This window comes from Lactuca sativa, chromosome 2 (assembly GCF_002870075.4).
Source record: "Lactuca sativa cultivar Salinas chromosome 2, Lsat_Salinas_v11, whole genome shotgun sequence".
Taxonomy (NCBI): Eukaryota; Viridiplantae; Streptophyta; class Magnoliopsida; order Asterales; family Asteraceae; genus Lactuca; species Lactuca sativa.
Window position 1 is genome coordinate 60,172,030 of NC_056624.2, and position 72,089 is coordinate 60,244,118.

Consider the following 72,089-nt stretch of genomic DNA (forward strand, 5'->3'; position numbering starts at 1 on the left):
CAACTAAGGATTTCTTGCTAGGAACTTCAGCAGTGCGAGGTGAGTTACCTTCCATATATGAGTGGGTCGAAGGCACCAATGTCAGCCCATTAGTAGTTGTTTTTAGTATAGATAATTGTCTTTGTGATAATTGTTTGGTATGCCACTATTTATAGAGACTGATTTGCTTATATGTTATGATATTATGTGGTAGTGGTAGGGTGAAATAGACCTCGTAATCGGTTGAAAGAGACCGAATGGGTAGACGAGCACCAAGATATGCTCGACAATGCCGGTTGAAACAGACCAAAAGGGTTGAAATACACGCAGTACCGGTTGAAAGAGACCGAAGGGGTTGAAATACACCCAATACCGGCTAAAAGAGACCGAAGGGGTAGGCCAACACCTAGATATGCTAAGCAGTATGTGATTTATGTGCTTATATGCTAGGATATTATATGGTAGTGGTAGGTGTGAAATATACCCTGTAACCAGTTGAAAGAGACCGAAAGGGAAGGTCGGGCACTAAGATATGCCTAACAGGGTAGGTCGAGCACCCAGATATGCTTGGCAGGGTAGGTTGGTCACCTAGATATCCCTGACAGGGTAGGCCGGGCACCTAGATATGCCTGGCAGTATGTGATTATGTGGTATGATGGGGGGATGTCACTAAGTTTTGTGCTTACGGTTTACAGTTTTGGTTTCAGGTACCTCTTCTTCGAAAGGAAAGGATCCGACTTGATCGCAACGCATCACACAATGATTTTCCGCATTATGAGATATTTGGGAGTTGTACTCTGATATTGTTTTCTTATGACATGTTTCGGTTATTGACGTATTGGTTTTGATTATGATATGGGATGACACTGTTGATGTTTTCATACTACTGCTTTTATAACTACTTAATTGAAAATGAAATTTTTTGTTATGAATTTTGGGACGTTACAAACACCATAATTTATAAAACCATGCATTATGGGTCCACAATCACCATAGTGGATTACCCTCGGGTACACAACCATCAGTCTGGATTACCCACATCCCACAGTCATCTAACTGGATTGCCTCAGCCTAATCAGTTATCAGACTAGAATATCCTGGTCTGTTGGCTCACACACACATCAATAAAGCCTCAATACCATACTATGTCGACATATGCAACCGATAAATAATATAATAGAACAGATAATCATATAGATCTACATATTACTATAGCATAATAACATTCTACATTCTAGGATATATGAGCTAGTGGTCCGATATTGGTGCCTTTAACTCATGAGTACAGTAAGGAAAAACTCACCTTAATGTCAGGAAGACAGTTGAACTGAATACTACTCCAACTAACGGCTTTACGGGTCACCTGTACAACACACAGGGACCAAGACTCAATCTAAAATTCAAAATATCCCAAATGACCTAAAGTCAAACTTGGACAAAGTCAACAATCAAAAGTCAAAGTCAAAGTCAACCTCAATCGACCTTTACGTCATGGCCATCCTTCGGCCACGTTGTGGTTGATGGGTTCAAACCGATCAGAACCCAGTCTCGGATAAACCCATATACATACCAAAATGCATAGCAACACTGTGGGTCCAAAGCACCACGTCGTGGCAGGGACAATCTCAACACAGTCACGGAAAGCCCCATCGTCATGTCGTGACACCCTACTTCCATGTCGTGGGAAAATATATGAAGGTAAATGTCTTTCCAAGGTCCTTAATCCGTAAATCCTTTTGCCTAATCTTTCCCGAAAGCATCTAGGGGTCCTATTGATCCCTAAAAATGTAAACATTATGGACATGCATGTTCTCCATCAAATCTAGGTCAAAAGAGTAGGAAAAAAGGGACCTAAACTCATGCAAGGATCCCAAACCACCACCATTTCTTAGATCTACAAATTATAGTGGCATAGGACTCCTACGAGTCATAAAGTTGCAAACTTTATCACTTTTCTTCACTCAAAATCCATAAAGAGTTCAATCATGCAAGATAACTCTAGATCCATGGAGAAAAAGATGAAAAGCTAGGTTAAAGATCCTTATAAATGATTTAGCAAAATGATTCCAGAGATCAGAGGGTGTTGTTTGCTTGCTTCTTGCACTCAATCTTATTCTACTTCCTTCAAAATCACCAAAGAGTCTTAAAAATGAGCTCAAGAGTTTCAAGATGGGTTAGGGTTAGGTTTCTAGGGCATAAGAGTGATTAAGGATGAAGATGGGCAACCCTAGCCTCCCTACTTTCCTTGAAATACCCAAAAAATTAGGGTTTTCACAATAGAGGGTCGTCACGACGTGGCTAAAAGAAGTCGCATTGTGGGGATCAATAAATGACACGCGAAACTTCCAGCATCGCCACAGCGTGGGATGCATTCACCACAACGTGGTCACTCCCAAAATCCAAATTACATTAAAATTAAATATCTCTAAGAATCCAGATGTTACAATGATAAAGAAAATGTTTCCATCTCGAAGGAAAACAGTCCAGGAAGGGCATGAAGTGGTCCGAGTGACCAAAAGGATCGAGGCATGTTGCATTCTCAATGTCGTAAGTTGCTCGTAACCTTTATGATCAACTATCTCAAAGAAATCATAACTCAACAAGTGTCGTGTGTATCAAGGAAATGAAGAACATATTAGGGTGATGCTCAGACTGCATGGATTCAACACACCTTACGAGATTCTAGTTTATTGTCGGATGATGTCAGATCAGAAAGAGAATCTTTAGTTAGCATAAGGATTCTAACATAGTATGAAATATAAAAACACATAGATATACAAGTGTTTAAGTTAAACCAGTGAGATACGAGGCTTCGTGGTAATGCCATAAGCAAATATGTATAGATGTAAACATTATTAGTGGGCTAGTATTATCATTAGAAAAGGTTGTATATTTTGGACTAGAGGAACCACGAGGAAATCGAAGGACCTTGTGGACGGTACTTGTGAATGGAATAATGATAAGTATGCTAGATCTTTGATGTCATTGCCAGTTCGTGCTCATTTTGATGCACCTCCGAGTGCGTTGATTACAACATTAGATATTGAGGTGGTTATGGGTGATCTAGTCACGGTGCGGGAAAGGTTAGATGTATGCCATGTCTTTATTGTTGAACATATTTTTCCTTTGACATTGATTCCTCTAGGGGTTGGGTGTTTCGATTTTGTCATTGGCATGGAATGGCTTTCCGTTAATCTGTGTTGAAAAGCACATTCGTATTTTGTTTCTCATGGGAGGGTATGTCTATGTTCATCGAGAGAGAAATGTGGAGTATATTCCTATCATTGCAGTAATGAAGGCATGCAAGTGCCTAACAAATGGGTACGAGGTCTTATTGGCTCATGCAATGGAGAACTCGGATAATAAAATGGGTCTCCCTTATGTGGAGGTGGGTGGGGAATATGTACCTAATGATGTGTTGGGTTTACCACCACTACATCAGCTGGAGTTTCAATTTGATCTTATTCCGGGTGTGGGTCTAATAGCTAAAGCACCCTATCGGTTAGCTCCTACGGAAATTAAAGAGATGTTGCAATGTTCAAGAGTTTCTTGAGCGAGGTTTTATTTGGTCGAGTTCCCCATGTTCAGGAGCGTCAGTCCTCTTTTTCAAAAAGAAAGATGGCTCGATGAGGATGTGTATCGACTACCAGAAGTTGAATAAGCTGACTATGAAGAACAAGTACTCACTTTCGACGATTGATGTTCTCTTTGATTAGCTTCAGATGTAACACCCTGATCCTCAGGTATTATTAATGATATTTTGGTTTGGATTTTTAAGAACTTACTCGATGAGTTGGCCTCCCTACTCGTCGAGTAGTAGCGGGTTTGTCCGCGAAGTTTAATGACCTACTCGCCGAGTCCAATATGGGACTCGACGAGTAGATGCTGGCAGATGAAACCCTAGATTTCGGGGCCTTGCACCCTACTTAAAGGGTCATTAGCCTCCCCTAGCCTCCCCTTTACAGCTCTTTACCTCCCAAAAACCCTGATTCGAGTATGAGTGTGTTTCTTGGTGATTTTAAGCTTAAAGGAAGGATTTGGTGAAGGAAACACTTGAGGAAGAAAGCTAGAGGAAGCAAAGGACTCGTGGGGATTCAAGATCTACTTCTGTGGAGCACTTTCTAAAGGTATTAAGTTGTTCCTTGGCTCATTTCCACCCAAAACCCTCTTGTGCATGGATTCTAAGAAAGGGCTTTTGTGTTTAAGCCAAGATCTGAAGTTGTAACTTCAGATCTGGACTCCTTTTGGCCTTTAGATGCATAAAGTTATCAGTTGTGCCTAGTTTGTGCCTCCCCTCTAGTGTATGACTCCATTCCAAGCTTAGATTTGCTATTTTAGGGCCTTAGAGCCTTGCATGCAAGTAAAGTTTGCAACTTCATGTGGAAAGCATGCCTCAGAAGCTTAGATATGTAATTTGGAAGCATTGCATGGCTCAAAAGAGTCTGTATGGTTTGAGATCTGATAGGAGTCGGTGAGTCACAGGAGGTGACTCGGCGAGTCATTTGAAGGCAAGCATGTACTCGACGAATTGGATGAACAACTCGACGAGCTCGATGAATATTGTTATGAACTCAACGAGTTGGATGAACAACTCGGCGAGCCCGATGAATATTGTTATGAACTCGACGAGTTGGATGAACAACTCCGTGATTCGGATGAAGATTACCTAGAACTCGACGAGTTGAAGGAACAACTGGGCGAGTCAAGTAAGATTCCCACAATTGTTGGATGGTCGTAGACGTGTTGAGTGGTAAGCAAGGAAGCTCGACGAATGACCTTAGATTATCAATCAAGACCGTATGAACTCAACGAGTCACCTCGATGACTCGGCGAGTAGATGTTATCCTGGGAAACTCGGCGAGTCACTAGTTGTACTCGGCGAGTTAGGGTCAACATGGAATGTTGACTTGATCTTGGCTATAGTTGACCAGGATGGACTTTAGGGAAATGACTGGATATTGTATGACACTTTGTAGGCAGTTGCGTGGAGTAGAACGTGAGGTATATTTGGTCGCAAAGTGTCAGTTCAGCATTCATGAAAAGTGAGTCTTCTCACCATACCTATGGGTCTAAGGCACCAAGGCCGGCCCATTATGTGATTATGATATATGTGTTAGACATTTTGTGTTCTGTTATGCGGTTTCATGTTTTGTATGAACACCCCCGGAGAAGTCCGTGGCATTGGATGTAAGACCATGTGGGATTGCCCATGGCAGTCCTAGGTGAAGACCATGTGGGGTAGCCCATGGCATTGGATGTAAGGCCATGTGTGGGAGCCCATGGAAGTCCTAGGTAAAGACTATGTGGGGTAGCCCATGGCAGTCTCACAGGTTTCATGTATGCATGACTTACGTGATATGTGTGTAGCTTTTATAGCTAACATGATATATGATATGTGGTTTATGTGTGTGTGGTATGCTCTGGGAAACTCACTAAGCATTTCACTTACAGGTTGTTGATTGTTTCTGGGACTTTAGAGCCTAAGGGCAAAGGCAAGACGTGATGACGTGGCGTGTACTCTACCTCTCTTTTTGTGTGTTGGGACTCTCTGATGTTTTCAAAAGTACAACGAAATTGTAATAATTGTGAATTGGAAAATAAACGGTTTGGAAATCTATGGGTTATGAGATTTGTTTGGTTAATTAAAAATGAAAAAAATTTCCTGGTAAAAAAAAATTGGGTCGTTACAAGTTGCTATCAGAGCCTTGGTTGGAGGGATTCGGACACATTCTCGGGTGTGTTGGGACTCAAACTAAGGGAGTGGTAAAATGTTTTCAAAAGAAACTTAAAAAGGATTTTTAAGCCAAAAAGAGGAGAGTGCAATGCGCATGATCAGCCGAGCCAAGTAAGTAGTTTCCCAAGTTGAATAGCCATGTTAGATGATAGTGAGCTTTGTCGATTATATCGAATTGCTAAGTGTATGTTTTAAAATTATATATAGTTAGGAGCTGATAGCCTCAGAATGATTGATTTAGCCTATTTGATCCTTTTTGTGTATAATTTGCATGCCTAAAAGCAACCTGTAGTGATTGGTTTGACTGTTATGAGTAGGACAACCATAAGGTGTCCGGGTTTGACTCATGCGAGAATTATGAGTCATGGTTTATGTGGATAGATTTGGAGGTACCAGGTAAAGCAGCGGGGTAAGGTGCAATAGGTGCGGAAAGTAGTATTGGGCCCGTACTACTGGAAGCATAGGACTCGTACCCAAACCCATGTCCTACCTGGGAATTGATGGGTTTTGAGCATTCTAACACTTCCTAAGTGTACATGCAACCCTAATAACCTTGGATCTATGTTTGTCTAATTATCATGCAAAGTTGAATTCCAATGTTATATTCCTATCTAGCATACATGGGGAACAATTTTTAACTTGAATGAAAGATAGAATAACTTACCTTGTTGTTGCTTATGTTCCTTGAAACCTTGTGAGCCTAGCACCCTAAGTGTGATGCCTCAAATGCTTCACACAACACCAAATGCTCTTGGAAAGACTTTTGAGAGAATACACACTTCTTGAAATCGGCCTAGCCCTCTTGTTTCATATGTGTAGCCGATTTTGGTGGAGAATGGGATCCTTATATAGTGTTGACACATCTAGGGTTACACCATGTAAACCCTAATGTGTCATGACTCTTCATTTCCATGACCCATGGTTTTGTAACTCCCATGGAGCATCCTATGGGTAGAACCCAACTTGATAATCCATGGAGCCTTTTATCCCACTATACAAGATATGAATGATTTACATAATCAACCCATATATTTAATTAGTTATCTTTTGATCACTTAATTAATTCCAAATTAATTCTTTGATCAAACTAATCAAATAATATTATTAATATATTAGAACTTATAATATGTTAATAATCTCCAAGTGTTATTCCTCTCATTTAGTCTATCCAATTGCATGGTGCCATGCAACCCAAATGGACCATGCCGGGTCGGGTCAAGTACTAACCAGAAATAGTTATGGACTTAGACACCTTATCCAACAGTCTCCCACTTGGATAAGTCTAATAATTATAACTCCAGTACTTTAGGAACCGACCGGCAATCGTAGCTCTTTCAAGGTCTCTAGGAACTGAGAAGATGTTGATACGCCATTTAAGATAAGTGATCATATAATCCTCTGTTCTAGATATCAGCCGGAAAAATGCATGGAACAATGTCTTACTTATTGTCCAGCAGTTTGTTTCCCGATTTCCGATTTGTTTGACAAAGAACTTAATTGAACACATCAACTTAGTTCTGACCGGGCCCGGTACATAGGTCAAAACAAAATCATCGAGGGGCCCAGATATCAGCTTCTAATCCAAGAAGGAACAGATAAACTTCGACTCATATGTTTGTTCTACCACTCATTGAATTATACACAAAGGCACGTTTTATAACATCGAGTTACCAATGCGTTTTCGTACAATCAATGCATAACCAACTTGTAAGTAACAAATCATATCTCTAGGTTTGAAGACTTATATGATATTACCGTCTCACGATCACTCGAGATAGAATTCCATGAAGTGATTCCAGTGAGCGTGGGTTGAGTCCATTGCTCAGAACTTATGAGCAGTCATGATTGTTGTAGCCTTGTCCAACATCTTAGACCTCTGCAACCAATCATGACAGTCTTGATTCATACCTACTTCCGACATATGACCGACTGTGGAGGTTTGAATAATATGTTATACCAAACAAAATTATTCTGGAAGTCAAAACATGCAAAAGAAATATAGTAAATGATCGACAAGAGATAGCAACACTTTACTCATAAATAAAACACCTTTTATTCATCATCTAGTGTCAATTACACTTTACAAATTTCGAGGTTATCTAACTACTAAATCTAATATCATCCTTCAGCCCTATGCTCCGAGCATGCTGAAGATGCTTAACCCGAGTTAGTCCCTTCGTGAGGGGATCTGCTGGGTTCTCATCCGATGATACCCTCTTTGCCACGAGGAGTCCTTCTTTTATCCGATGTCTGATAAAATGCTATTTTCTGTCAATGTGTTTGGATTTCCCGTGATCCCTTGGTTCCTTGGCTAAGGCAACAGCACTTTCACTATCACAGAAAATTTCCATTGGCTCTTTAATAGCTGGTACAACTCCAAGGTCTCCAATGAAGTTCTTCAGCCATATCGCCTCCTTTGCCGCCTCGCTAGCTGCAATATACTCTGATTCACAAGTTGAATCAACCACTGTCTCTTACTTGGAACTCTTCCAAGAAATTGCTCCTCCATTTAGGGTAAAGACCCAGCCCGACTGAGAGTGGAAATTATCCCTATCAGTCTGGAAGCTAGCATCACTATACCCTACAACTCTCAAGTCATCACTCCCACCGAGGGTAAGGACCCAGTCCTTAGTCCTCCGTAGGTACTTGAGGATATTCTTTACCGCAGTCCAGTGTGCCTTGCCAGGGTTCGCCTGATACCTGCTAACCATGCTCAGGGCAAAGGCTACATCAGGTCGAGTACACGTCATAGCATACATGATCGATCCTACAGCCGAAGCATAAGGTATTCGACTCATTTATGCTATCTCAGCCTCAGTGCTAGGGCTTTGTGTCTTACTCAATCTGGCGTTACTCTGGATGGGTAACTCTCCTTTCTTGGAGTCCTGCATGCTGAATCTCTTCAGCACCTTATCCAAGTAGGTACTCTGACTAAGTCCAATTAATCTTTTACTCCAATCTCTCAAGATCCTTATCCCTAGAATATAGGCAGCTTCTCCTAGGTCCTTCATAGAGAAACACTTCCCAAGCCAGGACTTCACTTCCTGCAGAGTTGGGATGTCATTTCCTATGAGTAGTATGTCATCCACATACAACACCAAAAAGCTAACTATACACCCACTAGCCTTGACAAACACGCAAGACTCATCTTGACTCCTAGAAAAGCCAAATTCCTTGACCTTTTCATCAAAGCAAAGATTCCATCTGCGAGGTGCTTGCTTCAATCCATAAATGGATTTCTCAAGCCTACACACTCTATTAGGGTACTCGTTGCTGAAAAAACCCTCTGGCTGACTCATGTAAACATCTTCAGCCAATTTCCCATTAAGGAAAGCGGTTTTGACATCCATTTGCCATATTTCATAGTCATGAAATGCAGCTATGGCCAACAGAACCCGAATAGACTTAATCTTGGCTACTGGAGAAAAGGTCTCATCATAGTCCACTCCAGGAATTTGAGAGAAGCACTTTGCAACCAGTCTAGCCTTATAAGTGTGTACTTTACCATCCATGTCGGTCTTCTTCTTGAAGACCCATTTGCACCCTACTGTGTTACGACCTGGAACATTCTCAACCAAGTTCCAAACTTGATTGTCATACATGGACTGTATTTCGCTGTCCATTGCCTCTTTCCACTTGGCTGACTCGGGGCCTGCCATGGCTTTCGCGTAACTGTTAGGTTCATCAAGACCTATCAGTGTCTCATCACTAATAAGTGTAACTCCTTCTGCAGTAATATGGAATCCATAGTAATGCTCAGGAGCATTCCTAACCCTTTTGGAACGCCTCAGAGGTACAGACTTGTCAATTGGCTCAACAGGAGTTTCCTCCTCAAGTTGAGTGCTAGGGTTTGAAGTTCCTTCACCGCTTGACTCTTGAATTTCTTCAAGATCAACTTGCCTCCCACTGTTTCCTTGGCTTATGAACTCTCTCTCTCTAAAGAAAGCCCTCCTAGCTACAAAGACCACATTTTCACTAGGTCTGTAGAAGAGGTAACTAAAGGATTGCTGTGGGTAGCCGATGAAAATACACCTCTCGCTTCGGGGTTCGAGCTTATCATGAGTCTTGCATCTCACGAAAGCCTCGCAACCCCAACTCTTGATGTGGTCAAGTTTGGGTACTTTACCAGTCCACATCTCGTGAGGAGTTTTGGCAACTTTCTTTGTAGGGACTAGATTAAGGATATGGGCGGCAGTCTCTAAGGCATACCCCCAAAATGAGATTGGTAGCGAAGCTCGACTCATCATAGAACGAACCATATCCAACAAGGTTCGATTACGCCTCTCAGCTACACCATTCAACTGCGGTGTCCTGGGAGGTGTCAATTATCATCAGACTTTAGGTCAAATGACTCTAAGGCATACCCCCAAGTAAGCATGATTCGCAACTATCATCAGACTTTAGGTCAAATGACTCCAAGACTCCATCCTTTTGGAGTTGGCCTATGCGTTTCTTGCTTATATGTCCAAGACGACAATGCCATAATGACGCTTTATCCAAGTTATTATTATTAACAGAATCAATACACAATACATTATTTCCTAAGTTATCAACCACAGATACTGTTTCATACACGCCATCACAAGGTAATGCTTTAAAATAAAGAACATTATTAAAGAAAGCATTAATCGAACCAACTTCATTAGGGGTGTAAGTGAGCCGAGCTACTTGCGAGCTACTCGGGATCGACTTGTTAAAAGCTCGACTCGAGATCAAATTAAACGGGCCCGAGCTGAGCTCGAGCCCAAATATGAGGCTCATTTATTAAACGAGCTCAAGCTGAGCTTCAGCTGGTGGGCTCACGAGCCTAAATGAGCCTAAACGACCTATATATATATATATATATATATATATATATATATATATATATATATATATATATATATATACTTGTGTGTGTGAGAGAGAGAGAGAGTGTGTATATAAATATATATATATATATATATATATATATATATATATATATATAGGCTCGTTTAAGCTCGTTTAGGCTCGCGAGCTCACCAAATTGTTCACGAGCCGAGCTCGAGCTTCATTTTAAGGCTCGAATCGAGCTCGAGCTCGAGCTCGAGCTTCTTCAAATTAAATGAGCCGAGCTCGAGCTTGGTTAGGCTCGGGCTCGGCTCGGCTCGTTTACACCCCTAAACTTCATTATCAAATGAAAAGGTGAAACCTTGTTTATACAATGTATGAAATGAAATAATATTTCTTGCCATTTCTAGCGAATAACAACACTTATTCAAATCTAAACTAAACCCACTACTTAGCGATAAAGTATAAACTCTAATCTTGGTGACAGGTAAAGCTTTCCTCTTCCCCATGATTAAGTTTATTCTTCCTTGCTCCACATTCTCACTCATTCTTAGTCCCTGCAGATCAGTACAGATATGAATACCACAACCGGTATCAAGGACCCAAGAGTTAGAATGGGGTGAGTTATTAGATAAGATAGTGTAAATACCTACATGGTTGGGTTTAACTTTCCCATCCTTCACATCTTGATGGTATTTTGGGCATTTTCGCTTCCAATGTGATTTTTCATGGCAATAGAAGCATTCGGCCTCTTTTGGGTCAGAAGAAGGAGTGACGAAACCTTTCTTGGTTCCACTTGAAGAAGAGCCATCAAGGGTCCGAGCCTTGGTACCCTTAGAAGAGCTCTTTCTCTTCTTCCCTCGACTTTTCCCGATTGCCAAAACCGGAGTAGAGTTTGGAGTAGGAGTGTTAACAACCGACTTCCCCTTAAGACCTGTTTCTACGGTCTTGAGAAGTCCCTGAAGTTTGCAGAGTGTGACCTCTTCCTTACTCATGTGATATGTCATGCGGAATTGATCATAGCACGATGGTAAGGAGTGTAAAATGATATCTATTGCAAGCTCCTTAGGGAAGTTCACATTAAGCTTCAGCAATCGATCCACATACCTTTGCATTTTCTGCATGTGGCTCGTGACGGATTCCCCGTCCTTCATCATGGTTGTTATCATGGAGCAGATGATTTCATACCTCTCTTGTCGTGCACTTTGATGGTATTCTTCCATCAGATCTTGGTGCATTTTATAAGGGTAGAAATCCTCATAAGACTTTTGGAGTTCCGCTGTCATCGTGGCCATCATGATGCATGCCACTTTCGTAGCATCCCTTTCATGTGCCTGAAAGTCAGCGATCTCCTGGGGAGTTGCAGTGGTCTCATCAATCTCCTTAAGCTCCTTGTCAAGGACATACTCTTTGTCCTCGTAGCGGGTAATCATCCTGATGTTTCTGATCCACTCATTGAAGTTGGATCCATCAAAAGTGACTTTCCCACACAAGTTCATAAGGGTAAAGGAGCCATTGGGATTAGAGCCAGAAGCAGCATTGTTTGAAGACATCTGAAAGAGAAGGACAAGATTAGTTTAGATATTAAGAGAATCCTTAATAAAACACCCAAATGTAATATTAAGGCTAGGACCCAATCACAATATATTATAACTTAGAAGAGGTATGTCGTAATCCAAGCTATAACATATTTGAAAGGTAGGTGAATGACGATTCACCAATTTCCACCACGAAAACCGAAATATTAAATATTAGGTTTTTTATTGGTTCTTAGAAATTCCTAGATTCTTTGAGATTCAATGAACTTTTCAAAGGCATGTTTCAATCTCCAGTGTGCCCTCCAAGTTTTGTGACTGGGATACCGAGGATCACAAAACGAGGTGTGAAGTAACCATGCAAATCACTTGGTACCCTTAAAGTTTATCACTGAATCGATGTGCCGGTAAACCACACACGCTCCACCGATACTATAACAAACCTTAAGTCACCCTTTACCTACCTTGTTAAGTCCAAGTTAGTGTGTCGGTTAACCACACACGCTCCACCAATGACTTAAACAAAGTGTAAAGTGTAATTTCATGGATTAGCACCTTATTCACATTTTTCCTAAAGTAACTAAGATTGGGAATTTAATAAAACATTTAGTTACTTTATAATATTCATCATACTTTTAATGAGAATTTATAAGTCCTTGTCTTACCCGTTCGGCTAACGACCCTCTACCGGTCAAGCAAGCGGTGGGTGAGAGTGGACACCCATTAAGTTGTCATTTTATAGGCAGCAACCTTATACCAACCTTATAGACCGGATTCGTGAATGAGGCGTACTAGCGGTAAGACGACTTTGTGCTTATACATATATATATAATTATTAAATCATAATAATATAAGTATAAGGGTTGAATTTTAACTTTTAAAATTCTAAGGGTTGGAACTAAAGGCTTTTAGCATGACTTTACTTGTTCCAAAACTTGAGGGCAAGTTTTGTAAACTTTCAAAACTTTTCATTTCTTGTAACTTATGAGTTTATTAAAGTAAAAAATGAAGACTCTTCATTTTTCTAACTCTTGTGTTCTTTTAATGGTTTTAACTCAAGTGACTTTTGGTTTTCCATAACTTGAGGACAAGTTATGGACTCCATTAAAACACATTATGATCAAGAATTAAACTACCACATAGGTTACAAATAATTCCTATGATCATCTAAACATCATAAGATCAAGAACGTGAATATGAACACTTTCATGAATCAAAATTACACTTAAAACTTTGTAATTTTGATAACTAGTTGTTGTAAATGGATTAGCAAAGACATTACACCATCTAAAACAAGTTTTCAAGTACCAAAACAGTTTAGGGTAATGTTTCTAGTCCATTTCCAGCAACTAAAGTCGAAAATCTGCACTCTGTGGCTCCTACTCACCGAGTGCATGAACCTACTCGGCGAGTAGGTTGAAGATACAAGTGAACTCGGCGAGTCTCCCCATGGACTCGGCAAGTTCATCAGGCAGACATCAAGTTTTTCGACTTTTCTCAACTTTTAAGCACAAATAACAAACAAACAAGCCTAGGCTCTAATACCACTGATGGGTTTTGAGCATTCTAACACTTCCTAAGTGTACATGCAACCCTAATAACCTTGGATCTATGTTTGTCTAATTATCATGCAAAGTTGAATTCCAGGGTTATATTCCTATCTAGCATACATGGGGAACAATTTTTAACTTGAATGAAAGATAGAATAACTTACCTTGTTTTTGCTTATGTTCCTTGAAACCTTGTGAGCCTAGCACCCCAAGTGTGATGCCTCAAATGCTTCACACAACACCAAATGCTCTTGGAAAGACTTTTGAGAGAATACACACTTCTTGAAATCGGCCTAGCCCTCTTGTTTCATATGTGTAGCCAATTTTGGTGGAGAATGGGATCCTTATATAGTGTTGACACATCTAGGGTTACACCATGTAAACCCTAATGTGTCATGACTCTTCATTTCCATGACCAATGGGTTTGTAACTCCTATGGAGCATCCATGGAGCATCCTATGGGTAGAACCCAACTTGATAATCCATGGAGCCTCTTAGCCCACTATACAAGATATGAATGATTTACATAATCAACCCATATATTTAATTAGTTATCTTTTGATCACTTAATTAATTCCAAATTAAGTCTTTGATCAAACTAATCAAATAATATTATTAATATATTAGAACTTATAATATATTAATAATCTCCAAGTGTTATTCCTCTCATTTAGTCTATCCAATTGCATGGTGCCATGCAACCCAAATGGACCATGCCGGGTCGGGTCAAGTACTAACCAGAAATAGTTATGGACTTAGACACCTTATCCAACAGGAATTCCAAATTAAAACGGTATGGAAGTAACCTCGTTATGGGTCTCCTGATCATTATGTTTTGTGAAATGACAGTCTAGCATGGTGGTTACGCGATTGGGATCAGGACCGGGATCAGGATCGGGATCCGGGGCTGGGTCAGGCGGCCCTACTGATGGTATTGATGAGAGGTTGCGTTAGTTGATTGCGGCCGAGGTTATGAGGGGCATCCTTGACGCTAACCCAGTCATCTTTGGGATGGTCAAGGAGGGTATGATGGAGATCATGGAGGAGAGACTTAGAGCATTCAGGGCCGATATTTCTATGGGCCGGGGTGGAGCTCGAACCCCCTCGTTTAGGGAGTTCAAGGCATGCGGAGCTCTTGAGTTTTCTGGGGACAGGGATCCCATTGTGAGCAGACGCTGGGTGGTGGACATTGAGAATTCTCAGCGTACGAGTTCTTTCCCAGAGGAGGCAAAGGTTGGATTTGCTTCCTGTATGTTGAGGGACAGGGTCCAAGATTGGTGGGGCAAGATTACTAGTCAGGTGGGAGCAGCCGGTGTGGCTGACATGTTGTGGGCCGAGTTTGTACGACGATTCGATCAGGAGTTTGCACCACCTATTGAGGTGCAACGGATGGTGAAGGAGTTTCACGATTTACAGCAGACTACTAAGACTGTGGCGGAGATCACCGCCAATTTTTGAGAGCAAGCTTTGTTGATCCCTCAGTATGCGACAGATGAGGACATGAGGAGGACCCGATATCACTCTATGCTAAGAGAGTACATTCGGGAATTTGTGACCTTTACAGGGTGCAAAACCTTGAATGAGATGGTTGATAAGGCATGTGAGAGGGAGATGGAGTTGGAGTCCCGCACGAAGCGGAAGACTGAGCAGGTTCAGGCAGTGGGGGCTCAGGCTAAGAAGCCTAAGACCTCCGATTCTTCGAGTAAGGGCCAACAGGTTCGGGGCCGGTGTGCCAAGTGTGGGAGATTTCATGGTGGGGCTTGTCGGACAGCCGGAATGTTAGGATGCTACTCATGTGGCCAGCAGAGCCACTTGAGTAACGATTGCCCCAAGAAGGTCTTGATATGCTTTCACTACAACCAGATAGGCCACAAAAAGGCCGATTGTCTGAGGTTACAAGGAGGAGGAGGAGGAGAATATGTGGCAGCGCCCGCGCCCACCACTATGAGGATTACTAATAGCCGCCCTAAGGCGGAAGCTCCAGCGGTGAAGAGCCGTGCATTCCAGCTGATTACCGAGGAGGCTCGGGCCGCGCCAGATGTCGTGGTTGGTATGTGTTCGTTATCCTCTGTCTCTTATATGTTAAATATTTGTATGTATGCTTATTAGATTTGTATAGGGACCTTTCTGGTCAATGGTATGACGGCCCATGTCTTATTCGATTCGGGGGCTACCCAATCTTTTGTGTCTCTTGCGCTTAGCAAGAAATTTCGAGACGCACCAGGGAGTTTGGATACCCCGCTTGAGGCGGAGATTGCGGATGATCGCACTGTTAGTGCTGTGAGGGTGTGTCAGGACTGCGTCCTGAATGTGCACGGCGAAAGGTTTCGCGTTGATTTGGTTCCCATACCATTGCGAGGATTGAAGGTGATTATTGGGATGGACTGGCTGGGGGCCAATGGGGCCATGATCGATTGTGAGCGGTAGTTAGTCCGGGTTCAAACCCCAAGGGGGGGAGAACTGGTTATCCACGGCGAGAGGACCATGCAGGGCCCGACCCTCTATTCAGCTGCTAGGGCGAGGAGGTTTCTGCAACAGGGTTGCATGGGATTTTTGGCCTATGTTTTAGATACGCGAGTAGAGGCAGTGACGGATATCGATAGTGTACCAGTGGTGCGGGATTTTCGAGACGTTTTTCCCGAAGAATTACCCGGAGTGCCTTCGGAGAGGCAGGTGGAGTTTCGTATAGACCTTGTACCAGGTGTCGCCCCGATAGCGAAGGCACCATATCGGTTGGCGCCACACGAGATGAAGGAATTATCTGCACAACTTCAAGAGCTACTAGACCAAGGGTTCATCCGTTCGAGTAGTTCTCCGTGGGGATCTCCGATCCTTTTCGTGAAAAAGAAGGACGAGACGCACAGGATGTGCATCGATTACAGAGAGTTGAATAAGCTGACAGTGAAGAACCGTTATCCTTTGCCTAGGATTGACGACCTGTTTGATCAGCTTCAGGGAGCATCGTGGTTCTCTAAGATTGATCTCCGGTCAGGGTATCATCAGATGAGGATTCGGGATGAGGATATACCGAAGACAGCTTTCAAGACTCGTTATGGGAATTACAAGTTCGTGGTGATGCCATTCAGGTTTACCAATGCTCTGGCCGCATTCATGGATCTCATGAACCGGGTGTGCAGGCCGATGTTGGATCAGTTGGTGATCGTTTTATTGATGATGTCCTGGTCTACTCCAAGACCAGGGAACAACATGAGCAGCATTTGAGAGAGGTGTTGGAGACCTTGAGGACGGAGGAGCTGTATGCGAAGTTCTCCAAGTGTGACTTTTGGTTGCGGGAAGTGCAGTTTTTGGGTCATGTCATCAATCAAGAGGGTATTTCGGTTGACCCGGCAAAGGTGGAGGCTGTGATGCGATGGGAAGTACCGAGGAATGCCTCGGAGATTCGTAGCTTCTTGGGCTTAGCGGGTTATTATCGGAGATACATCCAAGACTTCTCCAAGACTGTTGTGCCATTGACCCGTTTGACCAAGAAGAATGTGGCTTTTCGATGGGGTGAGGATCAGCAGAGGGCTTTTGAGACCCCTGAGACAGAGGTTATGTGAGGCTCCAATCCTAGTACTGCCTGAGGAATTGGACGATTTCATGGTATATAGTGATGCATCGATCTCAGGGTTGGGTGCCGTACTGATGCAGAGGGGGCACGTGATCGCATATGCCTCGAGGCAGTTGAAGCCTCACGAGGCAAATTACCTCACACATGACGTAGAGTTGGGGGCAGTGGTGTTCAACCTCAAGATTTGGAGGCACTATTTGTATGGGGTGAAATTCGTTGTGTATACCGATCACAAGAGTCTGAAGTATTTGATGGACCAGCAGAACCTGAATATGCGATAGAGGAGATGGTTGGACGTGCTAAAGGACTATGACTGCGAGATCCTATACCATCCAGGGAAGGCCAATGTGGTGGTCGACACATTGAGTCGCAAGGCGACGGGGTCGCCAATCAAGGGTATTTGTATGAGGGTGACGGTAAGTCCACCCTTGATAGACATGATTCGAGAGGCTCAGGTCGAGGGAGTGAAGAAAGAGAACTGGAAATTGGAAAGAATTCGGGGCAGTATCCTTTGTTTGTTAAGGATGGTCATGGCTTGTTGACGCAGTGTGGTCGAGTATGGGTGCCGATGTTAGGAGGAGTGAGGCAGAGTTTGTTAGAGGAGGCGCATAAGTCCAAATTCTCTATACACCCAGGTGCAAAAAAAATGTATAGGGATTTGAGGCTGAGCTATTGGTGGCCCTGCATGAAGCGGGAGATCGCCGGGTATGTGGAGCGATCCTTGACCTGCAGGAAGGTCAAGGCCGAGCACCAGCGACCTCATGGTAAGGTTCAACCGTTACCCATTCCCATGTGGAAGTGGGAAGAGATCACTATGGACTTTATCAGGAAGCTACCACGGGCAGCGAGGGGAGTAGATGCCATATGGGTGATCGTGGATAGACTAACGAAGAGTGCTCACTTCATTCCAATCTCCGAGAGTATATCTGCAGAGAAGTTGGCGGACATTTATGTTCGAGAGGTGGTGGCTAGGCACGAAGTGCCGGTATCAGTGGTTTCAGATAGGGATGTTCGGTTTACATCCAGGTTTTGGAAGAAGTTCCACGAGGAACTGGGTACCCAACTGAAATTTTGGTACGGCATATCACCGCCAGACCGACGGCCAAAGTGAGAGGACGATCCAGACACTGGAGGATATGTTGCGGGCATGTGTGCTGGATTTCGGAGGGAGTTGGGATACGTACCTCCCACTGGCAGAGTTTTCATACAACAGTTATCATGCCAGTATTGACCGAGCACCATTTGAGATGTTATATGGATGGAGGTGCAGGACCCCAGTGTGCTGGGATGAGGTTGGGTACCCAACTGCATTTTAGTACGGCATATCACCGCCAGACCGACGGCCAAAGTGAGAGGACGATCCAGACACTGGAGGATATGTTGCGGGCATGTGTGTTGGATTTCAAAGGGAGTTGGGATACATACCTCCCACTGGCAGAGTTTTCGTATAACAGCTATCATGCCAGTATTGACTGAGCACCATTTGAGATGTTATATGGACGGAGGTGCAGGACCCCAGTGTGCTGGGATGAGGTTGGGCATCGGGTTTTGGGGAGCACGGAGGTGGTACTCGAGACCACCGGACTGATTCAGCAGGTACGCGACCGATTGCGAGTCGCACAGAGTCGTCAGAAGAGTTATGCGGACCGACGGCGATCAGACCTCGAATTTCAGGAAGGAGACTTTGTCTTACTGAAGGTGTGAACTTGGAAAGGAATTATCCGGTTCCGCATGAGGGGCAAATTGGGGCCTCAGTTCATAGGTCCGTTCAGGATCATAGCCCGGGTGGGCAAGGTGGCATATCGTTTAGAGCTCCCAAAGGAGCTTAGTCGGATTCACAACACCTTCCATATGTCTCAGCTCCGGAAGTGTGTTGTCAACGAGTCCTTAGTTATATCCTTGGACGACATTCAGTTAGATGGGAGCCTGAATTATGTCGAGAGACCAGTTGCGATCCTAGACAGGAAGACGAAGAAGCTCCGTAATAAAGAAGTGAAGTTGGTAAAGGTGTAATGGCAGCATCGCAAGGGTTCCGAATGGACCTGGGAATTGGAAGATGAAATGCGAGGTTTCTATCCGGAGTTGTTTGGGCTAGCAGGCTTCGAGGACGAAGCCTAATTCAAGTGGGGGAGAGTTGTAACACCCTGATCCTCAGGTATTATTAATGATATTTTGGTTTGGATTTTTAAGAACCTACTCGACGAGTTGGCCTCCCTACTCGTCGAGTAGTAGCGGGTTTGTCCGCGAAGTTTAATGACCTACTCGCCGAGTCCAATATGGGACTCGACGAGTAGATGCTGGCAGATGAAACCCTAGATTTCGGGGCCTTGCACTCTATTTAAAGGGTCATTAGCCTCCCCTTTACAACTCTTTACCTCCCAAAAACCCTGATTCGAGTGTGAGTGTGTTTCTTGGTGATTTTAAGCTTAAAGGAAGGATTTGGTGAAGAAAACACTTGAGGAAGCAAGCTAGAGGAAGCAAAGGACTCGTGGGGATTCAAGATCTACTTCTGTGGAGCACTTTCTAAAGGTATTAAGCTGTTCCTTGGCTCATTTCCACCCAAAACCCTCTTGTGCATGGATTCTAAGAAAGGGCTTTTGTGTTTAAGCCAAGATCTGAAGTTGTAACTTCAGATCTGGACTCCTTTTGGCCTTTAGATGCATAAAGTTATCAGTTGTGTCTAGCTTGTGCCTCCCTTCTAGTGTATGAATCCATTCCAAGCTTAGATTTTCTATTTTAGGGCCTTAGAGCCTTGCATGCATGTAAAGCTTGCAACTTTACATGGAAAGCATGCCTCAGAAGCTTAGATCTGTAATTTGGAAGCATTGCATGGCTCAAAAGAGTCTGTATGGCTTAAGATCTGATAGGACTCGGCGAGTCACAGTAGGTGACTCGGCGAGTCATTTGAAGGCGGGCATGGACTCGACGAGTTAGATGAACAACTCGGCGAGCCCGATGAATATTGTTATGAACTCGACGAGTTGTATGAACAACTCCGTGAGCCGGATGAAGATTACCTAGAACTCGACGAGTTGAAGGAACAACTCAGCGAGTCAAGTAAGATTCCCCTAATTGTTGGATGTTCGTAGACGTGTCGAGTGGCAAGAAAGGAAGCTCGAAGAATGACCTTATATTATCAATCAAGATCGTATGAACTTGACGAGTCACCTCGATGACTCGGCGAGTAGATGTTATCCCGGGAAACTCGGCGAGTCACTAGTTATACTCGGTGATTTAGGGTCAACATGGACTGTTGACTTGATCTTGGTTGTAGTTGACCAAGATGGACTTTAGGGAAATGACTGGATATTATATGACACTTTGTAGGCAGGTGCGTGGAGTAGCCCGTGGGGTATATTTGGTCGCAAAGTGTCAGTTCAACATTCGTGACAGGTGAGTCTTCTCACCATACCGATGGGTCTAAGGCACTAAGGCCGACCCATTATGTGATTATGATATATGTGTTAGACATTCTGTGTTCTGTTATGTGATTGCATGTTTTGTATGAAGACCCTGGGGAAGCCCGTGGCATTGGATGTAAGACCATGTGGGGTAGCCCATGGCAATTCTAGGTGAAGACCATGTGGGGTAGCCCATGGCATTGGATGTAAGGCCATGTGGGGGAGCCCATGGTAGTCCTAGGTAAAGACCATGTGGGGTAGCCCATGGCAGTCTCACAGGTTTCATGTATGCATGGCTTACGTGATATGTGTGTAGCTTTTTATAGCTAACATGATATATGATATGTGGTTTGTGTGTGTGTGTGGTATGCTTTGGGAAAGTCACTAAGCATTTCGCTTACAGGTTGTTGATTGTTTCAGGTACTTCGTACTTCAGAGCCTAAGGGCAAAGGCGAGGCGTGATGACGTGGCGTACACTCTACCTCTCTTTTTGTGTGTTGGGACTCTCTGATATTTTTAAAACTACTATGAAATTGTAATAATTGTGAATTGGAAAACAAATGGTTTGAAATCTATGGATTATGTGATTTGTTTGGTTAATTAAAAATGAAAAAAAAAATTCCTGGTAAAAAAAAATTGGGTCGTTACATCAGAAAGCTTTCCATTTTTCAAAAATTAATTTGTGTTCTCAGTATCATCAGGTATGTGAGCGGAATGTTCCCAAGACTGCATTTCGAACCGCATCAAGCATATGCTTTTAACGCTCTGTTAGAATCGTATATGTAAGAGAGAAGGGTCACTTCAAAGGAAACTGGAAATGACACAAATCCTTAGAGCTTTTGCAGATCCAGAAAAATGTTCATGACCATAATCAACATAACAATGAGGATTTAACTGGGTCATGAAGAATCATATATTGATTATTCACACAAACCGAAGAACAATTCAAAGAAGACAAGTCTATTGGTCTATTACTAACATAAATATGTTTTTATAAGTGAAGGTTCATAGGGTAGCTTGAAAATGTTTGATGAACTTTCATTCATATAAGGGATTATTGGAAAATTTGATTTAATAAATTTAAAAAAAAAAAGTGTGTTTCCTATTTTTAAACACAAAATTCATACCGTAAAATTATTAAATAGGTCGACAGATGGTTATATGTTTATATTCTCCCCCTTAATACGTGCATTTTGGTATATAACACATCCAAAATAGATTTAAGATAAATGAGAAATTAATCATTAAAATAAAAAGTTTGATGAAGTAAATAAAAAGGTTTAATGAGTTTTAGTATCTCATATCCATGAGAATATGAAAAGAAAATGAGTATATAAATACATATCCATGAGAATATGAAAAGAAAATCTCTATACTAATAAAAGACTAGCTTTTTTGTCATGTGTCATCATATTAGACATTATAATTTATGTGTTGCCACTTGTCAATTTATTAGTTTTCCATTTTAAATTTATTAGACATCCTCATTAATGTGATTCTATTTTAAATTTTAAACTTTAAATTATTGTTTTCATTAATTCACAAATAAAAATATCTAATATATATTAAAAATTAATTTTATATATTTATTTGAATCAATGATTATAATTTCACATAACTAATAAAAATATGAGAAAATGACAAAAATAGCCGTTTACACTAATTGCATTACAAAAATAGCCAAAAAAAATCGAAATTACAAAAATAGCCAGCAATTTCGCAGATGAGAAGGTCCATCTGCGAAATGGCTCCCATCTGCGAAATACCCTCGATTTTGAGTATATAAACGTTTTTTTTTCTCTATTTTTCACCCTTCTCTACACAAAAACTCTCTCTAACTTTGGGCTTCTCTTGGAATTTTGGCTAGTTTTTGAAGAAAATGGAGGATTATGTCAACAATCCCGCAAATATGGTTAGATTTTAACTCTTTTAATGTTTAAACTTATTTTTTATTTTATCATTTGTTGTATTATTTAGTGTTAAAAAAGTGTAATTTTGTTGTGTTTGATAGTTTTAATATTTTTTTAGTATACTTGAAGTTTAAATGCAAGTAGAGACAAGTAGAGACTGCGTAGATAATGTTTACAATTTGTTATTTTTGTTGTTTTTTTAGTTGTTGTATAACCTGAAAACTTGTATATTCTTATCGTATAATTGTTTATATAAAGTACAAAATACTCGTTTGTATATATATTTGTCGTATAAGTATAACATTTGTATAAGTTGAAAATTTGTCATATATATATTGTTAGAAATTGTTTGTGTTTGTCGTGTAAGTTGAAAATTTGTACAAAGTTGTCGTATAACTTGCAAAATTGTTAATTTGGTTGTCGTTTTATTTTTAAATTTTTTTGTTTATATGGTTATAAAATGTTAGTTTTAATTAGAAAGATAAAAATTGTTTATATATTTGTCGTTTAAGTTGAAAATTTGTTTAAGTTGAAAATTTGTCGTTGATATATTTGTCGTTTAAGTTGAAAATTTGTTTAATAAAATGTTTATATAATTATGTATGATATTGTTTTCTATCGTAAATATATTTGTTGTATATCTTGGAAAATTGTTTATATATGTGTATGTTATTGTTTTTTATCGGAAATATATATATTAGTAATTAAGAAATTGTATTTGCATTACTAATTTTTTATGTAGTTAGTGCAGTTCGTAATCATATATTTTTAAAAAAAAATATTTTTTAGTTATCTAATTTGTTTTTGTGTTTTTTTTGCAGCATGATTTTAGTTTAATGAATACGAAAGCCTTTGCGAACTTAAAAGGCTCTGGCGGTAACATATGAGAAGTATTTGAAGTTTTATATGATGCCAGACGTGCTATTTTCAGAGATACCGTCTTTGATTATTTTATTGATGTCCCTCGTTTACAAGGGGACGCATTATTATTTCATAAAATGTTCCTTCATCAGATCCGGCCGGACCCTGTTTTATCTCCAGATGGAATAAAACGTTTATATTTTCGAGTAGGCAATACGAAAATGGTTTATGGGCCGAAAGAGTTTTGTTTGATTACCGGCTTCAATTTTGGGAAGTATCCAAAAAACATTGGGAGAAAAGGGTCGGAAAAATTAATAAGCAGTAAAAAAAGATGTTTATTGCGTGAACGGCTATTTCCGGACCATACTAATAGTTCGGTGAAAATCAGCGACCTGAAACGTTTAATTTTAAATCGAACATTCCTAGCACTTGGCGACGTTGATGCAGTTAGAGTATATTTGATATACATTTTGTGTGAAAGTTTTTTAGGTAAAGAAGTTAATGATCAGGTGCCACAAGATTGGTTTTTTTTTGCTGAGAATTTGGATCTCTGGAACAGGTATATTTTGTTTACGTTAAAAGTTCTATTTTATTAAAGTTATAATTTATATAATAATCAATTTTGTTTTTTTGTTTTGTTAGCTTCGTTTGGGGTAGCTATCTCTGGGATTTTACTTATGTTGACCTTAAGGATACATGGAACAAAATACATAATTATTTATCACTTTCTGAGCGTGGTCAAACTTTAAAGTACTCCGTCTCAGGATTTACGGCTCCAATAAGGGTATAAAAATTTTCTTATATTTAAATTGTTTTATTGTTATGTTTTTTATTTTAATTTTAACTTTTATTACTGTAATTGTAAAAAATTGTAGATATGGATATATGAGATGATTCCGGCTGTTCATGCATGTGGATTTGCATCGAGAAAAAATAAAGACTTGCCTCGGATGAAACGATGGAGTGGAACAAAAAAATTGAAATGGGTTGACGTGAACAAGATTTGGTCAAAGATGCAGGTTTAAAAATATTTCGTTTATTATTAATAAACTTGATTATTATACTTTTATATGCGATTTTAATATGTTTAATTTTTTAGGAGGGGCTACCACCAAGACAAAACATGTTACCGGGTGATGGTGAGATGACATCTTCTTATTATATGTCATTTCAAGAGTATGTATATGGTGAAGGGAAAGCAGTTCCATCCCCAGTACGAGACCATTTTAGGAGACAACCTAGACGAGGTGTTGAAACGGCCACATGCACTGGACTAACATGTGTTTATGAACCGACAACCTACAGAGGTTTTTTGTTGAAGAAGTGAATAATGAACAATTTTGGAACGACATTATTTTTGATGATCCGATAGTGTCACAAAGAAATTATGATGAACATGTTAGTTACACGCTACATTATTTATTAAATTTTATTAACATATATGAATACCTATGTTCATATTTTATATTTGAAAATATAGGTTGTGCAAGATGAAGTGATGAATAAAAACAATACAACTAAAAATGTTTTTGGTGATATTCAAGACGACAAGGTTGTTATAGATGTTACCTTTATGATTTTAATAATTACTTTTTAATAAAGTGTCTTTCGTTATTAAGTAAAAAGTTATATTTTTAATGTAGGTGTTGGAGGAGAGGAATGAGTATGCGGGGAACAAATTTGATGATGTGTTTGATGTAAATGATTATAGTGAAGTTAAAGAGGTTCTTATAGTTACATTAATATAAATATGTTGTTTATTTAGATATTATTGCTTATTAAATTATGTGTATTTCGTTATTAAGTATAAAGTATTATTTTTAATGTAGGAGTGGGAGGAGAGGAATGACAATGCGGGGAACAAATTTGATGATGATGTGTCGGACGAAGACGAACTAATAATAACGGGAATTGTAGATTATTTTGATGATGATGATGGCAAAGAAGTTACACCCGATAAACCGAGGAGTCTAAAACCATCACAATATTTGTGCCCTCCTTACACCGAGGTATTCGTTTTATTTATAAACTGATGATTTTATGTTTATGTGAATTATCTGAAAGATATAGATTTAAACATTTGAATATTGTTTTTAGTTGCACACGACACCGAAGCAAAAAAGAAGAACAAAAAAGAAGGTTGATATCAAATCAACAAGTCCCGTTCCTCCTCCAGTTTTTGGTGTTGCTCATGACTTCTCCATGTTGCGCCTGCAACCTTACGTAGCAGGCGGTGAGGTTGTCATCCAAAATTATGTATTGCATTCATATGATGTCCAACATCGTTTGTTTAATTTCGTGTTAGATAGAGATTTTTGGAGCTCATTGTTTGGGCATACACACGACGGATGGTTGGAGTCAGCGGTAAATTAATTGTTAATTAATTATTTTAAAAGTTAATTGTTTTTTAGTCAATAACAAAACTATCATGTGTGCAGCATATAACCATTTGGTACCGACTATTGATGGAGAGACGGTTTGAGAGCGACCGACATACAATAATGCCTCCAAATTTTTTTCTTTCTCATGCTTTGGAAGAAGGACAGGACTGGAGGGTGTTTATGGCTGGTATTGCTACGTACCCCAACTTCATGGTTGCTTGGTGGAATGTTGATACGGTAAACTTAATAGTTTATATTGAAAATAATATCGTTTTTTTTGTTATGTTTTTGTATTGTGATGTAAATAAACATAATTTTATTTTCTGATCCTTATACAGGTCTTATTGCCGATTCATTCATCCCCTAATCATTGGCTATTTGGGGAACTACGATTAGCGTCAATGGAAGTGCATATTTATGACAGTCTTGGTAGAGGGGCTTATGAAAAATTCAAATCTGAAGGAATCTTTTCCAAATTTGAACGTCGGGTGGCAAATTATTTGGACAAGATTAAGTATTGGCCCCGGAGGAACATCCCAAGGATTCTATTGAATATGCAATTCATTTATGAAGAAAATGTTCCCCAACAAAGTAGTCATTTGGGAGATTGCGGTGTTTTTGTTTGTATGTTTATGGAGCAATTGGTTTCAGGTCAACCAATACGTGTTCTTATTGACCCAAAGAACGCAGCTTTAGAGTTCCGTCTACGGATGACAAAAATTATTTGGGGGTCTAGTCTTGGTCCTATGTAGTTGGATTATATAATTGTATATATAAATTAATGTTGGATTTCATTATTAGTTTATTTTTACAGTTTACTCAACGGATGGCAAAAAATATAACGTTACGACAATTACAACAAATTAATGACCTACTAATTACTTATCAATACATAAAACATAAGAATGACTACAACATTTGTTTTAACGTTACAAATACAACAATTTATTGACCTAACAACTTCAAAACCATAAAAACAATATTGAAAAGCTTACAACTTGTAAACAAGAACTGGCAAGAACAACACCCAACTACAAACCAACGCTATCTTTAACTTCTTATTTTCTAATTGAAAGAGCTTATTAGAGTTAGCTACTTTAGCTATTACCATAGAAGATTGGACCTTCTCTTCATCAACCCAACTGATAAACCCGCATTTTGGTCCCTGTTAAATTTAATATTCACAGTAAGAAAATAAATTTTTGTGATGTAAACACGAGGGTTTAAATTTGAATGACGTTAACAACATGATACCAAATATGGGCAAGCGTAAAACAATCTTCCTGGGTTTTTAGCTGTACCTAAAATCCTAACGATACGTTCTCCTCCGCAATTGCAGTATGCCATTAGCCTTCTTTTTCTTTTAAATCGGAGTTACTTTCTCAGTTAAATTTTTCATACTGAGTGACACCCATTTATAGAAGAAATCATATAACAGACAATTCTTTTTGACTATGAAATGAACTGGTTTGACTATGAATTCAAAAAGTTGAACTATGAAATGCAGACAAGTACATTCTGTAGTATTGTCATGTCGGTCAGTGAAATTTGACTATGAAATGAACTGGTTTGACTATGAATTCAAAAAGTTGAACTATGAAATGCAGACAAGTACATTCTGTAGTATTGTCATGCCGGTCAGTGAAATTTGACTATGAAATGAACTGGTTTGACTATGAATTCAAAAAGTTGAACTATGAAATGCAGACAAGTACATTCTGTAGTATTGTCATGTCGGTCAGTGAAATTTGACTATGAAATGAACTGGTTTGACTATGAATTCAAAAAGTTGAACTATGAAATGCAGACAAGTACATTCTGTAGTATTGTCATGTTGGTCAGTCAAATTTGACTATGAAATGAACTAGTTTGACTATGAATTCAAAAAGTTGAACTATGAAATGCAGACAAGTACATTCTGTAGTATTGTCATGTCGGTCAGTGAAATTTGACTATGAAATGAACTGGTTTGACTATGAATTCAAAAAGTTGAACTATGAATTTAAAAGGTTAAACTATGAATTTTGATCAGTAGAGATACAATATTTTCTATTTATAATTGCATTTGTTTCATATTGCATTTGTGTGATGATTGTAGAGCACTATCATCGGTATTGAAAATGAGTAGTTACAGCGAAAGAACCTTTTCTCAATAACCAATTTTCTTACATAACCTTCAAAGAACAAATCCTAATACCTTCACAGCCATTAAGAAAACTGATACCAACCGCTTTCAATTCTGTTTTGTGGCTTTAGGTTGTGTGGTATAACATATTTCTTTTATTGAGTTATATAATATTTCATGGTAATGTATCTCGATTAGTTTTTACTTATCACTAATATGTGTTCGTTTTTATGTAGATTCGTACCTTCCTTAGGTGCATGATACCGCTGATATATGTGGGTTATTTACCCCTTCTTGGGAGCTTTCTGACAACAATGTACTTCGCAGTGGCTTTAGATGGAAATCATGAACCACTACTCTTAGCAATTGGTTTGGGAACCTTACAGTGTGAAGAATCATGGAGATGGTTCATGATGAGGTTAAGAGATTGTTTAGGTGAGGACATAGAGGTTGGTTTCATAAGCAACTCTTCTTCGTCACGATAACGAACATTTTTACGTTTCGCATAACTACATGCTCGATTGAACCATGTCACTTCTTCCTTTACATCCGTCCACTTAGTAACAACATCTGATTTTTCTCTTTTTTGTCCTTCTCCCATCTCATGGTTAAACAAAGATGTGATGCGACTCCATTCATCACCAATTAGGCAATACGAGGGAGCAAGTAACGATTCACCATCCTTAACACTTAGCCAGGATTGTGTTAGAACTAACACCTCGTTTGTCGTCCATGGCCTTTCAGAATTGGAACCAGGTACTTCATTCGAAGAACTTGCTGCATTCGACGACATTTCTAATAATGGGAATTCGTTTCGTTTAGGTGATTTGGGTGTTTGGTTTATAGATCTTAAACATCTATTTATATAAATAAATAGACTATGAATTAATACTTTGACTACGAAATGGTTATATTTGGACTACGATTTTCAGCTTTATACAGTGTTTTGTCATGTCAAACTGTCATTTATCTCTTGTCACTTAAGGGTCCCACTGGGATGTGCAGGTTACTACAGTGACTTGTCATTACTGTCTAGTCATTTCAAAGTTGGACTTCTCATTACTGTCTAGTATGTATAAATACCACTTATTGCTCCAATTTAATACAATATCGACTTTATTATGAGTTCCTCACACAAATTTGAAATTTGCTCATGCAACGAAGTAGATTGTTACTACTGTGATTCGGTTGACCCTTTTTTTACACCCTCTTCAGCCGGGCCATATATGTGACATGAAAATTTTGAAGAATTAAAGAAGGCTAAAGCACAACAAGAAGAGGACAAAGAGTCATCCCGACTTCTCACTCAACTTGCTAATGATATAGATTCGGAATGCAAACAAGCTCAAGAATGGATTGACCTCAATAAAAACAAAATCAAAGAGCATAAAGATTGGATAAAAAAGAGTAAGAAGGCAATCAAAACGACTGAAAAACGGCTTGCTGAGAAGGATGAGCAGTTGATACACATTATGGTAAAAAAGGATCGTTTCGAAGACAAAATGAGAATTAGGGATGACTATATAACAATGGAGAAAGAAAAGTACCCGTTGCAGTTCCCTGAGTTTAAAAATTAGTTACAAAGTTGTTGTAATATTATCATGAAACAGATTAGGTTGCCAAAGGATCGTTTGTTGTTTTTTTTAAATAACATGTTGTAACTGTTAAAATAAATCTGCAAACTATATTTTATAATATAAAGGCTTCATTAATTGTTATAATCAACAAACTTAACTAAAATATGAAAGCATAGCAATGTCTTGTAAGAGTTAATAAAAATATTACAATACATAATAAGCTAACAACTCGTCATTACTCTTAATTTCAAGGTTGTTTTATATCAAAATCAGCGTTATAGGTTTGTGAGCAACCCGCCGAACCACCAATACTATATGTCATTTCTGCAGTAGAAATTATGTGACCTGCTCTGCTACCGGACGCCCTTCTAGTACAATTATTTCTCGTGTGTCCTAGTTGACCACATGTAGAACGCTCTTTTATAATTGGACCCTCGCCTTGGGATGGAATGCGGTCTGTGTTTCTTGGCCTGCCTGGCTGACGTTTATCCATTATAGGTGGCTTAACAATCATCAAATCATCGGGGATCTCCCATTCGGATGGCTTCGGCAGAGGGTTTATTAATTCCTCATATGTTTTCCTCAGTGTTTCAGTAAGGTAAGCTTTTAATGCAAACCTCGAGCAGTCTTGGTAATTGTTCACTGTTAAACATCTTATGACATGACCACAAGGTATCCCATCAAGTTGCCAATGCCTACATGTACATGTCATATGTTGAAAATCAACAATCACATTTTGTGCCCCCTTTTTGACCTCGCATATCGTATTTGAGATCATGCGAACATCCCATTTGGTAAAAGTTTTCTTGTTTTCTTTTACAACTTCATCCGCCCAAGGGGTAAGTGTTGTTGTTGCTTCCGCTAAAAAAGCAGCCAAAATGAAGAAGTTAAGATCAATAACATCAAAACTAATAAAAAATTAATATTACAAATTTACTTAATACTTGCAAAGTTACGTCTTTGAAACCACCATTGTTGCATTGTAGCACGAAAAAAATCGATCAACATAAGTATTGGCACCTTACGTGCGTGTCTAGATAATGCATTTATAGACTCCGCACTGTTGGACGACATAAGATTGTATCGGTTCCCTTTAAAATATGCCCTTGACCAGGTTTCTGGATTTATACTTTTTAAGTACTCCCATACTGGTTCTTTTGTCTTTTTCATAACATCCATGGCAGCATCAAAAGCATCAACTGTGTACGCCCTACACGCCTCCCAAAAAATTCCTTTAACCGTCTTACTCTTACCGAATCTAGATACTATGTTGAAATACAAATGGACACCACATATTCCATGATGAGCGTGAGGAAAAATGTTGGCAACGGATGTTGCTATAGATGGAGACCTATCAAATATAATTGTAAGCTCCTGCATATTTCCTATGCAATCATGTAGTTTTTGAAAAAACCATGTCCAAGAATCGGTACACTCATTTTTGCATATACCATATGCAACCGGTAATATTTGGTTTTGTCCGTCCTTAGTAACTGCAAGTAGCATGGTACCTTTGAACTCGCCCTTTAGGTGAGCTCCATCTACTACTAGGGTCGGCTTACAAAAATTGACAAAAGCTCGTACCTACAATACATTGTATATCTATTCAAATACACCAAAATAAATATTAAAAAATTAAATTAGGATATGATAATACTAACCGAGCAACCGAGTGCGACGTACAAAAACTCAAAGCGATCATCAGCATCTGTTTTAATATGTGTGACAGTACCCGGATTATGTTTGGCCAAGTTGTGACAATACGCCGGAAGTTTGGTAAAAGAATCCTCTTTCGTACCCCTTAACGACAACAATGCATATTGCTTCGCATGCCATGCCTGATGGTATGAGATATTGATATTCAATTGAGCATTCATATCATTAACAATTTCTTTTCCCCAATAAACTCTACTATAGTCTTCAGCCAAAACATCAGCAACATATTCACCAAAAACATATTTGTTTGCTTGTCGATGATTAGGTTGCAACAATGTTGAAGAACATGTGTGTACATCAACAAATTTATTCACTTGGAAAAGTCCATCAGAATTTTTAATTGCTTTTGCTCTTAGTAACCAAGAACAATTTTTCGAAACACACACAACTTCATACCTTGATTTGGTGGATCTACTTGTCCTCGTCTGGAAACCTTCTCGAAGACATTTTTTTACCAATACACCGCTTTAAAAGTTCTTTGTTCTTAAATATACTCTCACATTGAATCTTTTGAAGATTCATGTCTACCATCTGTGTTGGGATATCTTCATTAATATCAACTGGCCATGCTGGTACATGGGGCATACCGTGAAAAAGGTTATCGGGAAACTTAGCTTTAACTTCATCACCCAACTCATCTCTATCGGAATTGCTTTGTAGCTCAGTTATATCTAAACATACATCATCAACATCAACATAATGCCCGTAAACATGATTTTTTTCATTTTTTTGACTTGATTTTTTTTTTCTTTTTAGTTTTATCTACCACACGCCGATTCATAAGTTTAACTTCTTGTTCGGCAACATCATCACAACGACCACCCACATGATTAAGATATGTACCAACATCATCATCACCAACAGACTTGTAATTCCCGGGATCCACATAGTGAATATGTGAATAACTAACATTAACATTTTCAGCAACACTGTGAAATTGAGGTACACTAGGAGTATTGAAAGTACCTATCGGATCGTTGCTCCCTTTATAACTGCATAAATTACCAACAAGCTGGTTTCCAATTTCACCACCCCCATTAACCTCCTCAACTTCATCAACCACCACAAACACTTTCACAGCCCTTCCTCCACTACATTTGATTACGTTTATCAACATTCTAACATCCATGTCTTCAACTATAGCTATATAATAATTTAATTCAGGATGGTGGAAACGAAGACTAATTCTATATTTGTCTAACAAACCAATTTTGCTTCTTACCAAAGATACAAAATCACTATAACTAATATACTCAGAAAATATCAAAGCAAGTTCAGAAATACCTCCCTGTGGACATATGTATTCCAGATTAGTTCCATTAACTTGCCATCTCCCACCGGTTACAAGACAAACCAAATATTCAATCATTTTTTGAGCAAATTGTAGAGAGAGTTTCTAAACAAATAACAACCAAAATGATATTTTTTTTACAAAACTTTTTATATAGCAACATGATTTCGTAGTCAAACCAATTCATTTCATAGTCAAACTTAAAAAAAAAATAATACAAAAAAACCACGATTTCGCAGATAGAGTGAGAGTATTTCGCAGATGGACCTATTCCATCTGCGAAATTACCCCTATATATACAGCAAAAATATTAAAAAAAATTAATTAATTCCACCTGCGAAAGTACAAGTACCTAAAGTACAGCTGTGCTTTAGGTGCTTGTACTTTCGCAGATGAGAAGGTCATTTCGCAGATGGGACCTTCTCATCTGTGAAATTGCTGGCTATTTTTGTAATTTCGATTTTTTTTGGCTATTTTTATAATGCAATTAGTGTAAATGACTACTTTTGTCATTTTCTCTAAAATCTCTTAAATTAATAATTTATTTAAAATAACTTATTAATAATTTTAAGTTTTTAATATAAAAATTTAATTAATTTTATAACCGTAGTTCCCACGGGTTATAAAACTAGTGAGTATATAAATACAAAGACTTTTTATTCTCGTGAGACTTATAGCACAATGACTCTTTCTTGCACTCATGGGGTGCAAATACGACCAAATTGGGTTGAGTTCACTAATTTGTGTCCAAGTGTGCATCTAGGTACTAATCCACTACGGATCAACCAAAAAAGTTTAGGAACCTTTTTGCAAACAATTATTTTTGTAATTGGAAATTGTTAGAGAAAATTTCAGTTACAAAATTGTATTCAATGAAATTAGTCATAAATTTTGGTCATGATTTCTTGACTAATAGCATTCATTTTTCTTTTGTCAATTACGTATTGATGTTTAATACTTCTGTTATGTTTTGTTGTATATATATAACGCATTTTTGACCGATTGAAATACACCAGATGCAACTATGTTCTCCAATTTTGCTTCTTCATTTTCTTGTTGATGTCAACGTAATCTTAAAGATTCAAACGGTCTATAAAAACCGCTATGTGTAGTATCTTAGGAAACAAACATACATAAATTAAATGTGTGAATTTGTTTCAACGATAACATGTTAAAGGTTCAACGTGATCTTAAAGGTTCATCCATTTGTTACATTTTGTTTTTAACGAGAAGCCAATCGACATCAACACCACAACCCCCATGAGTAGGAGAAGCGGGGCACAATGTGGGCAATTAACGACCAACCTAATCTATGACTTTTAGATAATTTTTCTAAAACACGCCATTGTTTAACTAGATAAATTTTAGTGTCAAAAACCATTACTACCCTTCTAAAGTTCTAATCACAACAACACATCCGTATTTAATAGAAACATAATAATAATAAATGTAAAAAGTAAACCATTAACTGAAATATGTAGAATAACAATACTACCCCTCTATTGACTCTAGTTACATAGATAACAGAAACTGCAAAATATCTAGCAAACTAGGATTCTGTTCCTTTGATTCCTATGCTATTCTCAGTAGAACAAAAACATCAAAGAGGGTAGTGAGAGATGATGTCCCAAAAGATGATTTTCATGTCCACTTTAGTCATTTAACTGTTTTTTCTTCTTCAAGGCTTCCTTGAACTTGAAGTAGCTTTGGTATTAAGGTTGAGGTCAGCGTAGGAGTCAGGGGCATTATTGACATTTTGGTTACCCATGGTGAGCCTTTGCTTCAACTGAGACAATAATGCTTGATTCTCTTGGTTAAGAAGTTGCGCTTTCTTCCTCAGTTTCTCATTCTCTTGCATTATCAAACAGTTCTCCATGTAGAGCTTTGAATTCAACCTTTCCATTTCTGCTTACAAAAAAAAAAAAAAAAAAGATTCAGCTTTGACTTTTGAGTAAGTCAAAATGAAAAGGTTTTGTAGTTGGAAAGTTGTCAACTCTGATCTACCCATTATAAATCAAATCCTTTACATAAACAAAAACTGTTTCGAGTTTAAAAAAACAAAAGTTGACATTTGTCTGAAGTTGGCAACAATCTACTTGCGAATATTTATCAAAAGTGAAAGAAAGAATCGACTACAACTCATTCGTGATTTCGATAATCAAATGTGCATAAACAAAAAACTGTGTTGTGTTTTTGTCGGAATCCATTGAAAGAACTATGCATTTCCTTTTAAATGGACGACAGAAATACACACACAAACACACACTAAAAGGTGAAAACAAGGCAAAATCTACACTAAAACAAATGTTTCCATGTAAGAAAACCTCGTCCACCTTCTGCTAATGAAAACAGAGTTTAGAGAGAGAGAGAGGACCCACTTCTCTATATATTTTATCAAGAAAGATTTACCTTTGAAGAGCAACAAGGAAAAAAAACTTCGATTTTTGGGGTGAGTTCTAGTTCTGTTTTCACAGAGCAGAAAATGGGATCTTGTGAGGGGCAAAACGAAGGGTAGGAGCAGTCAAATATATAGTGGAAAACGTAGGGGGTGGGTGGGGTGGGGTGGGGTTGGGGGGTGGGGGGACATGCACCTCAAACTTGCCCACAAAACTAATCATCATGCAGATTCTGAAGCAACAAGGGAAGAGAAGAAGGCGGCTTGTGTAGGCCAAAGGTTTTAATGTCCTTCGTCTTCTACTAATGATGAGTGGTAAGGGTAGGGGTAATTTAGGTATTTTGTTAAGGGTGGTAAAGGGTCAGGGGTAATTTGGGTATTTGATATGAGGGGGGTGGTTCAAGCTCAAAATGGTCGTCGGAAGATTCGCAATGATGGTTTTGGATTGGTTCGAACCGACGAACCCTTACCCATCATCACCACCGCACACACACTTCTTCACCATCGATTCTCTTTTGTTTTCTTTCATTTGGTAAGTTGTTCATTTTATTTTTATTTTTATTTTATTAAGAATATAGTTTGTTACAAATTATAGTTTTTTTTTTCTTTTCAAATTGAGATTTTCCTTTTTTATATTCATAGAATAACTATAATCATTTTATTAAAATTAATGATCGGTTTACTAATTTGCCTTTATATGGTTTTTTCAAACTTCTCTTAGATAAATTTGGCGTATAAAATGAACAATAATTACTAAATAAAATATACATGTATTAATCACTTACATTGTAATAATTAAAACGAAAAATAATCATCAATCAATGTGTTTTTGTATGAACTTCAAAGTTAGACACAACGTAAAATGTTTCACTGTTCAAATGCACGTTTTAATACGGCATTTAGATCGTTACTTTTGCATAAATATATCATGATTTGTGAAACGACTACAAAGGTTACCATTAATTGTGTAAGAATATTTCTCGAGTTTCTTTTTTTCAAATCTTTCGTTCATGCAATCATACATACATAAACACACGGATGTTGTGTGATGAGGCATATAATAAGAAAACTCTTATAAGGCAAGAGAAACGCAAAAGACTTTCAAAAAATAAGATAAGTAAATATGAATCACCTATTTCGTTTTTTTATTATGTCTTTATGTGACTTACATGGCAGTTGAATATTGCTTTTAATATGATGTCATGAGCGAATAGAACGAGCAATTAAAAAAGGATCAAAAAGGATGACACATTAGTAGGCCATAAAGGTTTCTAAAAGACCATAAACATGAATTATAGTTTCTCAGATTTTACTTTATTAAGAGTAATAAGGATTGCTTAGTAGGCTAAGTAATTTCATACACATAGTGATTGAAAGCATAAAAAGTTTCAATTTTGAAGGGATGAAAAGGGAAAAAGGGAAATGGGATGATGAGTTTATGGGTTATGAGTGCATTACATGAAACATGATGGCATGACACATGGGCTTTTGTTTGTGTACTTCATATTTGTGTTGGTAAAAAAAAGTTTGATTTTCTATAGACCGTAATTATAAATTATGGGCTTTTATTTATTGATATTTTGGTTCTTTTAAAGTAGTACTTTTTTCTATTAACTTTTAATAAAAGATATTTAAGTGAAATCTTATAGTATATATATCATATATATAGTTTACTTGTACTGAAGAGCATCCAAAAAGATATTTAAGTGAAATCTTATAGTATATATATCATATATATAGTTTACTTGTACTAAAGAGCATCGAAACAATATAAACTGTTCATCAAAAGTTGTACATTGATTAGGATATTAGAACACTCAAAATCACAATTTTTGGATGTGAAGCTTCTTGATTGCAAGTTTCAAGATGCCAGAAACTCGTTTTGAGCCTTAGGAAAAATTGTGGCACGACTAGCTATTCGAATATAGAGACACTTGGATTATGTCATGTGGTGTGTTGGGGGGCTTAGTCGCGGGGTGGCCACATCCACGATAGTTTCGTGTGGCTAACTATGACCATATCTTAAAAGTGCATCTAATACATTATTGATTCTTGTTTTATGAGGCACAACTTCGAGTTTGAGAGCAAAGATGGCAATTTTAAGCATTGGAGCTTTAGATCTTTCCAATTCCTTTAAATTCCTTCGTCAGTATCCCATCATCTATTGTAGGATAAATCATTATTCGCTTCAAAATCCTCTCAAGTCTGTGATTAGGGTTTACATTAGTTTGGAAGCTATGAAGTTCATGCATGTATAAAACTATTGTATATTTGCTCCTTGTATTGCTATTTAACAATGTATACGTTAAAAAAGTCCACGGAATCAAACTTAATTGCAACTAATTCCATATTTTATATTTGGGTTTGAACCATTTGTACGTAAATATGTTAAATCATGATGATCTTATATTTCAAAGAGTTAATATGTGCAAAATTTATATATAAACTTACAGAAATACAAAATATGGCAAATTGTGTATGAATTTGTATTACGTAACACGGAATGACGGAAGGGTTGATTTGAGAGGCAACTATTTTTATTAGAAATGATAATACGTTTCTGGCCTTAAATTTTGGGAACCAACAATTTAATATTGTTAGGTCTCGTTGTTTTGTCTTAGTCTTTTGTGAAAGGTTTAATTGTAATACTTTGTCTTAAATGTAATGTTTGTTCCGAATGTATGTTAGTTTCGGAATGTGTTTACTTAAGGTTTTCAGAGTGACAATGCTTAATAGTTTGTATCACATATCACTGCTTATGTGTCATAACCTTATTGGTTATTGTCTACTCAGTAGGCATTTTGCATGTTCTTATATGATTCTATGTAATCGAGCTTCTTACTCTCAATGAATTAAACATAAAATTATTTACCTTCTCGATCTTACATCACATTCACTTTTACATGATATTCATGATTTCTTAGTAATCGAACTAATTAATCGATCTTACAACTGGTATCAGAGCAGGAATCATTGATTTCTATTCAAATCGATTAATTCATTTTTGCTCATCAAGTTCTTCGTGCATCTTCATTGATTTTTCTCAGATCTTTTCCGCATTTTCAAATTCTTTGCACTTTGATCTTGATATCTTTTCTCTAAAACTTGTTTTGATTTGAATTCCTTATATGACACATTGATTTGATCATTGTTCATGTTTTCTAAAATCATGGCGAAAGACGATCCTCAAAGTGTAGCATTCAAGTTAGTTAGCATCATTGGTTCTAATAGCATATTTCCTACTCTTTTTCCAGATGATTACGAAGTATGGGTACTTCATATTGAGGATTATGTTGCCGGTATCGACAAAATTGGTTCTCATGTTTGTAGATCGATGATTGTTGGTCCACACTTGTTCTCAAAGATGAAGATGGCAGTTACATCCATTGTAGAGTATAAAGCACTTCTTGATAAATATTCAGATATGAAACTTGAAGAGAAGGAGAGGGTTAGATATGTTTTGAAAGAAAAAAGAGAAATTTGTTTTGCTCTTGCTCCAAGTACATTCCGATTGGTGAGTTCCTTTGAAACTACTTTCGAAATATGGGAACAATTAAAAGAAGTGTATTTTAGTAATAATAAACAACTTGATTCTCTTCAAACTTGTTTACTTTCGAAGTTTGGATCATTTAAGAAAAAGTCTGGTGAAAGTATTGATCAAGTGTTTGAAAGATATAATTAATTGGTAAGTCGATTAGTGAATTATGATTTGAAGCGTCATGAAACAGAGAAGATGTCTCAAGTGGTTGGAATTCTAAAAGCTCATAAAGAAGAGGTGTATAATGTTACAAAATCAATTGCTAATGTTGGTCCTTTGGCTGTGGTTACAAAAAAGAAGTTCTAAAGGTGAAGAAAAAAAAAGTTACTGTAGATTTTGATTCTGATGCGACTGATGATGAGTGGACAAGTGAGGAAAAGGATTTAATTGCAAGTAATCTGAAGAAGTTCTTTAAGAAACATTTCTCTAAGTTGAAGGGTTTATAGGTTATCAAAAACATGTAAAGTTGAAAATATTAACACTTAAGTCCACATACAACCTATAAAGGATCTATGTTTTCACTAATTGATAGCAATAAACTATGAACATTAAGAATCCTAAGGAAAACTTATTATAATCAATATATTGTTGAGTCCAGAAGTGTTGCGTCATTGGGCTCGGTCCTTATCCCAGTTTTGTTACCGGTTTGGGCCTGTCCAACCGTGTTTATTTTATTAGGGTTTAGTATTTAATGTGCATGCATGCATCCTTAGTTATCATCGCTTTCATTATTACTCTCATTGATTGTACTACAAACCCTAGCTCGTCTCTACAGTGGAAGCTCTTCATCGAGCTCTGCTGAGGCGTGACTACATTTGAATCATTAAGTATTACATTCCATCTTGTGTTTTCTGTGTTTCTTTGTTTGTTTTATTGATTAACTTGTTGAAGATCTAATCGATCTAAGAGTTTTACCACTCATGAATTGGTATCAGAGCAGGAGACTATGTAATCCATACACATCACTTCTGTTGAAGAAGATCTTAGGGTTTTTCCGCTTTGATTGATATTGTTAGAGCTGTCATTCACTATTGACGTAGTTCTTTAATAGTCAATCTCACCCTAACATTATTTACAAGTCTGATCTTAAGCAGGTTTTTGATCAAACATCATCATGTCCATGGATGATTCCTAGTCAAACCCAATCAAGACCTCCAATAGTATAGAATCGATGACATGGATTCCCATATTGTATACTCAAGATTATGAAGTCTGGACGCATCACTTCGAAGACTACATGATTGGTTCAGAAGATAATGTATACTTGATCTGGGAGGCGATTACTGTAGGTCCATTCGCTCATTCAAGCACTTCAAGAATTGTTAAAACTCAAAAGGAGTATAATCAGCTTGTTAATGATGTGAAAGACATACCCCAAGATGAGAAAGAAAAGTTTCAGCGCAACATCAAAGCTTTAAGGATGATTAGGTTTGCATTACAATCAGACATGTTTCGGTTGGTAAGTTCATGCACAATAGCGACAGGTTGAAGGCACTGTATTCTACGGATGAAGATCTTAAACATTCGATCAAACTTTATTACTCTCAGAATTTGGTGACTTCAAGCAGAAGCCTGAAGAGAAGTTTATTCAAGCCTTCGATCGCTTTAATCACCTCCTTAGTAAGATGATAAAGCATGGGATAGAAAGGAAAGTCATCAAACAGAAGGTCACATTCATGAATGGCGTTAGACCCGAATAGATGGCTGTGGTGTCTACTGTGAAGGCACACGAACAATTCAAGGCTTATTCTCTGGCGAAACTGGTGGGGATATTAAAGTCACATGAGAGTGTAGTGACTAAAGAAATGAATGTGGTTTCTAGCATGCAGTTATTGGCTCTAATCTCCAAAGGAAAGAATGCTGCTGAAGAAGAAGAAGATTTAGATCTTTCTGAATATGATCTAACAAGTGAAGATTTTGCTTGAATGGTGTCAAATCCCAAGAAGTTCATCAAAAGAAGGTTCCCAGCCAATCAGAACCGAAACTGGCAGGGAAGTGTAAGGGTCGAAGTCTTGTAAAGAGTCGAATAGTGTTTAGTCAATTTCGTATGTAACATATTTGCTAAGTCAGTTTCATACGAAGCTTAATAGTTTTAGACTTAGTATTTTTTGTACTCTCTATTTCCCTATTAATAGGGACTGGGCTTAGATTTAGATATACGAGATTTCCAATTTCGTTGTCTATTTTTGTAATCAAGCTTATTTGAGAGTAATAAAAACTTCAAAGTCTTATTTACTTTCTGAGCTCTTTACATTGATTGATCTTGTTCATATTTGATTTCTCGAATCCAATTCTTCTACAATTGGTATCAGAGCAGGAATCAAACTGCATTGATCTGATTTTCATTCTGAATCATCTGATTTTGAGTCATTTTTTTGTCTCAAAAGTTTCCGCGCTTTTGTTTCTGAAAATCACGTCTTATCTACAGATTTGATTAGATTATGCATTCAAATTGTATAATCGGGTGATCGATTATAAGGTTCTGATCAATTTGTTTGATCAAATTGCAAATTCATCAAGTTTTCTGTGATTTCTGAATTTTTCTCGTGTGTTCATCAATGGCGAACTTCAACATCAACACAATGACTTCATATTCCCATCTGCTCGGATCATCAACCAAATTTCCAATGCTGATTCCAGAATACTACGATCAGTGGGCCGATCGTATGGAAGACTACTTGAATGGTCTGGATGAAGAGTTGTGGAATTGCATCAATGGAACAGTTCAACCTCCATTGAATGTTCAAAAAATAGGTTCATCTGGAACTACTTCTACTGTCGGAGAGCAACAAACAAGACTGAAGAACAACGAAAAGCGTTGCATGAGAGAGTTAAGAGGTGATTTGCCACCTGTTGTTTACAACTACATTCGTGGTTGTAAAACTGCTAAGGAGATCTGGAATACTCTCAAGGAAAAGTATCAACGAAGCGACAAGACTAATGTCAATTCTGTTAAGCAGTGTTTGGTTGAGCTGAAGGAGTTTAGACAAAAGGAAACTGAAACAATTGAAGTTTACTACGATCTTCTGAATGAGTTGATCTGCAGATGCAATCGCTATGAAATCACAAGGTCCTTAATGGAGTATAATCTTACTTTTGTTATGGGACTTAGGAAGGAATGGAGGAGTGTTAGTATGATGATCAAAAATCAACAGAGCTTCGACAGTTCATCTTTGAATGATGTACACAATCAGTTGAAGACACACAAAAGTGAAGTGTATGAAATAATGGAAGAAGCGAAACAGAGTTTACGAGGACCACTGGCTCTGGTTTCGAAAGTGTCTAAGGTGGAATCTGCTGAAAAGGAGAATTCAGATGAAGAAGGTTTTCTCTTGAATTCAGATGATGAAGCTGTAGCTTTTTACTCGAATATTCGAGTTAATTTTTTTTTCAAAAAGCCTTTTAATCCTAAAGGAAAGCAGAGTGAGGTGAAAGGAAATTTTATGAAGTCCGGTGTAGAAGAGAAAAAGAAATTTGAAAACTCTGAGAAGAATGATGACAAGGTGAAAGAGTTTAAGGCAGAAAAGAAATTGAAAGGGGATTATGGTGTAGATTGTCATTACTGCAATGGTGCGAATCACTTTGCAATTGATTGTATGCTTCGAAACAAAGAGGAAAAGAAGAAAAGAGTGAAGGACAAAGCATATTATGCTGAAAAACTAGAGGAAGTTCTTGAGAAGGCCAAGGGATTGTCTCTTGTGGCAAGAGGAGAGGATGAAGATGAAGAAAGTGGCACTTATCAGATTTGGTCATCCGGGTCTGATGATGAGGAAATGAGACATCCTACTCATGGTGCCATGTTTGCAAGATTTGAGGATGGAGAAGAAGAGGAGATATCTGGACATTGCTTCGTTTTGAAGTCAAGTGACAAATCTCCTATGACAACTAAGGTACGTTCTATACTCGAATCTTTTAATATTCCTTTACATGCATATGATTCTGAAATAATTGCTTTTGATGATATTGTTGCTTACTTTGATGCTATTGTTGTGTCTGCTAGTAACGAGGCAAAGAAACTTAATAATCAATTGCTTGAGACTCAAAATTTCCTAGACACGAAACGTTGCAGGGTAGAGTATCTAGAGTTACAATTAGGAAATGTCAATAATGATAGAGAGAATCTAGATAAAGATGTAAGGATGTTGTTGGCACAACATAACATCTATTGTAATTCAACAAAACATTTATATGCCAAATTAACTGATTTACATCATTCTTCTGACATTAGCAAAGAACAACATCATAAACAGTTACCTTTTCTTGCATTCGAAAGAGAAAAAGTTGATGTCATGTCATATGATTGTGAAAACACAATAGCTGATTTTAACAAAGTACCAGACGATAGGTTTGCATATGGCATTGTTAAGATAGATGAGTTTTTAAATGCTGATGAATTGGTTAATATTGTTAATTAAAGTTTGACAAAAGATGAACAAGTGAAAATTTTTAAAAAAACTAAACATTCGAAACTTGATTCACAACTCAATTTTTCTGATGTCGATGAGAATTCGGATAATCTTAGCGAAATCAGTGAAATTGAAGAAGGAGAAAGTATTGATTGCTCTCAATTGTCTATCATTAACATCACATCTAAGGTCAAAGGCAAAGAAATTGTTAATGATTCGATGGTTGAGGGTGACGTTGGAAAACCCTCTACTTCGAATTTTTTTGACTTTGATGATGTGGAAGTTCGAGACAGTTAGACAGATAGTAGTGATGACGAGGAGGACGAAATCAAAGCTTCGAATGCTTGTAAGACAGAAAAGAAAGTTTCAACTGAAACTTCAATTCCAAGAGTTGTTGTTGAACAAGTTTATGGAGAAACTGAAAAGTTTGTCAAGGTGATGAATGAAAAAGGTGCTCACTATTTGGAAACTAATACTGTCGTGTATCCGAATTTTACATGCACAGATGAAGTTGTTTTTCCAAATCAAGTATTTGTCACAACTGGGAATGCTGAGAACGTCAAGCTAGAATTCAACAAATTGGTCGAAGAAGAAAATAAGCGTTCAACTGATGAAGGATTCTTTGCAAAGCAAAACACAGTTGAAAACAACCTCACTAAGAATTCGTATGTTATTCAAAAACAAAAACCAAAACCAAAACAAAAATGGGTTGTTAAATCTGAAAAAGAAAAAGAAGTTGTTGATTCAACTCCAATTGTAAAACTTAATTCAAACAAATTCAAAGTGCTAGTTGATAAGTTTTCAAAAGAACACAAAGTTTCAAAAAGAAAGGCACGAAAGGCAATTTTTGGCAAGTAGTGTCTAACGAAAAACCCGCTCTAATAAAATCCAAAGTTTCGTATGAGAAAATCAGTGTTTCAAAATCCAAATTATCAAATATTTCAAAAACAAAGAGTTTTCCAAAGTCTTTTGTTACAGATAAACAAAGAGACACATCTTTTCATCAACCAATGAATGTAATAGACAAATTTCCAATTAACCAAAAGGTTGCACATGTTCGAAAATTTGATAGCATTCGTAAGTATGAGACATCACAAAAGGTTGTGAATGATTGAAAACTTAACAATGTTCGAAAACCAACGAATAGTCAACCCATTACAAACAAAACTTCCAATTCAAAAGTAACATTTACACCACAAAAGCCAAATTTTCCAAATCTTTCAATCACTAAACCAACAAAGGTTTCGTATTCAAATGGAAAATCATAAATTCATTCCATCAATAATTGGCTTAAGGGACAAGGCAAAAAGGTATCAGTCTGGAAGGTTTTCTCAAGTTCAGATCAAAACAACTTACAAAAAGTATTTGAATGTGTCAACAACTAGAAGTTTATCTTCTCAAGATTCGAATACTCCAGTTCAGAGATGGAAACCAATCAACAAATTAACAAGAATTGAGAAGCCTGAGGTGCAATCTAATGAAAATCCAAAAATATTGAAAAGTTATATTTCAATATCTTTAGATAATGATGTTGATTTAATTGATAGTATCAAAGCAAAAGTTCGAACTTGGGCTTTCAGTTCTAAAATTCACTCTTTGTTTCAAGTTAATAACCAAGGACCCAAAAAGCCTTGGGGTACCTAAATTCTTTAATTAAATGCAGGTACTATGTGATGAGCAATATGATATGAAATGGTATATTGATAGTGGTTGCTCACGTCACATGACTGGAAGGAAGGAGAACTTAAGAGATTTTCGAAGTCTTGAAAATGCTGGAGTGGTGAAATTTGGTAATAATAAAAAATGTCAAGTCAAAGGATATGGCAAAATAACGAATGGGCAATTCACAGTAAATCGAGTTGCATATGTGGAAGGTCTTAAACATAATTTGATTAGTGTTTTGCAGTTAGTTTTGGGCACTGGAAATCAAGTGGTGTTTAACGAAGAAGGGAGTATAATCTCAAAAGTCAAGACGAATGAAGTATTGCTAAAATCGAAACGATATGGTGATATGTTCACATTGGATATTAAACCAATTGTGGGCAAACCATCTGTTTGTCTACTTTCGAAAGCCTCAAATGATGTCAACTGGTTATGGCATAGATATTTGTCACATTTAAACTTTCGAAATCTAAATAAGTTGGTTACAGAGGACTTAGTTCGTAGTCTTCCTGTGTTAAAATTTGATAATAATACACTTTGTGCAACTTGCGAACAAGGAAAACAACATCGCAAAGGACTTCCTATCGTGATAGATTCGAAAATTATTGAACCATTGGAACTTCTTCACATTGACCTTTGTGGACCTTCGACTGTTGAAACACTTAACAAGAAACGGTACATTTTGGTTATTGTTGATGATTTTTCACGTTTCACTTGGGTATTTTTTCTAAGGTTAAAATCTGAAGTTGCTCAAACAATGATTGATTTTATCAAAAAGATAAAAATGAGTCTGAAGAAGAATGCTCAAAGAATAAAGAGTGATAATGGGTCTGAATTTAAGAATAACATGCTAGATTCGTTCATAACTTAAAAAGGAATTACGCACAACTTCTCATCACCATATACACCACAACAAAATGGTGTTGTTGAAAGAAGGAATAGATCATTGTGTGAAACTGCAAGAACAACGTTGACATATGTGAATCTTCCTCAATATTTATGGGTTGAAGGCGCCTCCACAACATGCTTTACTTAGAATTGTTCTCTTATTCATAGAACATTTAATATCACTCCTTATGAAATCATAAATAATCAAAAACCTAATGTCAAAATTTTCCATGTTTTTGGTTGCAGATGTTTCATCATGAATCTTAAAGACAATCTTTCCAAGTTTCAAGCTAAAGCTGATGAAGGAATATTTTTGGGATATTCGCATAATTCAGTTGCATATCAAGTGCTGAACAAATGAACTCGTAAAGCTGAAGAAACTTTTCATCTTACCTATGATGATTACTATGTTAAACAAGTGGAAAGAAAGTTTGAACAAAAACCAATTCTTGTTGAATCAAACAATCAAACTGAAAATGATAATTCAATTGAATTTGATTATGATCTAATTTTTGGTGTTCCAGACAGGGAAATTGATGCAGAAGTTCATGTTGATGATAATCAAACACCTGAATCCTCAAAACATACTGATGATTCAACACTCACTTCGGATAATACTGAGAATTGCGAAAGTATGCTAGATGCTCGTATGGAAGGGGAGCATATGAATATACCTCTGAATGTTGAGGGGGAGCATCCTTTCGAGGGGGAGAAGAGTACTATGGATCGTGAATTTGAGGGGGAGCATCAAAATGATAATCATGTTGAGGGGGAGCATGATGATACTGATATAATTAATCTTGATCAAAATGATGAATTTCATGAATTTGATGATAATATTTCTATGGCAAGTACTGAAAATGAAGAAATGTACGAAGATGCACGATTGAAATTTGATACAACATATCCACCACTTGAGAAATGGACGAAGAATCATCCAAAAGAGAAAGTTATAGGAAATCCGCAAGATGGAGTTTTAACAAGAGCTCAAATTCGTGCGAAAAATGAGGTACTCAATACGAATCAAGAATTTTGCATGTTTAATGTTTTTATTTCGAAAATACAGCCAAAAACAGTTAAGGTTGCTATGGAACACTCAGATTGGGTTGTTGATATGTAATCTGAACTTGCTGAATTCGAATGAAACAAAGTTTGGAGACTTGTTCCAAAACCTAATTATGTTTCAATTGTCGGGCTAAAATGGATTTTCAAAAATAAAACCGACAAAGAGGGCAATATTATTCGAAATAAATCTAGGCTTGTAGTTAAAGGTTATTCGCAACAAGAAGGTATCGACTATGAAGAAACCTTTGCCCCTGTCGCAAGACTCGAGGTTGTTCGAATATTTTTAGCCTATGCAGCACACAAAGACTTTGATGTTTATCAAATGGATGTCAAATGTGCATTATTGAATGGAGAGCTCGAAGAGACAGTATATGTTGAACAAACACCAGGTTTCGTTAATGAAGAATATCCTAATCATGTTTACATTTTAGATAAGGCTGTGTATGGGTTAAAACAAGCACCAAGAGCATGCTTTGTCTAGTGAATTTGAGAATTTGATGAAGAGTCAATTCGAAATGAGCATGATGGGTAAAATCAACAATTTTCTTGGGTTAAATATTCGTCAAAGCAGAGAAGGAATTTTCATTAACCAAGAAAAATACACGAAGAATTTGCTTGAAAAGTTTGGAATGACTAATAGCACGAAGCTACGAGTGCCAATGGCAGTAGGAACGAAGTTAACACCTTCGTTAGATTCACCTGCTATTGATCTTACTTTGTTTCAAAGCATGATAGGTTCTCTACTTTATTTAACTGCAAGTAGACCTGATATCATGTTTTCTGTTTGCAATTGTGCAAGGTATCAAGCAAATCCAAGAGAACCACATTTAGCAGTTGTGAAGAATATTTTTTGTTATCTCAAAGGAACATTACGTTAGGATTGTGGTATCCTTCAAAATCTGGATTTTTCATTCAAGCCTTTTCGGATTCAGACCTTAGTGGATGTACTCTCGACAGGAAAAGAACAAGTGGAGGATGTCAGTTACTGGATGGGAAGTTAGTGAGTTGGCAGTCGAAGAAACAAACTTGTGTAGCTATTTCTACTGCTGAAGTTGAATACATTTCTGCTGCTGCTTGCACTTCTCAAATCATTTGGATTCAAAGCCAATTGCGTGATTATGCAATTAACATGAAAAAGATTCCATTATAATGTGATTCACAAAGTTCTATTCGCATTTGTCAAATTCAGTACAACATTCGAAAACAAAACACATTGCTCTTCGTTATCATTTTATAAAAGATCATGTGGAAGATTGTAACATTGAAGTTCATTTTGTGAAAACTACTAATCAACTTGCTGATATTTTCACTACACCACTGGATGAAAAATCTTTTGTGAAATATTTAGCAGGTTTGTGAATGTTAGATGTGAATTCAGTACCAGGATCAAATACTCAAAATTAACGAAATGATGTTAGTGAAAAAGGTGTCGATTCAGAGGCTTGCCGTTTTCATCATTCAGAAGTTACTGTACATTAAGAGGCTTCGACACGCTTTGTTTTTGTATATTGTAACTAAAAGTTTTCGTGTGTTTGGTAATATCATTTCATTTCATTAGTTTAGAATTTGTTCATTGAAAAACTGAAAAACCAAAAATATTTTTATTTCTTTGCATTAACTTTTGAAAATTCAAAAACAACAAAATTATTTTCTTTTGTTATTTCTTTTCTTTTCAAAAATATAAAATCCCAAAAAGATTTTTGTTACTTTTTTATTCTTTTTAGGTCTTCAAGAATATTTTCACGACAATTTTTCAAAGTGTCATGCTTATGTTTCTACAGGAAGGTAATTTTCTTAAATTTTTGCACTAGTTAAGATGTCCCTAGAACCATGCTGCAGCATGTCGACCCAAGCCTCAACTGACTCTATGTGTGTTATGAAAGCCTTAATGAAATTTTTGTACGAAAATTTCTTCCCAATTAGGATTACATTCGCATTACTCCAATGAGCTGCCTTACTCTTCTCAAATGAGTTAAGAGTTGTCTGTTTGGTCCATATATAACAGAGGTACATTCGAATCTTAGCCAATCTTTTTCATCACAAATTTCTTAACACATTTCACACACAAAGACACATGTTCAAGAGGTCATTGATCAAACCAATTGTGACTTAAACATCTCAAAAATCTGTGTTAATGATCTTAAATCATGAGACCGTGATGCAAGTGAAACCCAAATATATGAACTTATTAAGGAATTGACGGGGAACTTCGTTCTAGATTCTTACGAAACACCTGTTTCTGTACCAATGATTCGTATACTCCAAATCACATTCTTTCGTATGAGTGGTTTTGATCGAATGTTCGAAGCCCACGACATTTGTTTCCCAATAAAATCCAGCTTAAATTTTTTTTCTTTGAATGTGATTTCAGTGAGAGTATCAATTCTTTTCATTAGTCACTTTTACATAATTTACCAAAGCAGCTTGTCACTGACTACACTGGTCAAACAAGTAATTTCTATTACAATTACTCACCTTATGTTTAGGTTGATATGTAAGGAAATTCGTAAGCCACCTATGAAGCCTTGAAAAAGAAGCCCTTCGATACTTCTCTACAAGTATTTGATTGTAATTCACGGGAAAATGCACAAGCTGTTAGTTATCTCTCTTCATAATTAACGAAGCAATCTTTGCCTGGGGTTTAACTGATTTCGTGTGTAAATTTTAGACATCATAGAATCCAAAGTTTTGTTAATTTGCTTCTTATCTTGTTCTTTGGCACACATCACACACGAAATCCTTGAGGTTCTAAGTAATACCAACTTAGGCTGAAGATTTCACAAGACTGGCAAATGACTTCGTTTCGAATCCCAAAAACGAAAGATCCTAGCCTCCAATCTGAAGGGTTTGATCTTATCTACTTTATACCTACGAACAGTCTAAAGTTACCGTTTGGCAACTTGGTCCTAGTTTCAAGGTACTTTATCAGACGTGATGGTATTAACGACTACTGGTGCGAGTTTCAAGGAATGACGTGGCTTACTCATTAATGATAAACGGTTCACATTATTTTGGGCTTACTTATAAAAGGAAAATCCGTTTCCTTTTGTAACGACACGTTTAAAAATTCACAAAAGTACAAAAAGCCCTAATTTTTCCAAAAAGCTTTCAAGAACTTACACATGGCTGCTATTCAGAACGCAAACACTGAAGAAATTGCTTCTCAATCGATGATGAAGATTCAAAGCACAAACTATCAGGTTGAATCCAATGTTTCGTTGTATCTAGAAGAACTGAAAATGCTGATCGTTGTCTTGAAGAGATCTGTTTTGGCTACTACGATGTTCAACTCCTTCGCAGTTCCAATGTCTTGGTTGTCCATGGTTGCTTCTACTGCAACATACAGCAAAGCCAAAAATGTGATTACATTCAACTTGGTGAATGAGAAACGTATTCGTCTCACCAAGAAGATGTTCTCACAGTTCTTGGAGACTCCCAATTCACCACCATTCTTCAAACCTACTAACCCTCAAATCATACATATGTTTAATGAGATGGGTCACCATCCACCACTCGAAAAGATAAGCGACTTTAAAAAGTCTGGGCTTCCCTGTATATGGAATTTCTTGTTTGGGATATTCCTTTGATGTTTAACAGGAAGAAGTGTGGGTCTTGACAAAGGAAGACTAGAAGTATATGCAATGGTCATGGGGTTATATTACGACTTGAGTATGGACTATGCCACTCAGTTGTGGAAGGATTTCATGAAAAGTTTGGAAAGTACAAGTGTGGCTAAGGGAATTTCTTGTGCCAGATACCGTGATGTTCAAGTTTGGCTACTGCGATGTTCAACTCCTTCACAGTTTCAATGTCTTGGTTGTCCATGGCTGCTTCTACTGCAACATACAACAAAGCCACAAATGTGATTACATTCAACTTTGTGAATGAGAAACGTATTCGTCTCACCAAGAAGATATTTTCACAGTTCTTGGAGATTCCCAATTCACCACCATTCTTCAAACCTACTAACCCTCAAATCATACATATGTTCAATGAGATGGGTCACCATCCACCACTCGAAAAGATAAGCGACTTTAAAAAGTCTGAGCTTCCCTGTATATGGAATTTCTTGTTTGGGATTTTCCTCCGATGTTTAACAGGCAGAAGTGTGGGTCTTGACAAGGGAAGACTAGAAGCATATGCAATGGTCATGGGGTTATATTACGACTTGAGTGTGGACTATGCCACTCAGTTGTGGAAGGAGTTCACGAAAAGTTTGGAAAGTACAAGTGTGGCTAAGGGAATTTCTTGTGCCAGATACTGGAGTTTAATCTTGGAGAAAGTATATGAAAAAGAGGGAATTCGAGTCCCTGAGGGTGAGGATACTGCTGAATTCACGAAGTATCAGTTCCCAAAGACAATCGAAGATGATGAGCATATATTTACAAGTGTTGCATGCATTCCAGATGCAATGCTCCAGAAGGTGAACCATACTCACGAGATTCTTGTGAAGTACCTGAAGAATGTAAACTTTGATATGGAAACTGGGGTGTTACTTGAAGTTGAAGCAGGATCTTCAAAGCCATCAAAGAAGACGAAGTCTGATGGTGATGAAGTAAAAGCTGCAAGGTCGAACTCTTCACCCAAGAAAGTCAAGGGTGATGATAAGAAGAAGGTAGAAGAGAATGAAGATCAACATTCAAGGGAAGTTGTTCCTTCAAAATCAGTTGTTCTTAAACGGCTTCGCCAAATATCCTATAAACGAACTTCGTCCGATGACTCTCAGACGGTTCGTAAGACCCAAGTTAGAAGCAAAGGAGTCGTCATCCGTGAAATTCCTGCTCCTGCTTCTCCTTTGTCTAAAAAGAGACGTGATCAAGATGTTGCGAAGCATATCACAGAGAAACGGTACAAGCGAAAGTGTGTAATAAGAGACGATTCCGCATAGAACGAAGTTGTTCCTGATACTCCTTTGGTTTCGACTTTTCCTATGGTAACTTCTTCACCCATAATTCCTTTAGTTTCACATGTTTCTACCATTTCTCATACAACAACCATTCAACTCGAAATAGTGATAACCAAGTCATTTAATGAGGAGGTTCCTATTTCTAACATCTTTACCAACGTATCTGATACGGGGGCGAATGTTACAATGAATGTTGACAATTCACAGCCTATAATTCTTTTTTCTTCATTACCACCCATCAGTTGAACTTCATTTGTTTCATTACCACCAGTAATTCAACCCATAACTACTTCTACTTCATCTCCATTGTTCGAAACTATTCTTCAAGAACCTATCACTAATCTTTTTCCGTCTTAATCCACAGAAACACCCAAACCTCATTCCGATGATGAAACAGAAGGAGGAGGTTTCGGAGGAACTTTCGACAAATTGCATTTTGATTCGGAAGAAGAGGAGATTCCTGACCATATGTTAATGTCAGGAAAACAGTTCAAAATCTTGAAGATGAAGTTAAACTCTATTCTTTAGTCCCAAGCTGACTCCAGAACAAAACACTCGGTTTCGGGTATTGAAGTAGATGTTATGTTAAAGGCTACTGAACGAAGACTTCTTGAAAAGATAGATGAATCTGATCATAATAATGAGCTTCGAATAAAGACTCAAGGAGGAAACTTTGAAGGAGCCTTGAAGGAATTGAAGTATGTTGCGAAGGAACATCATGTTCTCTTCGTACAAGATGTTAAAAAGGTTCTAGAATATGTCAACTTGAAACTGGAAGAGTTGAAGAAGGAAGTCTCTCAGGAGATTAATAATATGCATTCTCAGTACAATTCAATTCATGAGAAGGTCGATATAATTGTTGGGGCAGTTACAAATTTTATCTAGACTTTTCAAGATACTGTGCCGAAGTTCGAATTTAAAGTAACTGATGACAAGGATCAGTTTGCGAAGATAGTTGAGTTACTTACTGACTTGAAAAATGTTGCATCGAAGCCTGCTCAACAGTCCTTTTGAACTCCTCAGTTCCTTACTCAGAAGTTGAATATGCTTGACCAAGTCATTCAGAAGGCTGTTGCTCCCATATCGAAGTTTGCTTAGATGCTGCCACAGAATGCCCTACATGTTGTCACAGGGGCGCAAGGGGGAGAAAAACAGGTGAGCAAAGGAATGAATGTGAATAAAAAAGGAGAAGGTGAGAAGAAGACAACGGAAGATTCGAAAGTTGCTGGAAATGTGATTTCTACACAACTCCCTGGTTCAATCCCAATGAAGTCTGACCCCATCTCAACAACAGTCATAAGCACAAAACCGATTACAAAACCGAAAGGGATTATGATTGGTTCGGCTACAGAAGGGGGTAGTTCAAGTTCCTCAAAACGGAATCCTGACTTGAAAGATAAAGGGAATGGTATTTTAATCGAAAAGACTAAAGAAGAAAAGAAAGCAAAAGTCGAAGCTGAGATAGAAATTCAAAGGCATATTCAAAGTATTTTGAGGCTAAGGGAGAATGATCCACCTGGTATGGACAAAGGTGATCCCAAGAAGCTATATTCGTATGAACCAATCGAGTCGAGAGTTGCATTTAATCACATGTATGCTTTTGAGAAGAAACCGAGATAGAGCTATTCGATTGTTAAAACTGATTTCAGTCAGTTGGAATTTCTGATCAACGAAATGATGTTTATCACTGCACAATACAATGTTAGTGAGAAATTCAAGAACCTAGATGATTATACACACATGAAAATTTGTTTTCATGCTGTACTTCGAAAAGATCAAGATGAAGTGTGGTCCCTGGTCAAGATCAAGAAAGTTATTGCAATTAAGAAGGATATCATGTTCGAAGACATGATACTAAATTTCAGGTATCATGTTGTTCATGCAAACAACAAATCATTCGACTTCAGCATTGCAAGCTTCCCTTTAATGAACTTGAATGATCTTATTCAAGTTGCATTTCTTTTAAAAGAAATGGAAGCATCTCAACTCAAGGATACAGATAAAGAAGTGTTCAGACTAGATCTTGCTCACATTAAAATCTTTATTGATAATTATTATGATTGTCTGGCCCTGACGGACGAAGAGTTGGCTTCGAGTATGGATAGGAAAGTAACTATAGCTATGGAACCTTCGAAGCCACAAGCTGAGTTGAAGAAGTATGTTGATGGAGAGATATGTTTGAAACCATTTGGTCTAGTTTTTGCTGGGAAGGACACGAAGGGGAAGACTAAGAGGTTTCTCTTTCAAGTTGCTGAGATCGAAAGATATACAACGTCGCAATATATGAAATTTATAGTTCGTATGAACAACTGCATGAAAAACAACGGTGGTGATAAGAAGGAGTTAAAGAAGGTTTTAACCTGGTACTCAGAGATACGAAGGATGACGCACTTTGCTGCTCAGATTCTCATGAATTGAGTAGTTCGACTCGTTTACAAAGGGGGAGATTGTAAGGGTCGAAGTCTTGTAAAGAGCTGAATAGTGTTTAGTCAATTTCGTATGTAACATATTTGCTAAGTCACTTTCATACGAAGCTTAATAGTTTTAGACTTAGTATTTTTTGTACTCTCTATTTCCCTATATATAGGGACTGAGATTAGATTTAGATATACGAGTTTTCGAATTTCTTTGTCTATTTTTGTAATTAAGCTTATTTGAGAGTAATAAAAACTTCAAAGTCTTATTTACTTTCTGAGCTCCTTACATTGATTGATCTTGTTCATATTCGATTTCTCGAGTACAATTCTTCTACAGGAAGCTACAGTGCTGAGAAGGTAAAGGAGGAACCAAAGAGTGTTTCTCAGACTAAAGAACCAAAGAAGGAAGCAAAAATTGGTGGTGAATCAGGTTTTAATTGTCCCTATTGTGGAAGCAAAAATTACTTTGCCAAAGATTGTATGTTGAGAAAGAAGTCAGAAAAGAATGACGATGATGTCGAGGAAGCGAACCTCATTCGGCGGTTGGAGGAAATGAAGAAGAAGAAAGGTGGATCTAATAACACTATGAATGCTCTAATTATGTAGGGAAATACTGTTGATGATGAATTCAACAGTGTTGAAGTTTGGTCGACTGATTCTGAAGATGAAGAAGTGAGGAAGCCCACTCATGGCAGGGCTTTATTGGTGAAAGAAGTGAACGTTGCAGGAAAGTGTCTGATGGTGACCTCTGAGGTATCACAAATGAGAGGCTATGCCACTGATTGGGGTCTAGACGAAGCGAAAGAGCGAGAAGACAGGTGTTTTGCAGTGAAACATGTTAGTGTGCAGATTAATGAATGCGATGAGTTGATCAAGAAGGTACAATCTATTCTTGTTTCTTTACAAATCCCCACCACTAACTATGAAAAATAACTAAATGGATTAAAATTTAAATTTTCTAGTATAAGTGGTAGTTTAACTCAAATTCGCGTCACAAACTCTAACCTAACCAATCAAATCAGCAGGGTATCATCGAAGAGTGAGGAGAGGCGTATGTGGATACAGCAAAAGGAGAAGGAGTTGATTATGTCTAGGGATTAAACAATTTATTCCCAAAGAGATAATTTAAAGCTTTTCAAACAACAAAATGTTTTATGTTTGATTGCTAAAAGATTATATTCCAACATTACTCAATTGCATCTTAATTGTGATATAGGAAAGAAGATACATCGTATGACCTTCCTTGAGTTCAACGAGGATGAAATTGATGCCAATGCATATAACTGTGAAAACATTGTTTCTTCTGATGATATCTCTCCCTCTTATTGTAACACCTGGTTCCTGGTATGTATTTTAATCTAAGTATTTTTGCATTTTTTACCTGAGACTCGGCGAGTTGTAGGCCCAAATTGCCGAGTAGAGGTGATATTTTGAGCACATTTAAGTTGGCAACTCGGCGAGTCCATATCCTGGACTCGGCGAGTATGGCAGTCTGGAAGAAACCCTAGATCCACGGGTTTTGAACCCTATTTAAACCATGTTATGAGACCCAAACTTTCCTCCTTCACCCTCAGAGCGTCATTTAGCAAACACTAGCCATTCATTGAGCATTTGAGGATTTCTTGTGTGAATCTTGAAGTTTTGAAGAGAAGAAGGAGGCTAGATCCAAAGGAGTAGAAGAAGATCCAAGATCTTGCACCCACTACAGAGTTTATTGAGGTAATAATCGAATTGCTTTTGTTTCTATGATTGATTCGCCATTATGAGCACATTTAGGCCATTTTATCCATTTCTTAGATTGTTTATAGTAGAGAGATCACATTGGGTTGATTAGGCTTCGGATCTAGCCATGTTTCAGTTCCAAAAACGTAGTCTAACACCTTTATGGAGCCATTTTGCATGAAAGCCCTAGATCTATTCTTGTAAGAGTCTTTTGAGCCTTTAAATCCCTTTTCATGCATATGTACACGTAAAGTTGGAAACTTTATGTGGTAAACAAGCCTTAAGAACCCAGATCTATAAGTTGTATGCAGTGGTTTTGAGCAGAATCGATTGTATAGAAGTTGCATGCAACCGACTCGGCCAGTCATTCTTCAGACTCGACGAGTCAGGTCGCGAGTCCTTAAGTTTTCCCCCTTCTGTGTATTATGTCGAGTGGAACCAGTGAGTTGTAGGTGGACTCAGTGAGTCGAAGATCGGACTCATTCATGGAGGGACTCGGCGAGTCAATGCCCTGACTCGGCGAGTCCAAGGCAATCTTCATATTCCAAGAACAAAATCAACGAGTTGTTCATACATCTCGGCGAGTCACAGTATGAGTGTTCATATGTTGAAGGAGAACTCGACGAGTTGTTCATACAACTCGGCGAGTCGGATGTAGATTGACTAAGTGTTAGTATCAACGAGGAACTCGTTGAGTCTATGCCAAACTCGACGAGTAGTAGCGCGCAAAAATGAGAAATGAGAGTAGGGAATCGACGAGTTGGCAGCCCAACTCGACGAGTCAGGTCAACTGCATGTTGACTTTGACCAAGAGGTTGACTTGGACCAGGGGTAAAATAGTCATTTTACCCTCATTGTAGTTATCAGTATTTGATTGAGTGTTCTTATGGAAATTGTTGCCGAGGTGAAACCGGAGCCGCAACAGACAGATTCCAGAGTAGTTCATTCAGCAGCTAGACTACGAGGTGAGTCTTCCTTCCAGTAGGAACGAGTCTACGACCATAATGCCGACCCGTTTAGTTAGCAGTAGTTCCGGACCTCGGTCCGATGCAGTAGTTAGATTGCTTGAGGTCTTTGTGATTCAAGCATGTTTTGTGTTATGTGTTCCGGACTTCGGTCCGATGCAGTATACAGTATATGTGCTTATGCTAGTTGATATGTTTATACTATGCCATGTTATGCTCAGTCAGTTTCCGGACTTCGGTCCGATGTAGGGGACAAGGTCCCAGTCAGTTCCGGATTTCGGTCCGATGCAGTTAGTTTCGGAAATCGGTCCGATGCAAGGGACAAGGTCCCAGTTAGTTCCAGACTTCGGTCCGATGCAGTTTGCTGGCTTCGGTCCGATGCAGTGGGCAAGGCCCTGGTTAGTTCCGGGCTTCGGTCTGATGCAGTTTCTAGACTTCAGTCTGATGCAGTGGGCAAGGCCCAGTATGTGTTTTTATGATATTGTATGGTATGTGGTACTTTAGGGGAGCTCACTAAGCTTCGTGCTTACAGTTTCAGTTTTGGTTTCAGGTACTTCCGCAAGTAAAGGGAAGAGCTGGGGTTGATGACATCGCACACACCACAACTTCAGTTTCTGTCCTGGGAGTTGATTTAGTCTCTCGTAGATATGATTGATACAGTCTTGATACAGTTTTCTCGTGATACTTTGTTATGGTTTTGAGATATTGACGTATGGGTTTTTATTATGGTATTGATCTAATGATTTTAGTAACGATTAAACAAAAAATTTTGGGTCGTATTTTGGGATGTTACAAGTTGGTATCAAAGCCTTGGTTTGAGGGATTCGGAAACACTTTCGGGTGTGTCTGAACTCAAACTAACTAACTAAGGACACGGTAAAAGAATTTCAAAAGAAAAACATTTTCAAAAAGGGATTTTTGAAAAAGAACTTAGAAATAAGAGAATTTTGAAAACTAGAAAAGGGTGTGGTGCATGCAATCAGCCGACCTCAAGTAAGTACTCCCAAATTACCCATACAAGTTTATATTATGATTATCTGTTTCAGTTTCAGTAGAACAACATGCTAGTATAGGACTGAGGATCTAGGAGGATGCCTGATGTGCCCGCTATATGTGTTCCAGATTATTGAGAATTGCAAGCTAGTATTGAGTAGACAACAGTAGGATATCATGTTTAGGTTATGCCTGGTAGTATGAGCTTAGCATTGTATGCTAGTGCAGTTTGTCGTTATGAGGATATAATTTCTTGAGTAGTTTCTTATGTCCAAATGCTAGTTGCTATGTGCTTTGTGGGACTCCGAGTAATGGGAGTTAGCCATTAGGTGAATACGTCACATCACATGTGATCAGGGTTGAATAATCTCAGAGTGCTGGATTTGGCCCTACTACGCAGCTCTCGCTTGAGTCTAACCATTGTAGGGATGAGTCTTTTACTCGAAGGATTATCCGAGCCTCATCATATGTGATGGTATTTTGGTGATGACTAATTGGCATTTCAAGGAGGCCTTCAGCGATTGAGGACTGGTTTTGGTTGAGTCAGAGATTTCCTTAGGGCAAGCCTAGGATGAGAGTAGTGGAGATCAACAGTAGTAGTAGTGGCTTGGTGGAGTCGAGGCGGTCCTTAAGGAGGGTATAGATAGATGTGGAAGGTAGTAGGGGCCCATACTACTGGAAGCAGAGGATCCGTACTTAATCGAGGAAGGCTGAGATGAGAGCGGAAAGCCTATAGTAGTAGTGATCCCTCGAGATATATCAGTGCTCTGACGTTTATCGTAATGTGTTTTCAGCATGGTGGTTTTACACCCTAGGCCAGTAGTCGGCAGTTTAGCTACCGGAGAGGGATCCGGATCAGGCTCGGGAGCCAAGCATCTAGATGAGCAGACTAGAGAGTTTTTAACTTCCGAGGTGACCCTTATCATTCTTGAGCAGACTCCAGTGATATTTGGTTCGATCAAGGAGGGTATACTAGAGTTGATGGAGGAGAAGCTAGGCACATTTCGTGCTGAGGTGGCAGCCATGATGGGGTCGCGCACACTTACTTTTAGGGAGTTCTGGGCATGTGGAGCTCCAGATTATCACGGGGCGCGGGACCCTATAGTGAGTACCATATGGTTGGCGGATCTGGCCAACACATTTTGCACTAGCAGGTGTCCCGAGGGGGACAAGGTTAGATTAACGTCTTGTCTTCTGAAGGACAGGGCACGAGATTGGTGGGAGGAGGTAGGACATGTCATTGGAGATGACGCAACTTTGGATGCTATGACCTGGGCTGACTTTACTGCCTGGTTCAAAGCTGAGTTCGCACCGGTTATTGAGGTGCAACAGTTAACCAGGGAGTTTCAGGATCTCACCCAGACTACAGAGACAGTGGCAGAAATTACGGCCAAGTTTAGGGAGAGGGTACTTCTCGTACCTCAGTATGCAACTGATGAGGAAATGAAGAAGGCCCGTTCTCATGAGATGCTGCGGAGTGATGTCCGCCAGTTTGTGAGCCAGTCCAGTTGTAAAACGCTGGATGATATGATTGCTAGGGCTCGGGAGAGAGAGATTGACCTTGAGATGGAGAGGAAGAGGAAACCGGAGGCGGCTTCGGGTACAAAGAGTTCGGGCAAAAAGCCCAAGGTTTCAGATCACAGATCCAGGAGTCAGCAGAGCCACGGTCGGTGTGGCAAGTGTGGGAGATTGCACGACGGGGCGTGCAAGGCAGGGAGTTCCGGCTGGTACAAGTGCGGTCAGACTGGGCATATGAGCAGAGATTGTACAACTACTACCACCGCCATTGAGGCAACATATCTGATTTGCTTCCAGTGCAATCAGAGGGGACATAAAAAGTCCCAGTGTCCGAGTTTACCTACTGCAGGAAAGGTGTCCGCACCTGCTCCTGCTACTTTGAGGATTTCAGATGGCCGTCAGGGCCGAGTTGAGGCGCCGATGGCGAAGAGTAGGGCTTTTTAGCTGATAGCAGAGGAGGCGCAAGCGACTCCCGACGTGGTGACGGGTATGTATTTTTCCCTTATCTCTGTTTTTATTATTGATTGTTTCTTATGGTTTTATGTTTTGTATAGGGTCGTTCTCAATGAACGACATTTCAGCCACATTATTGTTTGATTCGGGGGCTATCCGATCATTCGTCTCTCTTGCGCTTAGCAAGCGGTTGAGCAGAGCTCCAGGGGAGCTAGATTGTCCACTTGAGGTTGAGATAGCAGCTGACATGATAGTTAGGGTGGCGAGAGTATACAGAGGATGTTCTCTACTGTTATTCGATGAGCATTTTCCAGTGGACTTGGTCCCTATTCCCCTGCGAGGGAATAAGGTCATAGTAGGCATGGATTGGCTGAGCCCCAATGGGGAGGTGATAGATTGTGAGCTGTAGTTAGTGAGGGTTCGCACCCCCAGTGGGGGAGAGTTAGTGATTCAGGGCGAGTGGCCACATCGCGGACTAGTTCTGTGTTTAGCAGCGAGAGTGAGGCGCTATTTCCAGCAAGGTTGCGCCGGTTATATTGCATATGTTTTAGATGCCTGGGTGAAGGGCAATACGACGGTTGACGATGTTCCGATAGTGCGAGACTACCCAGATGTATTTCCAGAGGATTTTCCTAGAATACCTCCCGAGAGACAAGTCGAGTTCAGGATTGACCTGGTCCCTGGTGCGGCTCTGATAGCCAAAGCACCGTATCGGTTGGCTCCCCCAGAGATGTAGGAGTTTTCTACGCAGCTGCATGAGCTACTAGACAAGGGTTTTATCAGGCCGAGTAGTTCGCCCTGGGGAGCACCAATTTTGTTCGTGAAGAAGAAGGACGGGTCGTACCGTATGTGTATGGATTATCGGGAGTTGAATAAGGTAACGGTGAAGAACCGTTATCCACTCCCGAGGATAGATGATTTGTTCGATCAGCTGCAGGGAGCGTCTTGGTTTTCCAAGATCGATTTACACTCCGGGTATCATTAGATGTGAGTTAGGGATGAGGATGTGCAGAAGACTGCTTTCAGGAACCGGTATGGTCATTATGAGTTCGTGGTGATGACGTTTGGGCTCACCAACGCTCCAGCCGCATTCATGGACCTCATGAATCGCGTTTGTCAGCCGTTGTTGGATCGGTCGGTGATAGTATTCATTCATGACATATTGGTTTATTACAAGACTCAGGAGCAACATGAGGAGCACCTGAGGGAGGTGCTAGAGATTCTGAGGAGGGAGAGAATTTTCGCAAAGTTCTCGAAGTGTGAGTTCTGGTTGTGCGAGGTGCAGTTCCTTGGGTACCTCGTCAATCAGAAGGGTATTTTGGTTGATCCGGCCAAGATAGAGGCCGTGATGCAGTGGGAGGTCCCGAGATCTCCATTTGAGATTCCGACCTTCCTAGGATTGGCAGGGTACTATAGGAGATTCATCCAGGATTTCTCCAAGATAGCTGTACCGCTCACCCGACTGACTAAGAAGTCGGTGGTGTTTCGCTGGGGGCCTGAGCAGCAGGTAGCATTTGAGACCCTCAGGCAGAGATTATGCGAGGCACCGATCCTTACCCTGCCAGAGGGAGTGGAGGATTTCGTAGTCTACTGTGATGCTTCGATCACAGGTATGGGAGCAATGTTGATGCAGCGAGGCCGTGTGATAGCTTATGCCTCTAGACAGGTGAAGCCTCACGAGGCTAACTATCCTACGCATGATTTAGAGCTGGGGGCAGTGGTGTTTGCTCTCAAGATTTGGAGGCATTACCTTTATGGGGTCCATTGTACCATCTACACGGATCATAAGAGTATGAGGTATCTCATGGATCAGCCGAATCTTAACATGAGGCAGTAGCGGTGGTTAGACATGGTAAAGGATTATGATTGTGAGATCCTTTACCACCTAGGGAAGGCCAACGTAGTGGCCGACGCCTTGAGCTGCAAGGTGGAAGCGGCCCCGATCAAAGACATATGTTTGAGGATGATAGTAATTACTCCATTGTTAGAGCATATCAGAGAGGCTCAGGTCGAGGGCCTCAAGGAGGAGAGGCAGAAGTGTGAGAGGATTGTGGGCTGAGTAGCTTCCTTCGACTATGATAGTCGAGGATTGTTGACCATTCATGGAAGAGTTTTGGTACCGTACTGGGGCAGAGTACTGCAAGTGCTGATGGACGAGGCTCATAAGTCTCAATTTTCCATCCACCCAAGGGCAACGAAGATGTATAGGGATCTTCGACCCGACTATTGGTGGCCCTACATGAAGCGGGATGTCGCCTGGTATGTGGAGAGGTGCCTGACCTGCAGGAAGGTTAAGGCGGAACACCAGAGGCCTCACGGCAAGATGCAGCCGTTAGACATTCCAGTGTGGAAATGGGAAGATATTACCATGGATTTTGTCACTAAGTTCCCCAGGACCGCACGTGGAGTGGATTCGATTTGGGTTATAGGTGATCGGTTGACGAAGAGTGCTCATTTTATACCGATCCAGGAGAGCATATCGGCTAAGAAGCTAGCCGATATTTATGTGCAAGAGATTGTGGCACGGCATGGAGTGCCTATTTCAGTGGTGTCAGATAGAGATGTCCGTTTTACTTCCAGATTCTGAAAGTGGTTTCATGACGAGATGGGTACTCGTCTCCATTTTAGCACCGCTTTCCACCCTCAGACGAACAGGCAGAGTGAGAGGACGATTCAGACTCTTGAGGACATGCTCCGGGCATGTGTCCTAGATTTCGGTGGCAGTTGGGATACGTATCTTCCGTTAGCAGAATTTTCGTATAACATCAGCTATCATGCGAGTATTGACCGCCCTCCCTTCGATATGATCTACAGGAGGAAGTGCAGGACCCCGATTTGTTGGGGTGAGGTCCGTCAGCGTGTCATTGGGAGCACCTTAGTGGTGCTCAAGACGATAGAGTTGATCCAGCAGGTTCGTAGTAGACTACAGACTGCGCATAGTCGGCAGAAGAGTTACGCTGACAGGAGGCGATCGGACTTTGAGTTTCAGGTAGGCGACATGGTCCTCCTGAAGGTATCACCGTGGAAGGGTGTTATCAGGTTTCAGAAGAGGGGCAAGATGGGCCCCAGGTTCATCAGTCCTTTTAGGGTTTTGGCCCGGGTGGGTCGGGTTGCTTATCCGTTGGATCTTCCGGCAGAGCTTAGCCAGATCCACAACACTTTCCATGTTTCCTAGTTGAGGAAGTGTTTGGTAGACGAGTCAGCAGTTGTACCCTTGAAGGATATTCAGGTTGATAGCAGCCTGAATTATATTGAGAAACCGGTTGCGATTTTGGATCGTAAGACGAAGACCTTGAGGAACAAGGTGGTTCAGCTGGTATAGGTGCAGTGGCAGCACCGGAAGGGGTATGAGTGGACGTGGGAGGCTGAGCAGGAGGAGGAGAAACTACCCAGAGTTTTTTCCAGAAGCTGCAGCGACAGACTTTGAGGACGAAGTCTAAAATAAGTGGGGGAGAGTTGTAACACCTGGTTCCTGGTATGTATTTTAATCTAAGTATTTTTGCATTTTTTAGCTGAGACTCGGCGAGATGTAGGCCCGACTCGCCGAGTAGAGGCGAGATTTTGAGCACGTTTAAGTTGGCAAATCGGCGAGTCCATATCCTGGACTCGACGAGTCCGCCAGTCTGGAAGAAACCCTAGATCCACGGGTTTTGCACCCTATTTATACCATGTTATGAGCCCCAAACTCGCTTCCTTCACCCTCAGAGCGTCATTTAGCAAACCCTAGCCATTCATTGAGCATTTGAGCATTTCTTGTGTGAATCTTGAAGTTTTGAAGAGAAGAAGGAGGCTAGATCCAAAGGAGTAGAAGAAGATCCAAGATCTTGCACCCACTACATAGTTTATAGAGGTAATAATCAGATTCCTTCTGTTTCTATGACTGATTCACCATTATGAGCACATTTAGGCCATTTTATCCATTTCTTAGATTGTTTATAGTAGAGAGATCACATTGGGTTGATTAGCCTTCGGATCTAGCCATGTTTCAATTCCAAAAATGTAGATCTGACACCTTTATGGAGCCATTTTGCATCAAAGCCCTAGATCTACTGTTTTAAGAGTCTTTTGAGCCTTTAAATCCCTTTTCATGCATATGTACATGTAAACTTGGAAACTTTATGTGGTAAACAAGCCTTAAGAACCCAGATCTATAAGTTGTATGCAGTGGTTTTGAGTAGAATCGATTGTATAGAACTTGCATGCAAGCGACTCGGCGAGTCGTTCTTCAGACTCGGCGAGTCGGGTCGCGAGTCCTCAAGTTTTCCCCCTTCTGTGTATTATGCCGAGTGGAACCAGTGAGTTGTAGGCGGACTTAGTGAGTCGAAGATCATACTCATTCATGGAGGGACTCGGCGAGTTAATGTCCTGACTCGGCGAGTCCAAGGCAATCTACATATTCCAAGAACAGAATCGACGAGTTGTTCATACATCTCGGTGAGTCATAGTACGAGTGTTCATATGTTGAAGGAGAACTCGACGAGTTGTTCATACAACTCGGCGAGTCGAATGTAGATTGACTATGTGTTACTATCAACGAGGAACTCGTCGAGTCTATGCCAAACACGACGAGTAGTAGCGTGTAGAAATGACAAATGAGAGTAGGGACTCGACGAGTTAGCGGCCCAACTCGACGAGTCAGGTCAACTGCATGTTGACTTTTGTCACACCCCAAAACCGATAACGGAGGAATACATTCCGGGGTGGAGGACGTCATGTACAATATCATAACAATTGCATCATAGTAAACACAACAGACAACAACCATTTTATTTACATAGTGAGTTTAATTACAAGCGTGTTCTGTAAAGTTTCAATTGACACCAAAAATAATTCAAAAACAAGACATGGGTCTTGTATGCTCCATCTTCTCCAAAATGCTGCACCAGTACCTGTCTATCTTTGACCTGAGGATACAAGTTATTTTGAAAACGAGTATCAACATAAAGCTGGTGAGGTCATAAGAATTTAGTGTCCTTGTTTTATAAAAGTATTTCCAAACTTATAGAATAAAAACTGAAATTTATGTTTATAAGTAGTAGAAATCCCTAGAAAATCCTATATTTTCCAAAAAAGTGCTTTGTAAGTTAAATCCTTTGAGTTGTGTGTAAGTATTTTCATTGAAAACCTTTAGTTGTAAAAGTACAGTAATAAATCTTGTGTGAGTAACATAGGTGAAGAGAAGTTATGCCTGTTAACAGTAGTAGTGGTGCAAACTTCCATTAGTAACAGATATTTGCTTACTTCGGGATGTTAGCTTAGACTTAAGTCTTAGTGTATTATGTTGGATAAAGGGGTAACCCCTCAGGTGACCAGACTGAAGTAGTAATAGAGAACCCGATGACCTTCTCGGTCATGCGTAGTGTAGTGATGTAGTGCCACCCTTGAGCCTAGTCGGCTCGGACTGTAGCTAGCAGTCGGGATGTAATAGTGTCTGTCCCGTATAGATCTATACATATAGTGTTGCCTTCCAACCGGAAAGCCCTGGTCACATAGTGTAAGCGCAGTAGAGTGTCTTATAGAGGGTTAGTGAGTTATATTCAAGATTCGTGTATTCTTCGGTATGATAGTACAATAGTCTTTTGTATAGTTTCTTAGAGTGTTTCCTTATACGTGTGTTAACTTGTCGTAATAGCCGTTATAGTAAGTATAGCAGTAGTAGAGGTAACAAGTAGTAGTCTTAGCTATACCTATTATAGCTAACTAGATTGTATGATTTCCGGCCTTTGAATAACCAAGGTATCGTATGGGATCAAGACTTCCATATCTAACACTAATATATATGATATATAACTAAGAAATCAACAACAGTCGGACAGATAACCGATACCCTAGGACCACATCAAACAAGAACAGGAAATAAGGCGAGCTATCGGTCCTAAGTCCTTCAAGTCTTACTTATATACATATATTAGTGTAGATACATTTTAAAAAGAAAAGTAATTTAAACATAGTTTTAAAAGCAGTTTTATTGGAAAGCAGCAAAAAGTGTAGAAAATCCTTTTTTGATGATAATTTGTGAATCGCATATGATTTAATAATAAAACTTGTAGAATTTATACTTGTATCCCCCCTAAAACATGTAGAAACATTTAAAAAGGTTCATTAAGGGGTATGAACTCACCTGAAATGAGTAGATCGGGTGGAAGTGTCGGATGAGTGTTTGGTGTCAAGTAGAGACTTGTACACCCTTTATGACCCTAGTAACATATGAAGACATATGTTTATAAGTAATTAGTGATTTAAACCCTAATTAAAAACATATAGGCATCCTAATGTGATTAAAAGTCTTATGGTTGAGTGCTGGAAGGCTAAAGAGTTGCAAGGAAAGAGTATAAGACCTCACCATGGAGTTTACTCTTCTAAAACTCACCTTAAGTGAGTTTACGGTTAGGGACCTCATCCCCCATGAGTTTACGGCCGTAAACTCATGGGAGGAGTGTAAGTGAGTGGTTTCAAGCCTTTGGTGGTTCTAGAAGTGGTTCTAAGGTAGTATACCAGGGTATAGGGGTGTTTAAGGTTCCAAGAGTGTACTTCCTTGGAGTTTACGGTCCAAAGACCACTCCTTGGGAGTTTACGGCCGTAAACCCCATGGTTTATGGTAGTAAACTCTTGTACACCTCTAATATTTGATTCTAAGGCTCTTGGCTCAATCCTAACGTGTTCTAGTGAGGGTATACGGCTCCTTAGGGGGGCTTACTTTCATTTGGTATGATATGGGGGAGTTTACGGTCTAAGCATATGCTTGGACCGTAAACTCTAGTTTACCCCTCAAATGTTGATGTTTAGGTGTTCCAAGTCCGAAATAGCAAGCCCCTAAGCCATATCTCAAGCCTAAATGTGGTTTGGAAGTGTTTTGGGCTTGATTTACAAGCTTAGAGGGTGTTTACGGTCTAAGCATGTGCTTGGACCGTAAAACCTCTTTCAAGCCCTAAAAATGGATGATTCAAGGTCCAAACACTTCTAGGTTAAGTCCAAGGCTAGTTTCTAGGATTAAGGGGAACAAATTTGACACTTTTGGCCACTTTTTAGGGGTTTATGGCCTAAGGATGTTCTTAGGCCGTAAACTCCTCCTTTACAGCCTTTATGTTCGATTTTTGGGTTAATACTACAATAATTGATATCTAGAACAAGTTAGGGCAAGAGATCTTACGTTTTTTGAGGCGGAAACTCGCGGTTTTGAGGCGAAAACGAACTTGAAGAGAGAGTAGAGAGAGAAAGTGGGTCTAGAGTGGTAAAAGGTTCCTATGGGGTGTTTCCCTTCCTTTATAAAAGGCTTGGAGGTGATACCTGGTATACGATTACCCGATACTGATGTTTAACGAGGTTTAAACTTTTTACCCGGTTAAATAGTCGTAAATAAAAATAACTTTTTCCAATTAAATGGAATTGATATTTTACGTGATTTTATTTATTTTATCACGACGATAATAGCATGAAATATAAATAAATAAAACATTTATTTATTTATTGACCCCAAATTAATGGTACTTTTATAAAACAGGATATTCCTTTAACGGTAACGGGGCATAATAACAGAATAAAATTTGGGGTTGTCACAACTTTGACCAAGAGGTTGACTTGGACCAAGGGTAAAATAGTCATTTTACCCTCAGTATAGTTATCAGTATTTGATTGAGTGTACTTATGGAAATTGTAGCAGGGGTGAAACTGGAGCCGCAACAGACAGATTCCAGAGCAGTTCATTTAGCAGCTAGACTACGAGGTGAGTCTTCCTTCCAGTAGGAACGGGTCTATGGCCACAATGCCGACCTGTTTAGTTAGCAGTAGTTCTGGACCTCGGTCTGATGCAGTAGTTAGATTGCTTGATGTCTTTGTGATTCTAGCATGTTTTGTGTTATGTGTTCTGGACTTCGGTCCGATGCAGTATACAATATATGTTCTTATTCTTGTTGATATGTTTATACTATGCCATGTTATGCTCAGTCAGTTTCTGGACTTTGGTCCGATGCAGGGGACAAGGTCCCAGTCAGTTCCGGATTTCAGTCCAATGTAGTTAGTTCCAGACTTCGGTCCGTTGAAGGGGACAAGGTCCCAGTTAGTTCCGGACTTTGGTCCGATGCAGTTTCCGGGCTTCGGTCCGATGCAGAGGGCAAGGCTCTGGTTAGTTTCGAGCTTCGGTCCGATGCAGTTTCCGGACTTCGGTCCGATGCTGTGGGAAAGGCCCAATATGTGTTTTTATGATATTATATGGTATGTGGTACTTTGGGGGAGCTCACTAAGCTTCGTGCAAACAGTTTCAGTTTTGGTTTCAGGTACTTCCGCAAGTAAAGGGAAGAGCTCGTGTTGATGGCATCGCACACACCACAACTTCAGTTTCTGTCCTGGGAGTTGATTTAGTTTTTCGTAGATATGATTGATACAGTCTTGATACAGTTTTCTCGTGATACTTTGTTATGGTTTTGAGATATTGACGTATGGGTTTTTATTTATGCTATTGATCTAATGATTTTAGTAATGATTAAACAAAAATTTTTGGGTCGTATTTTGGGATGTTACACTTACAAAATTGGTCTTGACAAAATAGAGTCCTTCATAAAGTCAGAAGACCATAAGGACATGCTAAAAAAATTTGTTGGATGAAAATGACAAACTAAAAATCCAAACCGAAACTGTACATAAATTTGACTCTTTGAATGCCAAGTTGAGTTCAGAAATTAAAATTGATATTGAAAACACTTCTGAATTCAATGTGGATGATGATATGAGTGAAATATTTGTCGAAGATAAGGTGGACTGTTCCGAATTTGTCAAGAGCAAACCTGAATCCAATAAAAATCTTATTTCTGAAAACTCTGTTGAGTTTCCTCTCTCATCAAAAGACAAGACTTAAGTCCTCAAGGAAAAGGCTGTTGTATATCAAAAGGTTCAAACAACTCCAAATCAACTTTATACTATTAAAGGAGTTACTCAGCAACAGACAGCCGAACTAACAACATTAGTAGAAGAAGATAATGCTGATGGTTGTGATAAGTTTTTCTGGTTAGCACCGATTGAGAACGCTGATGAAACAGAAGGTTTATCTCAGAAAACATCATGGAGGGTGAAAGGTAGGTATGTGGCAGAACCACTTAATGAACCTACACGATTTGATGTGCCAAGCACAAGTGGTACCAAAATTCCTTCAGGCGAACCGGTCATGGTATCAAGCGAAACCTCTTCACTAAAGAGCGAAACTCATGATCAAAAACCGAAGAAAAAGGCCAACATCCACAAAAATCCAAAACTAGTGTTAGAAAGAAAACATCAACGTAATTTGAGATACAAGAAGAATCTCACTGAAAGGAAACAGTTTTGGAGATCTCAAAACCCTAATTACGTTCGCTATGAAAAGTCCTTTAAGTCAAAGGAAGAAGCAAAAGCAAAGTTAGCTTCTCACGTTCCTCAGAATCAAGACAACCGAAAATAGAGTTTCGGTCCTTAGAATCAAGACAACCGAAAATAGATTTTCGATCCACAAAGGCATAGCAACCAAAAGAGAAGTTTCGGTCATCAGGCAGACGACAACCGAAAAAGAAGTTTCGGTCCTCAAGTTGTGAGAAACCGAAAGGATGGTTTCAGTCCTAGATCAACCAATGAGAGGAACCGAAAGGAAAGTAGTTTCGGCTCTTAACCAAGTAATGACAATGATCAACAGCTTAACTCTGCTCCCAGGTCTCATCGTTCTCACTCTCACTCACAGAATGATTGAAAGGGAATAGGAAAGCTCTTTCCAGAAGATGAAAAAAGGACGACGTTTGAACCCAAACCGAAGAACCGAAAGACTACTAACGTCGAGTCAAAAACTGAACCTAAAGTACTCAAATCTAATAAAATCAAAGTTTTCACCATAAAAAGAAATGATGAAACAACACTAATAAAAAGAACATTTTTATTTGATGTTTCTCTTACAATTCCCTTTTATGTAAAAGGCTCACAAGGACCCAAGAAACTTTGGGTTCCTAAATCTGCTTAATTTTTGCAGGTTATGCGTGTCGAGCAGTTCGACGATGAATGATACGTAGATAGTGGCTGCTTGCGTCACATGATAGGAAGAAAGGAAGAGCTGAGGGAATTTTATTCCTTCAAGATGGTAGAGGTGTCAAGTATGGTAACAATTCTTTTGGCACGATCAAAGGTTATGGTATGATTACCAATGGTGATTTCTCGATACAAAAAGTGGTGTACGTTGAAGGTCTACAACACAACCTTATCAGTGTTTCTCAACTAGTGGTTGGTAGCGGGTTAAAGGTTCCATTCAATGATGATGGCTCAGAGATTATTGAAAACAAGACGAACAATATTCTGCTGAAATCGAAGTGAAAAGGAGAGATTTATCCTCTGAATCTCAATCCCATATGAGGGAAACCAACAATTTGCTTGCTAACAAAGGCTCATTCAGACGCAAGCTGGCTTTGGCACTGAAGACTCTCCCATCTGAATTTCAAAGACATCAAAAAGCTAGTGCTTGGGGATCATGTTCGAGGTCTTCCTATTCTGAAGTTCGATAAAGAACACTTGTGTGCTGCGTGTGAAATGGGAAAACAAAGTCGACAGAGTCACCCTTCTAGAGTCAATAAAAAAATTATTGAACCACTAGAATTACTTCACGCTAATCTATGTGGTCCATCTTCAATCGAGAGCATTGGTGGTAACAGGTATATACTTGTTATAGTGGATGATTTCTCTCGGTTTACCTGGTTGTTCTTTTTAAGATAGAAATCAAAGGCCACTCCAAAGCTTAGACTCTTTATCAAGCAGGTAGAAGTTCAACTGAGAAAGGTAGTTCGAAACATCAGAAGCGACAACGAGTTGGAGTTTAAGAACAAAGACTTTGAATATTTTCTGGCAGAAAAGGGAACAAATCACGACTTCTCGGCTCCATATACCCCACAACAAAATGGAATTGTCGAAAGGCGAAACTAATGTCTATGTGAAGCATCCCGAACCATGCTTAGCTTCGCTTCTCTACCTCTATATTTATGGGCAGATGCCATTGCTGCTGCCTGCTTCACGCAGAACAGATCTTATCTCAACAAACGTTTTTCCATCACTCCATATGAGATCTTGAACAACCGAAAGCCTAATGTAAGGTTTTTTCATGTGTTAGGTTATAGATGCTTCATCTTTAATTCAAAAGAGCACCGAAAAAAGTTTGACGTCAAAGCAAATGAAGGAATCTCTATGGGTTACTCGTTAAACTCCAAAGCATACCGAGTCTTGAACAAGCGTTCAAAGAAAATCGAAGAGACTTACTATGTCACCTTCGATGATAGCTATGTTAAGAAACTGAAGACAACCGAAAGTTCTGTGGAGGAAATATTTGCTAAATCTGGTCAAGCTACGGTTCCAATCTCAAACCTCTTTGAGCAATACATGTTGCTGTTTGATGAACCAGAAAAGGATATTCGCTCTGAATCCAAAGCTGCAAATAACATGGTAGACAACCTGAAGAAGATAATTGATGATGCTGCAAAGAAAATGGCAGATGAACAACCACTAGCAACCGAACAGCCTGACTCAAGCGAACCTCCCAGAGATAATTCTTATGTTCAGGGGGAGGGTTCGTCTTCTCCAAAGAACCCATATTCATCATTCCAGTGGGAGAGTCCATCATCATCAACACCAACTGAAAGTAAAGTCCAGGGAGCGAATTCTTAGCCTGATGTTGAGGAAGTATCATCATTCGTGGGGGAGAATGCGAATTCAAACGATGATGCTATTCAATCAGAATTCGAAGAAGAAGTGAATGCTGAATTGGATCCCTCTTATGATGCTAATTCAGTTGTTGACCCAACCATCATTCGTAAGAAAGAGGGTGACCACCTTATGATTGTTCAAATTTACGTCGATGACATCATCTTCGGTTCCACAAATCCTAGGTTAACAACTGAATTTAGGAAGTTGATGGAGACTAAATTTGAAATGAGCTCAATGGGTCCGATTAACTTTTTACTTGGCTTGAATATTAGACAGGGACCCAAAGGCATTTTCATTAATCAAGAGGTTTACACAAAGACCTTGCTTGCCAATTTTGGAATGTTGGGAGATTCGAATGTAAAGGTTCAAATGGCGTTTGGCACAAAGTTAACACCTTCTCTGGACAAACCGGTTGCTGACATGACCCTCTATTGTCAAATGATAGGGTCCCTAATGTACCTAACAACAAGTCGACTGGACGTAATGTTCTCTGTTTGCTATTGTGTTAGGTTTCAAGCTAATCCATGCGAACCTCACCTGCTAGCTATGAAGAATATCTTTCGATACCAGAAGCGAACCTCTTCGCTCGGTCTATGGTACCCAGCCAAGTTAGAATTCTTTGTCCAAGCATTCTCAGATGCTGATCTTGGAGGATGTGGACTGGACCGAAAAAGTACCACTAGAGGATGCCAATTTCTGGATGTCAAATTGGTTAGCTGGCAGTCAAAGAAACACACCTGTGTCTCGCTCTCCACTGCTGAAGCATAATATATAGCCGCAACGTCGTGCATATCTTAGGTCATTTGGATCCAAAGTCAACTTCGAGGCTATGGCCTGAACATGAAGAAAATCCCACTATATTGTGACTCAGAGAGTGCAATTAGGATTTTTCATAACCCAGTGCAACACTCAAAGATGAAACACATAGCACTGATGTATCATTTCAACAAGGATCATGTGGTAGATGGTAATGTAGAAATTCATTTTGTAAGAACCACTGATCAATTGGATGACATCTTTA

At 38.9% G+C, this 72,089-nt stretch overlaps 2 protein-coding genes across 2 annotated transcripts; one reads left to right on the forward strand and one right to left on the reverse strand.

The window, feature by feature from the left end:
• The first annotated feature begins 25,885 nt into the window (after positions 1-25,885).
• Positions 25,886-26,524, forward strand: LOC128132019 (uncharacterized). Its single transcript, XM_052768068.1, has 2 exons — positions 25,886-25,971; positions 26,073-26,524. Exons 1-2 carry the CDS (start codon positions 25,915-25,917, stop codon positions 26,484-26,486), a joined length of 471 nt encoding a protein of 156 aa, XP_052624028.1. The 5' UTR covers positions 25,886-25,914; the 3' UTR covers positions 26,487-26,524.
• A 7,357-nt stretch (positions 26,525-33,881) lies between these two features.
• On the reverse strand, positions 33,882-34,932 carry LOC111897474 (protein LITTLE ZIPPER 3). The gene is made up of 2 exons (XM_023893435.3): positions 34,853-34,932; positions 33,882-34,348 (listed from the first exon to the last, which is right to left on the reverse strand). Exon 2 carries the CDS (start codon positions 34,344-34,346, stop codon positions 34,122-34,124), a length of 225 nt encoding a protein of 74 aa, XP_023749203.1. The 5' UTR covers positions 34,347-34,348; positions 34,853-34,932; the 3' UTR covers positions 33,882-34,121.
• Between the last annotated feature and the right edge of the window lie 37,157 nt (positions 34,933-72,089).

Excerpts from the sequence above, each read along its gene's own strand:
- LOC128132019 (XM_052768068.1), top strand. The coding sequence starts at position 25,915 with ATGGCTGGTATTGCTACGTACCCCAACTTCATGGTTGCTTGGTGGAAT. Across the intron at positions 25,972-26,072 it reads CTTGGTGGAATGTTGATACG|GTCTTATTGCCGATTCATTC; the intron begins GTAAACTTAATA and ends ATCCTTATACAG.
- LOC111897474 (XM_023893435.3), bottom strand. The coding sequence starts at position 34,346 with ATGGAAAGGTTGAATTCAAAGCTCTACATGGAGAACTGTTTGATAATG.